The sequence below is a fragment of the Phyllobates terribilis genome, unplaced genomic scaffold, assembly GCF_046119375.1.
Source record: "Phyllobates terribilis strain yellow unplaced genomic scaffold, ASM4611937v1 Scaffold_2__4_contigs__length_985480577, whole genome shotgun sequence".
NCBI classification, from domain to species: domain Eukaryota; kingdom Metazoa; phylum Chordata; class Amphibia; order Anura; family Dendrobatidae; genus Phyllobates; species Phyllobates terribilis.
The window spans coordinates 6,991,845-7,063,933 of record NW_027362762.1 but is presented as its reverse complement, the minus strand read 5'-3'; the positions used below and the strand labels follow the sequence as shown (position 1 = coordinate 7,063,933).

At 46.8% G+C, this 72,089-nt stretch overlaps 1 protein-coding gene and 1 pseudogene across 1 annotated transcript; one reads left to right on the top strand and one right to left on the bottom strand.

Moving 5' to 3' along the window:
- The first annotated feature begins 41,472 nt into the window (after positions 1 to 41,472).
- Positions 41,473 to 42,745, top strand: LOC141248725 (sialidase-3-like; annotated as a pseudogene).
- Positions 42,746 to 44,648: 1,903 nt separating this feature from the next.
- Positions 44,649 to 45,590, bottom strand: LOC141243154 (olfactory receptor 2A12-like). The gene has a single exon (XM_073668908.1). The coding sequence runs from the start codon at positions 45,588 to 45,590 to the stop codon at positions 44,649 to 44,651; it is 942 nt and encodes a 313-aa protein (XP_073525009.1).
- Positions 45,591 to 72,089: the final 26,499 nt, after the last annotated feature.

Sequence of the window (72,089 nt, the reverse complement as noted above, 5' to 3'; positions counted from 1 at the left end):
ATACACAGCTCAGCAGACAGTATCACACAGGATAGGATTAGATACATGGCTCAGCAGACAGTATCACACAGAAGAGGATTATATACACGGCTCAGCAGTCAGTATCACACAGGAGAGGATTAGATACATGGCTCATCAGACAGTATCACACAGGAGAGGATTAGATACATGGCTCAGCAGACAGTATCACACAGGATAGGATTAGATACATGGCTCAGCAGACAGTATCACACAGAAGAGGATTATATACACGGCTCAGCAGTCAGTATCACACAGGAGAGGATTAGATACATGGCTCATCAGACAGTATCACACAGGAGAGGATTAGATACATGGCTCAGCAGACAGTATCACACAGGATAGGATTAGATACACGGCTCAGCAGTCAGTATCACACAGGAGAGGATTAGATACATGGCTCAGCAGACAGTATCACACAGGATAGGATTAGATACACGGCTCAGCAGACAGTATCACACAGGAGAGGATTAGATACATGGCTCAGCAGACTGTATCACACAGGAGAGGATTAGATACATGGCACAGCAGACAGTATCACACAGGAAAGGATTAGATACACGGCACAGCAGACAGTATCACACAGGAGAGGATTAGATACACGGCTCAGCAGACAGTATCACACAGGAGAGGATTAGATACATGGCTCAGCAGACTGTATCACACAGGAGAGGATTAGATACACGGCTCAGCAGACAGTATCACACAGGATAGGATTAGATACACGGCTCAGCAGTCAGTATCACACAGGAGAGGATTAGATACATGGCTCAGCAGACTGTATCACACAGGAGAGGATTAGATACATGGTCAGCAGACAGTATCACACAGGATAGGATTAGATACACGGCTCAGCAGACAGTATCACACAGGAGAGGATTAGATACATGGCTCAGCAGACTGCATCACACAGGAGAGGATTAGACACACGGCACAGCAGACAGTATCACACAGGAGAGGATTAGATACACGGCACAGCAGACAGTATCACACAGGAGAGGATTAGATACATACACAGCTCAGCAGACAGTATCACACAGGATAGGATTAGATACACAGCTCAGCAGACAGTATCACACAGAATAGGATTAGATACACGGCTCAGCAGATGGTATCACACAGGAGAGGATTAGATACACTGCTCAGCAGACAGTATCACACAGGAGAGGATTAGATACACTGCTCAGCAGACAGTGTCACACAGGAGAGGATTAGATACATGGCTCAGCAGACAGTATCACACAGGATAGGATTAGATACATGGCTCAGCAGACAGTATCACACAGGATAGGATTAGATACATGGCTCAGCAGACAGTATCACACAGGATAGGATTAGATACACGGCTAAGCAGTCAGTATCACACAGGAGAGGATTAGATACATGGCTCAGCAGACTGTATCACACAGGAGAGGATTAGATACATGGTCAGCAGACAGTATCACACAGGATAGGATTATATACACGGCTCAGCAGTCAGTATCACACAGGAGAGGATTAGATACATGGCTCAGCAGACAGTATCACACAGGAGAGGATTAGATACATGGCTCAGCAGACAGTATCACACAGGATAGGATTAGATACACGGCTCAGCAGTCAGTATCACACAGGAGAGGATTAGATACATGGCTCAGCAGACTGTATCACACAGGAGAGGATTAGATACATGGTCAGCAGACAGTATCACACAGGATAGGATTAGATACACGGCTCAGCAGACAGTATCACACAGGAGAGGATTAGATACATGGCTCAGCAGACTGTATCACACAGGAGAGGATTAGATACATGGCTCAGCAGACAATATCACACAGGAGAGGATTAGATACACGGCTCAGCAGACAGTATCACACAGGAGAGGATTAGATACACGGCTCAGCAGTCAGTATCACACAGGACAGGATTAGATACATGGTCAGCAGACAGTATCACACAGGATAGGATTAGATACACGGCTCAGCAGACAGTATCACACAGGAGAGGATTAGATACACGGCTCAGAAGACTGTATCACACAGAAGAGGATTTGATACACAGCTCAGCAGACAGTATCACACAGGAGTGGATTAGATACATGGCTCAGCAGACTGTATCACACAGGAGAGGATTAGATACATGGCTCAGCAGACTGTATCACACAGGAGAGGATTAGATACATGGCACAGCAGACAGTATCACACAGGAGAGGATTAGATACACGGCACAGCAGACAGTATCACACAGGAGAGGATTAGATACACGGCTCAGCAGACAGTATCACACAGGAGAGGATTAGATACATGGCTCAGCAGACTGTATCACACAGGAGAGGATTAGATACACGGCTCAGCAGACAGTATCACACAGGATAGGATTAGATACACGGCTCAGCAGTCAGTATCACACAGGAGAGGATTAGATACATGGCTCAGCAGACTGTATCACACAGGAGAGGATTACATACATGGTCAGCAGACAGTATCACACAGGATAGGATTAGATACACGGCTCAGCAGACAGTATCACACAGGAGAGGATTAGATACATGGCTCAGCAGACTGCATCACACAGGAGAGGATTAGATACACAGCTCAGCAGACAGTATCACACAGGAGAGGATTAGATACATGGCTCAGCAGACTGCATCACACAGGATAGGATTAGATACACGGCTCAGCAGACAGTATCACACAGGAGAGGATTAGATACATGGCTCAGCAGACAGTATCACACAGGAGAGGATTAGATACACGGCTCAGCAGACAGTATCACACAGGAGAGGATTAGATACACGGCTCAGCAGACAGTATCACACAGGAGAGGATTAGATACACGGCTCAGCAGACTGTATCACACAGGAGAGGATTAGATACACGGCTCAGCAGACAGTATCACACAGGATAGGATTAGATACACGGCTCAGCAGTCAGTATCACACAGGAGAGGATTAGATACATAGCTCAGCAGACTGTATCACACAGGAGAGGATTAGATACATGGTCAGCAGACAGTATCACACAGGATAGGATTATATACACGGCTCAGCAGACAGTATCACACAGCATAGGATTAGATACACGGCACAGCAGACAGTATCACACAGGAGAGGATTAGATACACGGCTCAGCAGACAGTATCACACAGGAGAGGATTAGATACATGGCTCAGCAGACTGTATCACACAGGAGAGGATTAGATACACGGCTCAGCAGACAGTATCACACAGGATAGGATTAGATACACGGCTCAGCAGTCAGTATCACACAGGAGAGGATTAGATACATGGTCAGCAGACAGTATCACACAGGATAGGATTAGATACACGGCTCAGCAGACAGTATCACACAGGAGAGGATTAGATACATGGCTCAGCAGACTGTATCACACAGGATAGGATTAGATACACGGCTCAGCAGACAGTATTACACAGGAGAGGATTAGATATACAGCTCAGCAGATAGTATCACACAGGATAGGATTAGATACACGGCTCAGCAGACAGTATTACACAGGAGAGGATTAGATACACAGCTCAGCAGATAGTATCACACAGGATAGGATTAGATACACGGCTTAGCAGACAGTATCACACAGGATAGGATTAGATACACGGCTCAGCAGACAGTATCACACAGGAGAGGATTAGATACACGGCTCAGCAGATAGTATCACACAGGAGAGGATTAGATACACGGCTCAGCAGATAGTATCACACAGGGGAGGATTAGATACATGGCTCAGCAGACTGTATCACACAGGAGAGGATTGGATACACGGCTCAGCAGACTGTATCACACAGGATAGGATTAGATACATGGCTCAGCAGACAGTATCACACAGAAGAGGATTATATACACGGCTCAGCAGTCAGTATCACACAGGAGAGGATTAGATACATGGCTCATCAGACAGTATCACACAGGAGAGGATTAGATACATGGCTCAGCAGACAGTATCACACAGGATAGGATTAGATACACGGCTCAGCAGTCAGTATCACACAGGAGAGGATTAGATACATGGCTCAGCAGACAGTATCACACAGGAGAGGATTAGATACATGGCTCAGCAGACTGTATCACACAGGAGAGGATTAGATACATGGTACAGCAGACAGTATCACACAGGAAAGGATTAGATACAAGGCACAGCAGACAGTATCACACAGGAGAGGATTAGATACACGGCTCAGCAGACAGTATCACACAGGAGAGGATTAGATACATGGCTCAGCAGACTGTATCACACAGGAGAGGATTAGATACACGGCTCAGCAGACAGTATCACACAGGATAGGATTAGATACACGGCTCAGCAGTCAGTATCACACAGGAGAGGATTAGATACATGGCTCAGCAGACTGTATCACACAGGAGAGGATTAGATACATGGTCAGCAGACAGTATCACACAGGATAGGATTAGATACACGGCTCAGCAGACAGTATCACACAGGAGAGGATTAGATACATGGCTCAGCAGACTGCATCACACAGGAGAGGATTAGATACACGGCACAGCAGACAGTATCACACAGGAGAGGATTAGATACACGGCACAGCAGACAGTATCACACAGGAGAGGATTAGATACACGGCTCAGCAGACAGTATCACACAGGAGAGGATTAGATACATGGCTCAGCAGACAGTATCACACAGGATAGGATTAGATACACAGCTCAGCAGACAGTATCACACAGAATAGGATTAGATACACGGCTCAGCAGATGGTATCACACAGGAGAGGATTAGATACACTGCTCAGCAGACAGTATCACACAGGAGAGGATTAGATACACTACTCAGCAGACAGTGTCACACAGGAGAGGATTAGATACATGGCTCAGCAGACAGTATCACACAGGATAGGATTAGATACATGGCTCAGCAGACAGTATCACACAGGATAGGATTAGATACATGGCTCAGCAGACAGTATCACACAGGATAGGATTAGATACACGGCTAAGCAGTCAGTATCACACAGGAGAGGATTAGATACATGGCTCAGCAGACTGTATCACACAGGAGAGGATTAGATACATGGTCAGCAGACAGTATCACACAGGATAGGATTATATACACGGCTCAGCAGTCAGTATCACACAGGAGAGGATTAGATACATGGCTCAGCAGACAGTATCACACAGGAGAGGATTAGATACATGGCTCAGCAGACAGTATCACACAGGATAGGATTAGATACACGGCTCAGCAGTCAGTATCACACAGGAGAGGATTAGATACATGGCTCAGCAGACTGTATCACACAGGAGAGGATTAGATACATGGTCAGCAGACAGTATCACACAGGATAGGATTAGATACACGGCTCAGCAGACAGTATCACACAGGAGAGGATTAGATACATGGCTCAGCAGACTGTATCACACAGGAGAGGATTAGATACACGGCTCAGCAGACAATATCACACAGGAGAGGATTAGATACACGGCTCAGCAGACAGTATCACACAGGAGAGGATTAGATACACGGCTCAGCAGTCAGTATCACACAGGAGAGGATTAGATACATGGTCAGCAGACAGTATCACACAGGAGAGGATTAGATACACGGCTCAGCAGACTGTATCACACAGAAGAGGATTAGATACACAGCTCAGCAGACAGTATCACACAGGAGTGGATTAGATACATGGCTCAGCAGACTGTATCACACAGGAGAGGATTAGATACATGGCTCAGCAGACTGTATCACACAGGAGAGGATTAGATACATGGCACAGCAGACAGTATCACACAGGAGAGGATTAGATACACGGCACAGCAGACAGTATCACACAGGAGAGGATTAGATACACGGCTCAGCAGACAGTATCACACAGGAGAGGATTAGAAACATGGCTCAGCAGACTGTATCACACAGGAGAGGATTAGATACACGGCTCAGCAGACAGTATCACACAGGATAGGATTAGATACACGGCTCAGCAGTCAGTATCACACAGGAGAGGATTAGATACATGGCTCAGCAGACTGTATCACACAGGAGAGGATTAGATACATGGTCAGCAGACAGTATCACACAGGATAGGATTAGATACACGGCTCAGCAGACAGTATCACACAGGAGAGGATTAGATACATGGCTCAGCAGACTGCATCACACAGGAGAGGATTAGATACACGGCTCAGCAGACAGTATCACACAGGAGAGGATTAGATACATGGCTCAGCAGACAGTATCACACAGGAGAGGATTAGATACACGGCACAGCAGACAGTATCACACAGGAGAGGATTAGATACACGGCTCAGCAGACAGTATCACACAGGATAGGATTAGATACACGGCTCAGCAGACAGTATCACACAGGAGAGGATTAGATACATGGCTCAGCAGACAGTATCACACAGGAGAGGATTAGATACACGGCACAGCAGACAGTATCACACAGGAGAGGATTAGATACACGGCTCAGCAGACAGTATCACACAGGATAGGATTAGATAAACAGCTCAGCAGACAGTATCACACAGAATAGGATTAGATACACGGCTCAGCAGATGGTATCACACAGGAGAGGATTAGATACACTGCTCAGCAGACAGTATCACACAGGAGAGGATTAGATACACTGCTCAGCAGACAGTGTCACACAGGAGAGGATTAGATACACGGCTCAGCAGACAGTATCACACAGGATAGGATTAGATACACGGCTAAGCAGTCAGTATCACACAGGAGAGGATTAGATACATGGCTCAGCAGACTGTATCACACAGGAGAGGATTAGATACACAGCTCAGCAGACAGTATCACACAGGATAGGATTATATACACGGCTCAGCAGTCAGTATCACACAGGAGAGGATTAGATACATGGCTCAGCAGACAGAATCACACAGGATAGGATTAGATACACGGCTCAGCAGTCAGTATCACACAGGAGAGGATTAGATACATGGCTCAGCAGACAGTATCACACAGGATAGGATTAGATACACGGCTCAGCAGTCAGTATCACACAGGAGAGGATTAGATACATGGCTCAGCAGACTGTATCACACAGGAGAGGATTAGATACATGGTCAGCAGACAGTATCACACAGGATAGGATTAGATACACGGCTCAGCAGACAGTATCACACAGGAGAGGATTAGATACATGGCTCAGCAGACTGTATCACACAGGAGAGGATTAGATACATGGCTCAGCAGACAATATCACACAGGAGAGGATTAGATACACGGCTCAGCAGACAGTATCACACAGGAGAGGATTAGATACACGGCTCAGCAGTCAGCATCACACAGGAGAGGATTATATACATGGTCAGCAGACAGTATCACACAGGATAGGATTAGATACACGGCTCAGCAGACAGTATCACACAGGAGAGGATTAGATACACGGCTCAGCAGACTGTATCACACAGAAGAGGATTAGATACACAGCTCAGCAGACAGTATCACACAGGAGTGGATTAGATACACGGCTCAGCAGACAGTATCACACAGGATAGGATTAGATACACGGCTCAGTAGACAGTATCACACAGGATAGGATTAGATACACGGCTCAGCAGACAGTATCACACAGGATAGGATTAGATACACGGCTCAGCAGACAGTATCACACAGGATAGGATTAGATACACGGCTCAGCAGACAGTATCACATAGGATTAGATACACGGCTCAGCAGACAGTATCACATAGAATTAGATACACGGCTCAGCAGACAGTATCACATAGGATTAGATACACGGCTCAGCAGACAGTATCACACAGGAGAGGATTAGATACACGGCTCAGTAGACTGTATCACACAGGAGAGGATTAGATACACGGCTCAGCAGATAGTATCACACAGGAGAGGATTAGATACAGTTGTTCAGCAGACAGTATCACACAGGAGAGGATTAGGTACACGGCTCAGCAGACTGTATCACACAGGATAGAATTAGATACACGGCTTAGCAGACAGTATCACACAGGATAGGATTAGATACACGGCTCAGCAGACAGTATTACACAGGAGAGGATTAGATATACAGCTCAGCAGATAGTATCACACAGGATAGGATTAGATACACGGCTCAGCAGACAGTATTACACAGGAGAGGATTAGATACACAGCTCAGCAGATAGTATCACACAGGATAGGATTAGATACACGGCTCAGCAGACAGTATCACACAGGAGAGGATTAGATACACGGCTCAGCAGATAGTATCACACAGGAGAGGATTAGATACACGGCTCAGCAGATAGTATCACACAGGAGAGGATTAGATACACAGCTCAGCAGACAGTATCACACAGGAGAGGATTAGATACACGGTTCAGCAGACAGTATCACACAGGAGAGGATTGGATACACGGCTCAGCAGACTGTATCACACAGGAGAGGATTAGATACACGGCTCAGCAGACAGTATCACACAGGATAGGATTAGATACACGGCTCAGCAGACAGTATCACACAGGATAGGATTAGATACACGGCTCAGCAGACTGTATCACACAGGATAGAATTAGATACACGGCTCAGCAGACAGTATCACACAGAAGAGGATTAGATACATGGCTCAGCAGACAGTATCACACAGGAGAGGATTAGATACACGGCTCAGCAGACTGTATCACACAGGAGAGGATTAGATACATGGCTCAGCAGACAGTATCACACAGGAGAGGATTAGATACATGGCTCAGCAGTCAGTATCACACAGGAGAGGATTAGATACACAGCTCAGCAGACTGTATCACACAGGAGAGGATTAGATACATGGCTCAGCAGACTGTATCACACAGGAGAGGATTAGATACATGGCTCAGCAAACAGTATCACACAGGAGAGGATTAGATACACGGCTCAGCAGACAGTATCACACAGGAGAGGATTAGATACACAGCTCAGCAGACTGTATCACACAGGAGAGGATTAGATACATGGCTCAGCAGACTGTATCACACAGGAGAGGATTAGATACATGGCTCAGCAGTCAGTATCACACAGGAGAGGATTAGATACACGGCTCAGCAGACAGTATCACACAGGATAGGATTAGATACATGGCTCAGCAGACAGTATCACACAGGAGAGGATTAGATACACAGCTCAGCAGACTGTATCACACAGGAGAGGATTAGATACATGGCTCAGCAGACTGTATCACACAGGAGAGGATTAGATACATGGCTCAGCAGACAGTATCACACAGGATAGGATTAGATACATGGCTCAGCAGACTGTATCACACAGGATAGGATTAGATAGACGGCTCAGCAGACAGTATCACACAGGAGAGGATTAGATACACGGCTCAGCAGACTGTATCACACAGGAGAGGATTAGATACATGGCTCAGCAGACTGTATCACACAGGATAGGATTAGATAGACGGCTCAGCAGACAGTATCACACAGGAGAGGATTAGATACACGGCTCAGCAGACTGTATCACACAGGAGAGGATTAGATACACGGCTCAGCAGACTGTATCACACAGGAGAGGATTAGATACATGGCTCAGCAAACAGTATCACACAGGAGAGGATTATATACACGGCTCAGCAGTCAGTATCACACAGGAGAGGATTAGATACAGGGCTCAGCAGACAGTATCACACAGGATAGGATTAGATACATGGCTCAGCAGTCAGTATCACACAGGAGAGGATTAGATACATGGCTCAGCAGACTGTATCACACAGGAGAGGATTAGATACATAGCTCAGCAAACAGTATCACACAGGAGAGGATTATATACACGGCTCAGCAGTCAGTATCACACAGGAGAGGATTAGATACACAGCTCAGCAGACAGTATCACACATGAGAGGATTATATACACGGCTCAGCAGTCAGTATCACACAGGATAGGATTAGATACACGGCTCAGCAGACAGTATCACACAGGAGAGGATTAGATACACAGCTCTGCAGACAGTATCACACAGGAGAGGATTAGATACACGGCTCAGCAGACAGTATCACACAGGACAGGATTAGATACACGGCTCAGCAGTCAGTATCACACAGGAGAGGATAAGATACATGGCTCAGCAGACAGTATCACACAGGATAGGATTAGATACACGGCTCAGCAGACAGTATCACACAGGATAGGATTAGATACACAGCTCAGCAGACAGTATCACACAGGAGAGGATTAGATACACGGCTCAGCAGACAGTATCACACAGGAGAGGATTAGATACATGGCTCAGCAGACAGTATCACACAGGATAGGATTAGATACACAGCTCAGCAGACAGTATCACACAGGACAGGATTAGATACACGGCTCAGCAAACAGTATCACACAGGAGAGGATTATATACACGGCTCAGCAGACACTATCACACAGGACAGGATTAGATACACGGCTCAGCAGACAGTATCACACAGGAGAGGATTAGATACATGGCTCAGCAGACAGTATCACACAGGATAGGATTAGATACACAGCTCAGCAGACAGTATCACACAGGAGAGGATTAGATACACGGCTCAGCAGACAGTATCACACAGGATAGGATTAGATACATGGCTCAGCAGACTGTATCACACAGGACAGGATTAGATACACGGCTCAGCAGACAGTATCACACAGGAGAGGATTATATACATGGCTCAGCAGACTGTATCACACAGGACAGGATTAGATACACGGCTCAGCAGACAGTATCACACAGGAGAGGATTATATGCATGGCTCAGCAGACTGTATCACACAGGACAGGATTAGATACACGGCTCAGCAGACAGTATCACACTGGATAGGATTAGATACACGGCTCAGCAGACTGTATCACACAGGACAGGATTAGATACACGGCTCAGCAGTCAGTATCACACAGGAGAGGATAAGATACATGGCTCAGCAGACAGTATCACACAGGATAGGATTAGATACACAGCTCAGCAGACAGTATCACACAGGACAGGATTAGATACACGGCTCAGCAAACAGTATCACACAGGAGAGGATTATATACACGGCTCAGCAGACAGTATCACACAGGAGAGGATTAGATACATGGCTCAGCAGACTGTATCACACAGGAGAGGATTAGATACACGGCTCAGCAGACAGTATCACACAGGATAGGATTAGATACACGGCTCACAAGACAGTATCACACAGGCGAGGATTAGATACACGGCTCAGCAGACAGTATCACACAGGAGAGGATTATATACACGGCTCAGCAGTCAGTATCACACAGGAGAGGATTAGATACACGGCTCAGCAGACAGTATCACACAGGATAGGATTAGATACACGGCTCACAAGACAGTATCACACAGGCGAGGATTAGATACACGGCTCAGCAGACAGTATCACACAGGAGAGGATTATATACACGGCTCAGCAGTCAGTATCACACAGGAGAGGATTAGATACACGGCTCAGCAGACAGTATCACACAGGATAGGATTAGATACATGGCTCAGCAAACAGTATCACACAGGAGAGGATTAGATACATGGCTCAGCAGTCAGTATCACACAGGAGAGGATTAGATACACGGCTCAGCAGTCAGTATCACACAGGAGAGGATTAGATACACGGCTCAGCAGACTGTATCACACAGGAGAGGATTAGATACACGGCTCAGCAGACTGTATCACACAGGAGAGGATTAGATACACAGCTCAGCAGACAGTATCACACAGGAGAGGATTAGATACACGGCTCAGCAGACTGTATCACACAGGAGAGGATTAGATACACGGCTCAGCAGACTGTATCACACAGGAGAGGATTAGATACATGGCTCAGCAGACAGCATCACACAGGATAGGATTAGATACACAGCTCAGCAGACAGTATCACACAGGAGAGGATTAGATACATGGCTCAGCAGACAGTATCACACAGGAGAGGATTAGATACACTGCTCAGCAGACAGTATCACACAGGATAGGATTAGATACATGGCTCAGCAAACAGTATCACACAGGAGAGGATTAGATACATGGCTCAGCAGTCAGTAGCACACAGGAGAGGATTAGATACACGGCTCAGCAGACAGTATCACACAGGATAGGATTAGATACATGGCTCAGCAGTCAGTATCACACAGGAGAGGATTAGATACATGGCTCAGCAGACTGTATCACACAGGAGAGGATTAGATACACGGCTCAGCAGAAAGTATCACACAGGAGAGGATTAGATACACGGCTCAGCAGTCAGTAGCACACAGGAGAGGATTAGATACACGGCTCAGCAGACAGTATCACACAGGATAGGATTAGATACATGGCTCAGCAGTCAGTATCACACAGGAGAGGATTAGATACATGGCTCAGCAGACTGTATCACACAGGAGAGGATTAGATACATGGCTCAGCAAACAGTATCACACAGGAGAGGATTAGATACACGGCTCAGCAGACTGTATCACACAGGACAGGATTAGATACACGGCTCAGCAGACAGTATCACACAGGAGAGGATTAGATACACGGCTCAGCAGTCAGTATCACACAGGAGAGGATAAGATACATGGCTCAGCAGACTGTATCACACAGGAGAGGATTAGATACACGGCTCAGCAGACAGTATCACACAGGAGAGGATTAGATACACGGCTCAGCAGACAGTATCACACAGGAGAGGATTAGATACACAGCTCAGCAGACAGTATCACACAGGATAGGATTAGATACACGGCTCAGCAGACAGTATCACACAGGATAGGATTAGATACACGGCTCAGCAGACAGTATCACACAGGAGAGGATTAGATACACGGCTCAGCAGACTGTATCACACAGGAGAGGATTAGATACATGGCTCAGCAGACAGTATCACACAGGAGAGGATTAGATAGACGGCTCAGCAGACTGTATCACACAGGAGAGGATTAGATACACGGCTCAGCAGACTGTATCACACAGGAGAGGATTAGATACACGGCTCAGCAAACTGTATCACACAGGAGAGGATTAGATACATGGCTCAGCAGACTGTATCACACAGGAGAGGATTAGATACATGGCTCAGCAGACTGTATCACACAGGAGAGGATTATATACACGGCTCAGCAGACAGTATTACACAGGAGAGGATTAGATACACGGCTCAGCAGACAGTATCACACAGGAGAGGATTAGATACATGGCTCAGCAGACTGTATCACACAGGAGAGGATTAGATAAACGGCTCAGCAGACTGTATCACACAGGATAGGTTTAGATACACAGCTCAGCAGACAGTATCACACAGGAGAGGATTAGATACACAGCTCAGCAGACAGTATCACACAGGATAGGATTAGATACATGGCTCAGCAGACTGTATCACACAGGAGAGGATTAGATACACGGCTCAGCAGACAGTATCACACAGGCGAGGATTAGATACACGGCTCAGCAAACAGTATCACACAGGAGAGGATTATATACATGGCTCAGCAGACAGTATCACACAGGAGAGGATTAGATACATGGCTCAGCAGACAGTATCACACAGGAGAGGATTAGATACATGGCTCAGCAGACAGTATCACACAGGAGAGGATTAGATACACGGCTCAGCAGACAGTATCACACAGGAGACGATTAGATACATGGCTCAGCAGTCAGTATCACACAGGAGAGGATTAGATACACGGCTCAGCAGTCAGTATCACACAGGAGAGGATTAGATACACGGCTCAGCAGACAGTATCACACAGGAGAGGATTAGATACACGGCTCAGCAGACTGTATCACACAGGAGAGGATTAGATACATGGCTCAGCAGACAGTATCACACAGGATAGGATTAGATACATGGCTCAGCAGACAGTATCACACAGGAGAGGATTAGATACACGGCTCAGCAGTCAGTATCACACAGGAGAGGATAAGATACATGGCTCAGCAGACTGTATCACACAGGAGAGGATTAGATACACGGCTCAGCAGACAGTATCACACAGGATAGGATTAGATACACAGCTCAGCAGACAGTATCACACAGGATAGGATTAGAAACACGGCTCAGCAGACATTATCACACAGGATAGGATTAGATACACGGCTCAGCAGACAGTATCACACAGGAGAGGATTAGATACACGGCTCAGCAGACTGTATCACACAGGAGAGGATTAGATACATGGCTCAGCAGACAGTATCACACAGGAGAGGATTAGATAGACGGCTCAGCAGACTGTATCACACAGGAGAGGATTAGATACACGGCTCAGCAGACTGTATCACACAGGAGAGGATTAGATACACGGCTCAGCAGACTGTATCACACAGGAGAGGATTAGATACATGGCTCAGCAGACTGTATCACACAGGAGAGGATTAGATACATGGCTCAGCAGACTGTATCACACAGAAGAGGATTAGATACATGGCTCAGCAGACAGTATCACACAGGATAGGATTAGATACACAGCTCAGCAGACAGTATCACACAGGAGAGGATTAGATACATGGTCAGCAGACAGTATCACACAGGAGAGGATTAGATACATGGCTCAGCAGACAGTATCACACAGGAGAGGATTAGATACACTGCTCAGCAGACAGTATCACACAGGATAGGATTAGATACATGGCTCAGCAAACAGTATCACACAGGAGAGGATTAGATACACGGCTCAGCAGTCAGTAGCACACAGGAGAGGATTAGATACACGGCTCAGCAGACAGTATCACACAGGATAGGATTAGATACATGGCTCAGCAGTCAGTATCACACAGGAGAGGATTAGATACACGGCTCAGCAGACTGTATCACACAGGAGAGGATTAGAAACACGGCTCAGCAGAAAGTATCACACAGGAGAGGATTAGATACACGGCTCAGCAGTCAGTAGCACACATGAGAGGATTAGATACACGGCTCAGCAGACAGTATCACACAGGATAGGATTAGATACATGGCTCAGCAGTCAGTATCACACAGGAGAGGATTAGATACATGGCTCAGCAGACTGTATCACACAGGAGAGGATTAGATACATGGCTCAGCAAACAGTATCACACAGGAGAGGATTAGATACACGGCTCAGCAGACTGTATCACACAGGACAGGATTAGATACACGGCTCAGCAGACTGTATCACACAGGAGAGGATTAGATACACGGCTCAGCAGACTGTATCACACAGGAGAGGATTAGATACACAGCTCAGCAGACAGTATCACACAGGAGAGGATTAGATACACGGCTCAGCAGACTGTATCACACAGGAGAGGATTAGATACATGGCTCAGCAGACTGTATCACACAGGAGAGGATTAGATACATGGCTCAGCAGACAGTATCACACAGGAGAGGATTAGATACACGGCTCAGCAGACAGTATCACACAGGATAGGATTAGATACACGGCTCAGCAGACGGTATCACACAGAATAGAATTAGATACATGGCTGAGCAGACTGTATCACACAGGAGAGGATTAGATACATGGTCAGCAGACAGTATCACACAGGAGAGGATTAGATACATGGCTCAGCAGACAGTATCACACAGGAGAGGATGAGATACACTGCTCAGCAGACAGTATCACACAGGATAGGATTAGATACACGGCTCAGCAGACAGTATCACACAGGAGAGGATTAGATACACGGCTCAGCAGACAGTATCACACAGGATAGGATTAGATACATGGCTCAGCAGTCAGTATCACACAGGAGAGGATTAGATACACGGCTCAGCAGACTGTATCACACAGGAGAGGATTAGATACACGGCTCAGCAGAAAGTATCACACAGGAGAGGATTAGATACACGGCTCAGCAGTCAGTAGCACACAGGAGAGGATTAGATACACGGCTCAGCAGACAGTATCACACAGGATAGGATTAGATACATGGCTCAGCAGTCAGTATCACACAGGAGAGGATTAGATACACGGCTCAGCAGACAGTATCACACAGGATAGGATTAGATACACGGCTCAGCAGACAGTATCACACAGGATAGGATTAGATACATGGCTCAGCAGACTGTATCACACAGGAGAGGATTAGATACATGGCTCAGCAAACAGTATCACACAGGAGAGGATTAGATACACGGCTCAGCAGACTGTATCACACAGGACAGGATTAGATACACGGCTCAGCAGACTGTATCACACAGGAGAGGATTAGATACACGGCTCAGCAGACTGTATCACACAGGAGAGGATTAGATACACAGCTCAGCAGACAGTATCACACAGGAGAGGATTAGATACACGGCTCAGCAGACTGTATCACACAGGAGAGGATTAGATACATGGCTCAGCAGACTGTATCACACAGGAGAGGATTAGATACATGGCTCAGCAGACAGTATCACACAGGAGAGGATTAGATACACGGCTCAGCAGACAGTATCACACAGGATAGGATTAGATACATGGCTCAGCAGACAGTATCACGCAGGAGAGGATTAGATACATGGCTCAGCAGACAGTATCACACAGGATAGGATTAGATACATGGCTCAGCAAACAGTATCACACAGGAGAGGATTAGATACACGGCTCAGCAGACAGTATCACACAGGATAGGATTAGATACATGGCTCAGCAAACAGTATCACACAGGAGAGGATTAGATACACGGCTCAGCAGTCAGTAGCACACAGGAGAGGATTAGATACACGGCTCAGCAGACAGTATCACACAGGATAGGATTAGATACATGGCTCAGCAGTCAGTATCACACAGGAGAGGATTAGATACATGGCTCAGCAGACTGTATCACACAGGAGAGGATTAGATACACGGCTCAGCAGAAAGTATCACACAGGAGAGGATTAGATACACGGCTCAGCAGTCAGTAGCACACAGGAGAGGATTAGATACACGGCTCAGCAGACAGTATCACACAGGATAGGATTAGATACATGGCTCAGCAGTCAGTATCACACAGGAGAGGATTAGATACATGGCTCAGCAGACTGTATCACACAGGAGAGGATTAGATACATGGCTCAGCAAACAGTATCACACAGGAGAGGATTAGATACACGGCTCAGCAGACTGTATCACACAGGACAAGATTAGATACACGGCTCAGCAGACAGTATCACACAGGAGAGGATTAGATACACGGCTCAGCAGTCAGTATCACACAGGAGAGGATAAGATACATGGCTCAGCAGACTGTATCACACAGGAGAGGATTAGATACACGGCTCAGCAGACAGTATCACACAGGAGAGGATTAGATACACGGCTCAGCAGACAGTATCACACAGGATAGGATTAGATACACGGCTCAGCAGACAGTATCACACAGGAGAGGATTAGATACACAGCTCAGCAGACAGTATCACACAGGATAAGATTAGATACACGGCTCAGCAGACAGTATCACACAGGAGAGGATTAGATACACGGCTCAGCAGACTGTATCACACAGGAGAGGATTAGATACATGGCTCAGCAGACAGTATCACACAGGATAGGATTAGATACATGGCTCAGCAGACAGTATCACACAGGAGAGGATTAGATACACGGCTCAGCAGTCAGTATCACACAGGAGAGGATAAGATACATGGCTCAGCAGACTGTATCACACAGGAGAGGATTAGATACACGGCTCAGCAGACAGTATCACACAGGATAGGATTAGATACACAGCTCAGCAGACAGTATCACACAGGATAGGATTAGATACACGGCTCAGCAGACAGTATCACACAGGATAGGATTAGATACACGGCTCAGCAGACAGTATCACACAGGAGAGGATTAGATACACGGCTCAGCAGACTGTATCACACAGGAGAGGATTAGATACATGGCTCAACAGACAGTATCACACAGGAGAGGATTAGATAGACGGCTCAGCAGACTGTATCACACAGGAGAGGATTAGATACACGGCTCAGCAGACTGTATCACACAGGAGAGGATTAGATACACGGCTCAGCAGACTGTATCACACAGGAGAGGATTAGATACATGGCTCAGCAGACTGTATCACACAGGAGAGGATTAGATACATGGCTCAGCAGACTGTATCACACAGGAGAGGATTAGATACATGGCTCAGCAGTCAGTATCACACAGGAGAGGATTATATACACGGCTCAGCAGACAGTATTACACAGGAGAGGATTAGATACACGGCTCAGCAGACTGTATCACACAGGAGAGGATTAGATACATGGCTCAACAGACAGTATCACACAGGAGAGGATTAGATAAACGGCTCAGCAGACTGTATCACACAGGAGAGGATTAGATACACAGCTCAGCAGACAGTATCACACAGGAGAGGATTAGATACACAGCTCAGCAGACAGTATCACACAGGATAGGATTAGATACATGGCTCAGCAGACTGTATCACACAGGAGAGGATTAGATACACGGCTCAGCAGACAGTATCACACAGGATAGGATTAGATACATGGCTCAGCAGACAGTATCACACAGGAGAGGATTAGATACACGGCTCATAAGACAGTATCACACAGGAGAGGATTAGATACACGGCTCAGCAGACAATATCACACAGGAGAGGATTAGATACATGGCTCAGCAGTCAGTATCACACAGGAGAGGATTAGATACACGGCTCAGCAGTCAGTATCACACAGGAGAGGATTAGATACATGGCTCAGCAGACTGTATCACAGGAGAGGATTAGATACACGGCTCAGCAGACGGTATCACACAGGAGAGGATTAGATACACGGCTCAGCAGACTGAATCACACAGGATAGGATTAGATACACAGCTCAGCAGACAGTATCACACAGGAGAGGATTAGATACACGGCTCAGCAGACTGTATCACACAGGAGAGGATTAGATACATGGCTCAGCAGACTGTATCACACAGGATAGGATTAGATACATGGCTCAGCAAACAGTATCACACAGGAGAGGATTAGATACACGGCTCAGCAGTCAGTAGCACACAGGAGAGGATTAGATACACGGCTCAGCAGACAGTATCACAGAGGATAGGATTAGATACATGGCTCAGCAGTCAGTATCACACAGGAGAGGATTAGATACATGGCTCAGCAGACTGTATCACACAGGAGAGGATTAGATACATGGCTCAGCAAACAGTATCACACAGGAGAGGATTATATACACGGCTCAGCAGTCAGTATCACACAGGAGAGGATTAGATACATGGCTCAGCAGACTGTATCACACAGGAGAGGATTAGATACATGGCTCAGCAAACAGTATCACACAGGAGAGGATTAGATACACGGCTCAGCAGACAGTATCACACAGGAGAGGATTAGATACACGGCTCAGCAGTCAGTATCACACAGGAGAGGGTAAGATATATGGCTCAGCAGACTGTATCACACAGGAGAGGATTAGATACACGGCTCAGCAGACAGTATCACACAGGAGAGGATTAGATACACGGCTCAGCAGACAGTATCACACAGGAGAGGATTAGATACACGGCTCAGCAGACTGTATCACACAGGAGAGGATTAGATACATGGCTCAGCAGACAATATCACACAGGATAAGATTAGATACACGGCTCAGCAGACAGTATCACACAGGAGAGGATTAGATACACGGCTCAGCAGACTGTATCACACAGGAGAGGATTAGATACATGGCTCAGCAGACAGTATCACACAGGATAGGATTAGATACATGGCTCAGCAGACAGTATCACACAGGAGAGGATTAGATACACGGCTCAGCAGACAGTATCACACAGGATAGGATTAGATACACGGCTCAGCAGACAGTATCACACAGGATAGGATTAGATACACGGCTCAGCAGACAGTATCACACAGGAGAGGATTAGATACACGGCTCAGCAGTCAGTATCACACAGGAGAGGATAAGATACATGGCTCAGCAGACTGTATCACACAGGAGAGGATTAGATACACGGCTCAGCAGACAGTATCACACAGGAGAGGATTAGATACACGGCTCAGCAGACAGTATCACACAGGATAGGATTAGATACACAGCTCAGCAGACAGTATCACACAGGATATAATTAGATACACGGCTCAGCAGACATTATCACACAGGATAGGATTAGATACACGGCTCAGCAGACAGTATCACACAGGAGAGGATTAGATACACGGCTCAGCAGACTGTATCACACAGGAGAGGATTAGATACATGGCTCAGCAGACAGTATCACACAGGAGAGGATTAGATAGACGGCTCAGCAGACTGTATCACACAGGAGAGGATTAGATACACGGCTCAGCAGACTGTATCACACAGGAGAGGATTAGATACACGGCTCAGCAGACTGTATCACACAGGAGAGGATTAGATACATGGCTCAGCAGACTGTATCACACAGGAGAGGATTAGATACACGGCTCAGCAGACTGTATCACACAGGAGAGGATTAGATACATGGCTCAGCAGACAGTATCACACAGGATAGGATTAGATACACAGCTCAGCAGACAGTATCACACAGGAGAGGATTAGATACATGGCTCAGCAGACAGTATCACACAGGAGAGGATTAGATACACTGCTCAGCAGACAGTATCACACAGGATAGGATTAGATACATGGCTCAGCAAACAGTATCACACAGGAGAGGATTAGATACACGGCTCAGCAGTCAGTAGCACACAGGAGAGGATTAGATACACGGCTCAGCAGACAGTATCACACAGGATAGGATTAGATACATGGCTCAGCAGTCAGTATCACACAGGAGAGGATTAGATACACTGCTCAGCAGACAGTATCACACAGGATAGGATTAGATACATGGCTCAGCAAACAGTATCACACAGGAGAGGATTAGATACACGGCTCAGCAGTCAGTATCACACAGGAGAGGATTAGATACATGGCTCAGCAGACAGTATCACACAGGAGAGGATTAGATACACAGCTCAGCTGACAGTATCACACAGGAGAGGATTAGATACACAACTCAGCAGACAGTATCACACAGGAGAGGATTAGATACACGGCTCAGCAGACAGTATCACACAGGATAGGATTAGATACATGGCTCAGCAGTCAGTATCACACAGGAGAGGATTAGATACATGGCTCAGCAGACTGTATCACACAGGAGAGGATTAGATACACGGCTCAGCAGAAAGTATCACACAGGAGAGGATTAGATACACGGCTCAGCAGACAGTATCACACAGGATAGGATTAGATACATGGCTCAGCAGTCAGTATCACACAGGAGAGGATTAGATACATGGCTCAGCAGACTGTATCACACAGGAGAGGATTAGATACATGGCTCAGCAAACAGTATCACACAGGAGAGGATTAGATACACGGCTCAGCAGACTGTATCACACAGGACAGGATTAGATACACGGCTCAGCAGACAGTATCACACAGGAGAGGATTAGATACACGGCTCAGCAGTCAGTATCACACAGGAGAGGATAAGATACATGGCTCAGCAGACTGTATCACACAGGAGAGGATTAGATACACGGCTCAGCAGACAGTATCACACAGGAGAGGATTAGATACACGGCTCAGCAGACAGTATCACACAGGAGAGGATTAGATACACAGCTCAGCAGACAGTATCACACAGGAGAGGATAAGATACACGGCTCAGCAGACAGTATCACACAGGATAGGATTAGATACACAGCTCAGCAGACAGTATCACACAGGATAGGATTAGATACACGGCTCAGCAGACAGTATCACACAGGAGAGGATTAGATAGACGGCTCAGCAGACTGTATCACACAGGAGAGGATTAGATACACGGCTCAGCAGACTGTATCACACAGGAGAGGATTAGATACACGGCTCAGCAGACTGTATCACACAGGAGAGGATTAGATACATGGCTCAGCAGACTGTATCACACAGGAGAGGATTAGATACATGGCTCAGCAGACTGTATCACACAGGAGAGGATTAGATACATGGCTCAGCAGTCAGTATCACACAGGAGAGGATTATATACACGGCTCAGCAGACAGTATTACACAGGAGAGGATTAGATACACGGCTCAGCAGACAGTATCACACAGGAGAGGATTAGATACATGGCTCAGCAGACGGTATCACACAGGATAGGATTAGATACACGGCTCAGCAGACTGTATCACACAGGAGAGGATTAGATACACAGCTCAGCTGACAGTATCACACAGGAGAGAATTAGATACACAGCTCAGCAGACAGTATCACACAGGATAGGATTAGATACATGGCTCAGCAGACTGTATCACACAGGAGAGGATTAGATACACGGCTCAGCAGACAGTATCACACAGGATAGGATTAGATACATGGCTCAGCAGACAGTATCACACAGGAGAGGATTAGATACACGGCTCATAAGACAGTATCACACAGGCGAGGATTAGATACACGGCTCAGCAAACAGTATCACACAGGAGAGGATTATATACACGGCTCAGCAGTCAGTATCACACAGGATAGGATTAGATACACGGCTCAGCAGACAATATCACACAGGATAGGATTAGATACACGGCTCAGCAGACAATATCACACAGGAGAGGATTAGATACACGGCTCAGCAGTCAGTATCACACAGGAGAGGATTAGATACACGGCTCAGCAGACTGTATCACACAGGAGAGGATTAGATACACGGCTCAGCAGACTGAATCACACAGGATAGGATTAGATACACAGCTCAGCAGACAGTATCACACAGGAGAGGATTAGATACACGGCTCAGCAGACTGTATCACACAGGAGAGGATTAGATACATGGCTCAGCAGACTGTATCACACAGGATAGGATTAGATACATGGCTCAGCAAACAGTATCACACAGGAGAGGATTAGATACACGGCTCAGCAGTCAGTAGCACACAGGAGAGGATTAGATACACGGCTCAGCAGACAGTATCACACAGGATAGGATTAGATACATGGCTCAGCAGTCAGTATCACACAGGAGAGGATTAGATACATGGCTCAGCAGACTGTATCACACAGGAGAGGATTAGATACATGGCTCAGCAAACAGTATCACACAGGAGAGGATTATATACACGGCTCAGCAGTCAGTATCACACAGGAGAGGATTAGATACATGGCTCAGCAGACTGTATCACACAGGAGAGGATTAGATACATGGCTCAGCAAACAGTATCACACAGGAGAGGATTAGATACACGGCTCAGCAGACTGTATCACACAGGACAGGATTAGATACACGGCTCAGCAGACAGTATCACACAGGAGAGGATTAGATACACGGCTCAGCAGTCAGTATCACACAGGAGAGGATAAGATACATGGCTCAGCAGACTGTATCACACAGGAGAGGATTAGATACACGGCTCAGCAGACAGTATCACACAGGAGAGGATTAGATACACGGCTCAGCAGACAGTATCACACAGGAGAGGATTAGATACACAGCTCAGCAGACAGTATCACACAGGATAAGATTAGATACACGGCTCAGCAGACAGTATCACACAGGAGAGGATTAGATACACGGCTCAGCAGACTGTATCACACAGGAGAGGATTAGATACATGGCTCAGCAGACAGTATCACACAGGATAGGATTAGATACATGGCTCAGCAGACAGTATCACACAGGAGAGGATAAGATACATGGCTCAGCAGACTGTATCACACAGGAGAGGATTAGATACACGGCTCAGCAGACAGTATCACACAGGAGAGGATTAGATACACGGCTCAGCAGACAGTATCACACAGGATAGGATTAGATACACAGCTCAGCAGACAGTATCACACAGGATAGGATTAGATATACGGCTCAGCAGACATTATCACACAGGATAGGATTAGATACACGGCTCAGCAGACAGTATCACACAGGAGAGGATTAGATACACGGCTCAGCAGACTGTATCACACAGGATAGGATTAGATACACGGCTCAGCAGACAGTATCACACAGGATAGGATTAGATACACGGCTCAGCAGACATTATCACACAGGATAGGATTAGATACACGGCTCAGCAGACTGTATCACACAGGAGAGGATTAGATACATGGCTCAGCAGACAGTATCACACAGGAGAGGATTAGATAGACGGCTCAGCAGAGAGTATCACACAGGAGAGGATTAGATACACGGCTCAGCAGACTGTATCACAAAGGATAGGATTAGATACACGGCTCAGTAGACATTATCACACAGGATAGGATTAGATACACGGCTCAGCAGACAGTATCACACAGGATAGGATTAGATACACGGCTCAGCAGACATTATCACACAGGATAGGATTAGAAACACGGCTCAGCAGACTGTATCACACAGGAGAGGATTAGATACATGGCTCAGCAGACAGTATCACACAGGAGAGGATTAGATAGACGGCTCAGCAGACTGTATCACACAGGAGAGGATTAGATACATGGCTCAGCAGACTGTATCACACAGGAGAGGATTAGATACATGGCTCAGCAGACTGTATCACACAGGAGAGGATTAGATACACGGCTCAGCAGACTGTATCACACAGGAGAGGATTAGATACATGGCTCAGCAGACTGTATCACACAGGAGAGGATTAGATACATGGCTCAGCAGACTGTATCACACAGGAGAGGATTAGATACATGGCTCAGCAGTCAGTATCACACAGGAGAGGATTAGATACATGGCTCAGCAGACAGTATCACACAGGAGAGGATTAGATACATGGCTCAGCAGTCAGTATCACACAGGAGAGGATTAGATACATGGCTCAGCAGACTGTATCACACAGGAGAGGATTAGATACATGGCTCAGCAGACAGTATCACACAGGAGAGGATTATATACACGGCTCAGCAGTCAGTATCACACATGAGAGGATTAGATACATGGCTCAGCAGACTGTATCACACAGGAGAGGATTAGATACACGGCTCAGCAGACAGTATCACACAGGAGAGGATTATATACATGGCTCAGCAGACAGTATCACACCAGACAGGATTAGATACACGGCTCAGCAGTCAGTAGCACACAGGAGAGGATTAGATACACGGCTCAGCAGACAGTAGCACACAGGAGAGGATTAGATACATGGCTCAGCAGACAGTATCACACAGGAGAGGATTAGATACATGGCTCAGCAGTCAGTATCACACAGGAGAGGATTAGATACATGGCTCAGCAGACTGTATCACACAGGAGAGGATTAGATACAGATACATGGCTCAGCAGACAGTATCACACAGGATACGATTAGATACATGGCTCAGCAGTCAGTATCACACAGGAGAGGATTAGATACATGGCTCAGCAGACTGTATCACACAGGAGAGGATTAGATACATGGCTCAGCAAACAGTATCACACAGGAGAGGATTATATACACGGCTCAGCAGTCAGTATCACACAGGAGAGGATTAGATACATGGCTCAGCAGACTGTATCACACAGGACAGGATTAGATACACGGCTCAGCAGACAGTATCACACAGGAGAGGATTATATACATGGCTCAGCAGACTGTATCACACAGGACAGGATTAGATACACGGCTCAGCAGTCAGTATCACACAGGAGAGGATTAGATACATGGCTCAGCAGACAGTATCACACAGGATAGGATTAGATACATGGCTCAGCAGTCAGTATCACACAGGAGAGGATTAGATACATGGCTCAGCAGACTGTATCACACAGGAGAGGATTAGATACACGGCTCAGCAGACAGTATCACACAGGACAGGATTAGATACACGGCTCAGCAGACAGTATCACACAGGAGAGGATTATATACATGGCTCAGCAGACTGTATCACACAGGACAGGATTAGATACACGGCTCAGCAGACAGTATCACACAGGAGAGGATTAGATACACGGCTCAGCAGACAGTATCACACAGGAGAGGATTAGATACATGGCTCAGCAGACAGTATCACACAGGAGAGGATTAGATACACGGCTCAGCAGACAGTATCACACAGGAGAGGATTAGATACACGGCTCAGCAGACTGTATCACACAGGAGAGGATTAGATACACGGCTCAGCAGACAGTATCACACAGGAGAGGATTAGATACACGGCTCAGCAGACAGTATCACACAGGAGAGGATTAGATACACGGCTCAGCAGACAGTATCACACAGGATAGGATTAGATACATGGCTCAGCAAACAGTATCACACAGGAGAGGATTAGATACACGGCTCAGCAGTCAGTAGCACACAGGAGAGGATTAGATACACGGCTCAGCAGACAGTATCACACAGGATAGGATTAGATACATGGCTCAGCAGTCAGTATCACACAGGAGAGGATTAGATACACTGCTCAGCAGACAGTATCACACAGGATAGGATTAGATACATGGCTCAGCAAACAGTATCACACAGGAGAGGATTAGATACACGGCTCAGCAGTCAGTAGCACACAGGAGAGGATTAGATACACGGCTCAGCAGACAGTATCACACAGGATAGGATTAGATACATGGCTCAGCAGTCAGTATCACACAGGAGAGGATTAGATACATTGCTCAGCAGACTGTATCACACAGGAGAGGATTAGATACACGGCTCAGCAGAAAGTATCACACAGGAGAGGATTAGATACACGGCTCAGCAGACAGTATCACACAGGATAGGATTAGATACATGGCTCAGCAGTCAGTATCACACAGGAGAGGATTAGATACATGGCTCAGCAGACTGTATCACACAGGAGAGGATTAGATACATGGCTCAGCAAACAGTATCACACAGGAGAGGATTAGATACACGGCTCAGCAGACTGTATCACACAGGACAGGATTAGATACACGGCTCAGCAGACAGTATCACACAGGAGAGGATTAGATACACGGCTCAGCAGTCAGTATCACACAGGAGAGGATAAGATACATGGCTCAGCAGACTGTATCACACAGGAGAGGATTAGATACACGGCTCAGCAGACAGTATCACACAGGAGAGGATTAGATACACGGCTCAGCAGACAGTATCACACAGGAGAGGATTAGATACACAGCTCAGCAGACAGTATCACACAGGAGATTATAAGATACACGGCTCAGCAGATAGTATCACACAGGAGAGGATTAGATACACGGCTCAGCAGACAGTATCACACAGGATAGGATTAGATACACAGCTCAGCAGACAGTATCACACAGGATAGGATTAGATACACGGCTCAGCAGACAGTATCACACAGGAGAGGATTAGATAGACGGCTCAGCAGACTGTATCACACAGGAGAGGATTAGATACACGGCTCAGCAGACTGTATCACACAGGAGAGGATTAGATACACGGCTCAGCAGACTGTATCACACAGGAGAGGATTAGATACATGGCTCAGCAGACTGTATCACACAGGAGAGGATTAGATACATGGCTCAGCAGACTGTATCACACAGGAGAGGATTAGATACATGGCTCAGCAGTCAGTATCACACAGGAGAGGATTATATACACGGCTCAGCAGACAGTATTACACAGGAGAGGATTAGATACACGGCTCAGCAGACAGTATCACACAGGAGAGGATTAGATACATGGCTCAGCAGACTGTATCACACAGGAGAGGATTAGATAAACGGCTCAGCAGACTGTATCACACAGGAGAGGATTAGATACACAGCTCAGCTGACAGTATCACACAGGAGAGGATTAGATACACAGCTCAGCAGACAGTATCACACAGGATAGGATTAGATACATGGCTCAGCAGACTGTATCACACAGGAGAGGATTAGATACACGGCTCAGCAGACAGTATCACACAGGATAGGATTAGATACATGGCTCAGCAGACAGTATCACACAGGAGAGGATTAGATACACGGCTCATAAGACAGTATCACACAGGCGAGGATTAGATACACGGCTCAGCAAACAGTATCACACAGGAGAGGATTATATACACGGCTCAGCAGTCAGTATCACACAGGATAGGATTAGATACACGGCTCAGCAGACAATATCACACAGGATAGGATTAGATACACGGCTCAGCAGACAATATCACACAGGAGAGGATTAGATACACGGCTCAGCAGTCAGTATCACACAGGAGAGGATTAGATACACGGCTCAGCAGACTGTATCACACAGGAGAGGATTAGATACACGGCTCAGCAGACTGAATCACACAGGATAGGATTAGATACACAGCTCAGCAGACAGTATCACACAGGAGAGGATTAGATACACGGCTCAGCAGACTGTATCACACAGGAGAGGATTAGATACATGGCTCAGCAGACTGTATCACACAGGATAGGATTAGATACATGGCTCAGCAAACAGTATCACACAGGAGAGGATTAGATACACGGCTCAGCAGTCAGTAGCACACAGGAGAGGATTAGATACACGGCTCAGCAGACAGTATCACAAAGGATAGGATTAGATACATGGCTCAGCAGTCAGTATCACACAGGAGAGGATTAGATACATGGCTCAGCAGACTGTATCACACAGGAGAGGATTAGATACATGGCTCAGCAAACAGTATCACACAGGAGAGGATTATATACACGGCTCAGCAGTCAGTATCACACAGGAGAGGATTAGATACATGGCTCAGCAGACTGTATCACACAGGAGAGGATTAGATACACGGCTCAGCAGACTGTATCACACAGGAGAGGATTAGATACATGGCTCAGCAGACAGTATCACACAGGATAGGATTAGATACATGGCTCAGCAGACAGTATCACACAGGAGAGGATTAGATACACGGCTCAGCAGTCAGTATCACACAGGAGAGGATAAGATACATGGCTCAGCAGACTGTATCACACAGGAGAGGATTAGATACACGGCTCAGCAGACAGTATCACACAGGAGAGGATTAGATACACGGCTCAGCAGACAGTATCACACAGGAGAGGATTATATACACAGCTCAGCAGACAGTATCACACAGGATAGGATTAGATATACGGCTCAGCAGACATTATCACACAGGATAGGATTAGATACACGGCTCAGCAGACAGTATCACACAGGAGAGGATTAGATACACGGCTCAGCAGACTGTATCACACAGGATAGGATTAGATACACGGCTCAGCAGACAGTATCACACAGGATAGGATTAGATACACGGCTCAGCAGACATTATCACACAGGATAGGATTAGATACACGGCTCAGCAGACAGTATCACACAGGAGAGGATTAGATACACGGCTCAGCAGACTGTATCACACAGGATAGGATTAGATACACGGCTCAGCAGACAGTATCACACAGGATAGGATTAGATACACGGCTCAGCAGACAGTATCACACAGGAGAGGATTAGATACACGGCTCAGCAGACAGTATCACACAGGATAGGATTAGATACACAGCTCAGCAGACAGTATCACACAGGATAGGATTAGATATACGGCTCAGCAGACATTATCACACAGGATAGGATTAGATACACGGCTCAGCAGACAGTATCACACAGGAGAGGATTAGATACACGGCTCAGCAGACTGTATCACACAGGATAGGATTAGATACACGGCTCAGCAGACAGTATCACACAGGATAGGATTAGATACACGGCTCAGCAGACATTATCACACAGGATAGGATTAGATACACGGCTCAGCAGACTGTATCACACAGGAGAGGATTAGATACATGGCTCAGCAGACAGTATCACACAGGAGAGGATTAGATAGACGGCTCAGCAGAGAGTATCACACAGGAGAGGATTAGATACACGGCTCAGCAGACTGTATCACACAGGATAGGATTAGATACACGGCTCAGTAGACATTATCACACAGGATAGGATTAGATACACGGCTCAGCAGACAGTATCACACAGGATAGGATTAGATACACGGCTCAGCAGACATTATCACACAGGATAGGATTAGAAACACGGCTCAGCAGACTGTATCACACAGGAGAGGATTAGATACATGGCTCAGCAGACAGTATCACACAGGAGAGGATTAGATAGACGGCTCAGCAGACTGTATCACACAGGAGAGGATTAGATACATGGCTCAGCAGACTGTATCACACAGGAGAGGATTAGATACATGGCTCAGCAGACTGTATCACACAGGAGAGGATTAGATACACGGCTCAGCAGACTGTATCACACAGGAGAGGATTAGATACATGGCTCAGCAGACTGTATCACACAGGAGAGGATTAGATACATGGCTCAGCAGACTGTATCACACAGGAGAGGATTAGATACATGGCTCAGCAGTCAGTATCACACAGGAGAGGATTAGATACATGGCTCAGCAGACAGTATCACACAGGAGAGGATTAGATACATGGCTCAGCAGTCAGTATCACACAGGAGAGGATTAGATACATGGCTCAGCAGACTGTATCACACAGGAGAGGATTAGATACATGGCTCAGCAGACAGTATCACACAGGAGAGGATTATATACACGGCTCAGCAGTCAGTATCACACATGAGAGGATTAGATACATGGCTCAGCAGACTGTATCACACAGGAGAGGATTAGATACACGGCTCAGCAGACAGTATCACACAGGAGAGGATTATATACATGGCTCAGCAGACAGTATCACACCAGACAGGATTAGATACACGGCTCAGCAGTCAGTAGCACACAGGAGAGGATTAGATACACGGCTCAGCAGACAGTAGCACACAGGAGAGGATTAGATACATGGCTCAGCAGTCAGTATCACACAGGAGAGGATTAGATACATGGCTCAGCAGACTGTATCACACAGGAGAGGATTAGATACAGATACATGGCTCAGCAGATAGTATCACACAGGATACGATTAGATACATGGCTCAGCAGTCAGTATCACACAGGAGAGGATTAGATACATGTCTCAGCAGACTGTATCACACAGGAGAGGATTAGATACATGGCTCAGCAAACAGTATCACACAGGAGAGGATTATATACACGGCTCAGCAGTCAGTATCACACAGGAGAGGATTAGATACATGGCTCAGCAGACTGTATCACACAGGACAGGATTAGATACACGGCTCAGCAGACAGTATCACACAGGAGAGGATTATATACATGGCTCAGCAGACTGTATCACACAGGACAGGATTAGATACACGGCTCAGCAGTCAGTATCACACAGGAGAGGATTAGATACATGGCTCAGCAGACAGTATCACACAGGATAGGATTAGATACATGGCTCAGCAGTCAGTATCACACAGGAGAGGATTAGATACATGGCTCAGCAGACTGTATCACACAGGAGAGGATTAGATACACGGCTCAGCAGACAGTATCACACAGGACAGGATTAGATACACGGCTCAGCAGACAGTATCACACAGGAGAGGATTATATACATGGCTCAGCAGACTGTATCACACAGGACAGGATTAGATACACGGCTCAGCAGTCAGTATCACACAGGAGAGGATAAGATACATGGCTCAGCAGACAGTATCACACAGGATAGGATTAGATACACGGCTCAGCAGACAGTATCACACAGGAGAGGATTAGATACATGGCTCAGCAGACAGTATCACACAGGAGAGGATTAGATACACAGCTCAGCAGACAGTATCACACAGGACAGGATTAGATACACGGCTCAGCAAACAGTATCACACAGGAGAGGATTATATACACGGCTCAGCAGACAGTATCACACAGGAGAGGATTAGATACACGGCTCAGCAGACAGTATCACACAGGAGAGGATTAGATACACGGCTCAGCAGACAGTATCACACAGGAGAGGATTAGATACATGGCTCAGCAGACAGTATCACACAGGAGAGGATTAGATACACGGCTCAGCAGACAGTATCACACAGGAGAGGATTAGATACACGGCTCAGCAGACTGTATCACACAGGAGAGGATTAGATACACGGCTCAGCAGACAGTATCACACAGGAGAGGATTAGATACACGGCTCAGCAGACAGTATCACACAGGAGAGGATTAGATACACGGCTCAGCAGACAGTATCACACAGGAGAGGATTAGATACACGGCTCAGCAGACAGTATCACACAGGAGAGGATTAGATACACGGCTCAGCAGACTGTATCACACAGGAGAGGATTAGATAAACGGCTCAGCAGACAGTATCACACAAGAGAGGATTAGATACACAGCTCAGCAGACAGTATCACACAGGAGAGGATTAGATACACAGCTCAGCAGACAGTATCACACAGGATAGGATTAGATACATGGCTCAGCAGACTGTATCACACAGGAGAGGATTAGATAAACGGCTCAGCAGACAGTATCACACAGGATAGGATTAGATACACAGCTCAGCAGACTGTATCACACAGGAGAGGATTAGATACACAGCTCAGCAGACAGTATCACACAGGAGAGGATTAGATACACAGCTCAGCAGACAGTATCACACAGGATAGGATTAGATACACGGCTCAGCAGACAGTATCATACAGGATAGGATTAGATACACGGCTCAGCAGACAGTATCATACAGGATAGGATTAGATACATGGCTCAGCAGACAGTATCACACAGGAGAGGATTAGATACACGGCTCATAAGACAGTATCACACAGGCGAGGATTAGATACACGGCTCAGCAAACAGTATCACACAGGAGAGGATTATATACACGGCTCAGCAGTCAGTATCACACAGGAGAGGATTAGATACACGGCTCAGCAGTCAGTATCACACAGGATAGGATTAGATACTCTGCTCAGCAGACAGTATCACACAGGAGAGGATTAGATACTCTGCTCAGCAGACAGTATCACACAGGAGAGGATTAGATACACGGCTCAGCAGACAATATCACACAGGAAAGGATTAGATACATGGCTCAGCAGTCAGTATCACACAGGAGAGGATTAGATACACGGCTCAGCAGTCAGTATCACACAGGAGAGGATTAGATACACGGCTCAGCAGACTGTATCACACAGGAGAGGATTAGATACACGGCTCAGCAGACTGTATCACACAGGAGAGGATTAGATACACAGCTCAGCAGACAGTATCACACAGGAGAGGATTAGATACACGGCTCAGCAGACTGTATCACACAGGAGAGGATTAGATACACGGCTCAGCAGACTGTATCACACAGGAGAGGATTAGATACACGGCTCAGCAGACTGTATCACACAGGAGAGGATTAGATAAATGGCTCAGCAGACAGTATCACACAAGAGAGGATTAGATACACGGCTCAGCAGACAGTATCACACAGGAGAGGATTAGATACACGGCTCAGCAGACAGTATCACACAGGAGAGGATTAGATACACGGCTCAGCAGACAGTATCACACAGGAGAGGATTAGATACATGGCTCAGCAGACAATATCACACAGGAAAGGATTAGATACATGGCTCAGCAGTCAGTATCACACAGGAGAGGATTAGATACACGGCTCAGCAGACAGTATCACACAGGATAGGATTAGATACACAGCTCAGCAGACAGTATCACACAGGAGAGGATTATATACACGGCTCAGCAGTCAGTATCACACAGGAGAGGATTAGATACATGGCTCAGCAGACAGTATCACACAGGAGAGGATTAGATACACGGCTCAGCAGACAGTATTACACAGGATAGGATTAGAAACACGGCTCAGCAGACAGTATCACACAGGATAGGATTAGATACACGGCTCAGCAGACAGTATCACACAGGATAGGATTAGATACACGGCTCAGCAGTCAGTATCACACAGGAGAGGATTAGATACATGGCTCAGCAGACTGTATCACACAGGAGAGGATTAGATACATGGTCAGCAGACAGTATCACACAGGATAGGATTAGATACACGGCTCAGCAGACAGTATCACACAGGAGAGGATTAGATACATGGCTCAGCAGACTGTATCACACAGGAGAGGATTAGATACACAGCTCAGCAGATAGTATCACACAGGAGAGGATTAGATACACAGCTCAGCAGACAGTATCACACAGGAGAGGATTATATACACAGCTCAGCAGACAGTATCACACAGGAGAGGATTATATACACGGCTCAGCAGTCAGTATCACACAGGAGAGGATTAGATACATGGCTCAGCAGACAGTATCACACAGGAGAGGATTAGATACACGGCTCAGCAGACAGTATTACACAGGATAGGATTAGATACACGGCTCAGCAGTCAGTATCACACAGGAGAGGATTAGATACACAGCTCAGCGGACAGTATCACACAGGAAGGGATTAGATACACAGCTCAGCGGACAGTATCACACAGGAAGCGATTAGATACACGGCTCAGCAGACAGTATCACACAGGAGAGGATTAGATACACGGCTCAGCAGACAGTATCACACAGGATAGGATTAGATACACGGCTCAGCAGTCAGTATCACACAGGAGAGGATTAGATACATGGCTCAGCAGACTGTATCACACAGGAGAGGATTAGATACATGGTCAGCAGACAGTATCACACAGGATAGGATTAGATACACGGCTCAGCAGACAGTATCACACAGGAGAGGATTAGATACATGGCTCAGCAGACTGTATCACACAGGAGAGGATTAGATACACGGCTCAGCCGACAATATCACACAGGAGAGGATTAGATACACGGCTCAGCAGACTGTATCACACAGGAGAGGATTAGATACACGGCTCAGCCGACAATATCACACAGTAGAGGATTAGATACATGGCTCAGCAGACTGTATCACACAGGAGAGGATTAGATACACGGCTCAGCCGACAATATCACACAGGAGAGGATTAGATACACGGCTCAGCAGACAGTATCACACAGGAGAGGATTAGATACATGGCTCAGCAGACTGTATCACACAGGAGAAGATTAGATACACGGCTCAGCCGACAATATCACACAGTAGAGGATTAGATACATGGCTCAGCAGACAATATCACACAGGAGAGGATTAGATACACGGCTCAGCAGACAGTATCACACAGGAGAGGATTAGATACACGGCTCAGCAGTCAGTATCACACAGGAGAGGATTAGATACATGGCTCAGCAGACTGTATCACACAGGAGAGGATTAGATACACGGCTCAGCCGACAATATCACACAGTAGAGGATTAGATACATGGCTCAGCAGACAATATCACACAGGAGAGGATTAGATACACGGCTCAGCAGACAGTATCACACAGGAGAGGATTAGATACACGGCTCAGCAGTCAGTATCACACAGGAGAGGATTAGATACACGGCTCAGCAGACTGTATCACCCAGGAGAGGATTAGATGCACGGCTCAGCAGACAGTATCACACAGGAGAGGATTAGATACACGGCTCAGCAGACAGTATCACACAGGAGAGGATTAGATACACAGCTCAGCAGACAGTATCACACAGGAGAGGATTAGATACATGGTCAGCAGACAGTATCACACTGGATAGGATTAGATACACGGCTCAGCAGACAGTATCACACAGGAGAGGATTAGATACATGGCTCAGCAGACTGTATCACACAGGAGAGGATTAGATACATGGCTCAGCAGACTGTATCACACAGGAGAGGATTAGATACATGGCTCAGCAGACAGTATCACACAGGAGAGGATTAGATACATGGCTCAGCAGACTGTATCACCCAGGAGAGGATTAGATACACGGCTCAGCAGACAGTATCACACAGGAGAGGATTAGATACACGGCTCAGCAGACAGTATCACACAGGAGAGGATTAGATACACAGCTCAGCAGACAGTATCACACAGGAGAGGATTAGATACACGGCTCAGCAGACAGTATCACACAGGATAGGATTAGATACATGGCTCAGCAGACAGTATCACACAGCATAGGATTAGATACACGGCTCAGCAGACAGTATCACACAGGAGAGGATTAGATACACGGCTCAGCAGACAGTATCACACAGGAGAGGATTAGATACACGGCTCAGCAGACAGTATCACACAGGATAGGATTAGATACACAGCTCAGCAGACAGTATCACACAGGAGAGGATTAGATACACAGCTCAGCAGACAGTATCACACAGGATAGGATTAGATACACGGCTCAGCAGACAGTATCACACAGGAGAGGATTAGATACATAGCTCAGCAGACAGTATCACACAGGAGAGGATTAGATATCCTCACGTGCGACATCCCCACGATAATCATGGGAGATTTTAACATCCCAATTGGCGATCCTCTTTCCCCATCTGCCGCTCATCTTTTATCATTAACCTCCTCCTTCGGCCTTTCACAGTTGCTAATTCTCCTACACATGAAGACGGGAACACATTGGACCTGATCTTCTCCCGGCTTTGCTCAGTACATGACTTTACTAACTCTCCCCTTCCACTCTCTGACCATAATCTTCTTTCATTCTCTGTCAAGAACTGTGACTCTACTCAAGACCCCCCCACCGTCCACACTTATAGAAATATACGCGCCATTAACACCCAGAAATTCATGAAAAGGTTGCAATCATCATTGGCCCCGATCTCCTCCCTCTCATGTCCCGACTCTGCATTGAAGCATTATAACAAAATAATGCTATGCGCCCTGGATGAAGCCGCACCTCCTACACAAAGAACAACTCGGCATAGACGGCGACAACCCTGGCACACGCCGCAAACACGTCTTCTCCAGCAGTGCTCCAGGTGCGCTGAACGGCTGTGGAGAAAATCAAATCTGCCCGAAGATTTCCTCCATTATAAATTTACTAGATGGTGGCCCGATTCTCATGCATCGGGTATTCTAGAATATGTATGCGGCCGACAGGGCGCAATTAGCAGAGGGGTGTTTAAATTTGGCGCCAAAATCGCTGAATGGTCGCGGCCGGCGACCGCGACCAATCAGCTGAGCGGCGTTTAAATTTTCCTTCCATATCGCTGATTGGTCGCGGACGTCGACCGCGACCATTCAGCGTCGTATTAGTGAGGACCTGGGAGCGGCGCTGCTTGTGCGGCTACTTCCGCCGGGAGATGAGCAGCTGCTCGCAGCAGAAGCATCCTTACCAGCGGCGCCGCTCCCCGGTCCTCCGTTCACACTTGCCGTCCGGAGATCAGCGGGCCAAGCCACTGATCTCCAGACGTTCGCTTCATGGAGTTGAGCGGCGCCACCTGTCGGGGTACTTGTGCTGCCAGCAGCGGGGAGATGAGCGGCTAGCGCCGCTCATCTCGCTGCTGCATCACCGCTGACCTCTGTGCCGCACATGAGCCGCTAACGGCCGCCATCTTTTTCTGAAATCCCGCGTCGCTGATTGGCCGCGGCCGGACCAATGAGCGACTTGGGATTTCCTTGACAGACAGCGGCCTGACCAATGAGCGACGCGGGATTTCCTGGACAGACAGACAGACAGACGGGATAAGACAATTAGATAGATAGATAGATAGATATAATATATATATATATATATATATATAATATAGATATAGATGCTGAAAACATATAACTCTGCGCTTCACCTCTCCAAACAAACCTACTTTAACAACCTCATCATCTCACTTTCCAATAATCCTAAACGACTCTTTGACACATTTCATTCTCTCCTCAATCAAACAGGACAGGCCCCAATCACCGACCTCAGCGCAGACGATCTGGCCAATTATTTCAAAGAAAAAACTGACCATATCCGACAGGAAATATTCTCCCAATCCCCAAACGCTATGCATGCTCTCCCCCGCCACATTGTATCTTGCTCACTTTCTGATTTTGAACCAGTCACGGAAGATGAAGTGATCAGGCTTCTTGCATCTTCTCGCCCTACCACCTGCACCAGTGACCCTATTCCCTCACATCTCCTTCAGTCCCTTGCTCCAGCTGTCACCACTCAACTAACTAAAATTTTCAACCTTTCCCTCTCATCTGGTATCTTTCCCTCTTCTTTTAAACACACCAGCATACATCCATTGCTTAAAAAACCATCCCTCGACCAGAACTGCACGGCCAACTACAGACCTGTTTCCAATCTTCCCTTTATCTCTAAACTCCTGGAACGCCTGGTCCATTCCTGTCTAATCCGCTATCTCTCAAATAACGCTCTTCTTGACCCTTTACAATCTGGTTTCCGCTCTTTACATTCTACTGAAACTGCCCTCACTAAAGTCTCTAATGATCTACTAACAGCTAAATCTAATGGTCACTACTCCCTGCTGATTCTCCTGGATCTCTCTGCAGCATTCGACACTGTGGATCCCCAGCTCCTTTTCTCTATGCTCCGCACTATTGGCCTCAAGGACACTATCGGCCTCAAGGACACTCAAGGCAAATACAATTCTGGGATGTATTAACAGAAGCATACAGTCTAGATCACGTGAAGTCATTATCGGTCTTTACTCCTCTTTGGTCAGACCTCATCTGGAATACTGTGTACAGTTTTGGGCACCACATTTTAAAAAAGACATAGACAAACTGGAGCAAGTTCAGAGAAGAGCGACCAGAATGGTGACTGGTCTGCAAACCATGTCCTATGAGGAACGGTTGCAGGATTTGGGAATGTTTAGCTTGCAAAAAAGAAGACTGAGAGGAGACTTAATAGCTGTCTACAAATATGTCAAGGGCTGTCACATTGTAGAAGGATCATCTTTATTCTCATTTGCACAAGGAAAGACTAGAAGCAATGGGATGAAACTAAATGGGAGGAGACACAGATTAGATATTAGAAAAAACTTTTTGACAGTTAGGGTGATTAATGAGTGGAACAGGCTGCCACGAGAGGTGGTGAGTTCCCCTTCAATGGACGTCTTCAAACAGAGGCTGGACAGACATCTGTCTGAGATGATCTAGTGAATCCTGCTTTGAGCAGGGGGTTGGACCAGATGACCCAGGAGGTCCCTTCCAACTCTACCATTCTATGATTCTATGATTCTATGATTCTATGTTCTCTCCTGCTTCTCCTCCTATCTCTCTGGCCGCTCCTTCTCTGTGTCTTTCACCAGCTCCTCCTCACTATGCTCCGCTCTATAGGCCTCAAGGACACTGTTCTCTCCTGGTTCTCCTCCTATCTCTCTGACCGCTCCTTCTCTGTGTCTTTCACCAGCTCCTCCTCACTATGCTCCGCACTATAGGCCTCAAGGACACTGTTCTCTCCTGGTTCTCCTCCTATCTCTCTGACTGCTCCTTCTCTGTGTCTTTCGCCGGCTCCTCCTCTCTATGCTCCGCACTATAGGCCTCAAGGACACTGTTCTCTCCTGGTTCTCCTCCTATCTCTCTGACCGCTCCTTCTCGGTGTCTTTCACCAGCTCCTCCTCACTATGCTCCGCACTATTGGCCTCAAGGACACTGTTCTCTCCTGGTTCTCCTCCTATCTCTCTGACCGCTCCTTCTCTGTGTCTTTCACCAGCTCCTCCTCACTATGCTCCGCACTATTGGCCTCAAGGACACTGTTCTCTCCTGCTTCTCCTCCTATCTCTCTGGCCGCTCCTTCTCTGTGTCTTTCACCAGCTCCTCCTCACTATGCTCCGCACTATTGGCCTCAAGGACACTGTTCTCTCCTGGTTCTCCTCCTATCTCTCTGACCGCTCCTTCACTGTGTCTTTCACCAGCTCCTCCTCACTATGCTCCGCACTATTGGCCTCAAGGACACTGTTCTCTCCTGGTTCTCCTCCTATCTCTCTGACCGCTCCTTCTCTGTGTCTTTCACCAGCTCCTCCTCTCTATGCTCCGCACTATTGGCCTCAAGGACACTGTTTTCTCCTTGTTCTCCTCCTATCTCTCTGGCCGCTCCTTCTCGGTGTCTTTCACCAGCTCCTCCTCACTATGCTCTGCACTATTGGCCTCAAGGACACTGTTCTCTCCTGGTTCTCCTCCTATCTCTCTGACCGCTCCTTCTCTGTGTCTTTCACCAGCTCCTCCTCACTATGCTCCGCACTATTGGCCTCAAGGACACTGTTCTCTCCTGGTTCTCCTCCTATCTCTCTGACCGCTCCTTCTCTGTGTCTTTCACCAGCTCCTCCTCACTATGCTCCGCACTATTGGCCTCAAGGACACTGTTCTCTCCTGGTTCTCCTCCTATCTCTCTGACCGCTCCTTCTCTGTGTCTTTCACCAGCTCCTCCTCACTATGCTCCGCACTATTGGCCTCAAGGACACTGTTCTCTCCTGGTTCTCCTCCTACCTCTCTGACCGCTCCTTCTCTGTGTCTTTTGCCGGCTCCTCCTCCTCTCTCCTTCCCCTTACTGTCGGGGTTCCTCAAGGATCAGTCCTAGGCCCCCTTCTTTTCTCCTTATACACTGCTCCCATTGGACAAACAATCAGCAGATTCGGTTTTCAGTACCATCTCTATGCTGATGACACCCAATTATACACCTCTGCTCCGGACATCACCCCGGCATTACTACAAAAGACCAGTGATTGTCTTTCTGCTGTGTCTAACATCATGTCCTCCCTCTGCCTAAAACTGAATCTGTCAAAAACTGAACTCCTCGTCTTTCCTCCCTCCACTAACCTACCTGTGCCCGATATTGCCATTTCCGTTTGTGGCTCCACCATTACTCCCCAACAACAAGCCCGCTGTCTTGGGGTCATTCTTGATTCAGATCTTTCCTTCACTCCTCACATCAAATCACTCGCTCGTTCATGTCATCTACACCTCAAAAACATCTCAAGAATCAGGACTTTTCTCACCTTTGACGCGGCAAAAACTCTTACTGTAGCTCTTATTCATTCCCGTCTGGACTATTGCAACTCGCTACTAATCAGTCTCCCTCTTACTAAACTCTCCCCTCTCCAATCCGTCCTTAACGCAGCAGCCAGGATCATATTCCTCGCCAACCGCTACTCAGATGCCTCTTCCCTGTGCCAGTCATTGCATTGGTTACCCATCCAAAACAGAGTTCAATTTAAACTTATCACGCTTACCCACAAAGCGCTCCATGCTTCAGCAACCCCCTACATCTCCTCCCTTGTCTCAGTCTACCACCCTACACGTGCCCTCCATTCTGCCAGTGACTTAAAACTAAAATCCTCCATAATCCGAACTTCCCACTCCCGTCTCCAAGATTTCTCGCGTGCTGCGCCAATTCTTTGGAATGCACTACCCAGGACAGTTCGATTAATTCCCAATACCCACAGTTTCAAGCGGACCCTAAAAACCCATTTCTTTAGACTGGCGTATCGCCTCCACACACTATCTGTCCGTCCCAGTTTCCCCCGATATTAAAATCTTCTTCAATTTCAGGTTCATACCAACCATGTACTTAATAGCCTCGGTCAGGACTGTACACATACTGGCAGGCGACCAGTCCATGTATTATTTATCCTATTCAGTATATCAAGGCTGCATTATACAATATATGTGCATTCTACCTTTTGTGTCTCCCCCATTTCCTCATAGACTGTAAGCTTGCGAGCAGCCGGACCCTCTCTCCTTTCCATATGAGATATGCTTATTCTGTATTGTCTGTATAAGTCCCCCCTAAAATTTGTAATGTGCTGCGGAATATGTTGGCGCTATAAAAATAAAAACTATTATTATTATTATGCTCAGCAGACAGTATCCCACAGGATTGGATTAGATACACATTTCAGTATCACACAGGATTGGATTAGATACACATTTCAGTATCACACAGGATTGGATTAGATACACATTTCAGTATCACACAGGATTGGATGCAGGTCGCTCTCAGCTGTCAGTTTTGTGTATCCGCTGTTCTGCAGGTTCGGGTACAGACATGTCGGGGGTGCTCTCTCCCGACTCGGTGACCCTGTTCCAGCAGGATCTTGGCGGTGTGACGTATCCCGGCTCTGTTCTTCCTCCCGCGTCCCTCCATCTTCTTGGCCTTGGCGGAGAAGCGCTCGTCCCCCGATGACCAGGACGCCCTGTACGGCGCGGCGCGGTCAGGTGCAGCGCGGGGAGGTGCAGGTACCGGCTCCTCATGTCACCTCTCTCCGCGTCTGATCTTGTGACTTTCCAACGTCTCCGTCTGTTTTGCCTCGTTAGTGGGAAGACGCGATGCCGGTGAGCCACGCCAAGTTACCGGGGCACCGGACCATGAACCCCTGCCCGCTGTACCATCCCGCCACCGACACCGTCTTCCTCTTCTTCGTCTGTGTAAAAAACGACATCTCCGAGTTCCGGCAAATCATAAACGGCCGAAATGCCGCCCGGCTCTGCTACGTCACCAGCTGCAACCACGGCCAATCGTGGAGCCTACCGAAAGACGTGACTGAGGAGGTCCTGGGTGAGGACCTGAAGAGCTGCGCCACCTTGGCGGTGGGCCACGGCGTCTGCTCTCCGTCGGGCAGGCTGATCATGTCCGCGTACCTGTACTACATCCACTCCCGTGTCTGCGGCCTGCCCGTCCCCTGGAAGACCAAGCCCCACTCATTCATTTTCTACAGCGACGACCGTGGAAAGAGCTGGCACAAGGGCAGCGGGCTGTGGCGGCAGAAGACAGGGGAGTGCGAGGTGGCTGAGGTGACCTGCAGCAGCGGCACCGACCTCCTGTACTGCAGCGCCTGGAACGGTCAGCGCTACCGGGTGGAGGCGACCAGCAGCCCCCAGTCCATGGAGTTCACAGATGCCCACTACAATAAAAGCCTGTGTGAGCCGCCTCATGGCTGCCAGGGCAGTGTGGTGAGCTACAGGCCTCCGGAGGCAACTCAGGACGAGGTGAATGGCGGTGAAGAGTCGCCCCTTCAGCATAGCATCAAGTCCTGGCTCCTCTACTCCCATCCCACCAGCAGCCGGGGCCGCGTGGACTTAGGAGTCTACTTGAATAAATCACCCCTTGTGCCGTCCACCTGGACCCCACCGTGGGTCATCAACGAGGGTCCCAGCGGGTACTCGGACCTGGCGGTGTGCCAGGACACTCACTCCTTCGCCTGCTTGTTTGAATGCGGAAAGGACGCGGCCTGCGAAAAGATCGTCTTCCGGAGGTTCACGATGGACGAGCTGCTGAACAATTCCTCTAAGCCCTGATCACGAGTGTCGGGGCCTCCGCCAAGTCTTCAGATGTCAAAAGTAACTCAGTATAGGAATGCACTGAGGGGCCACAAGATGGCACCATCCACCACTCTCCTGACCCCCGATACACGCTCTCATACTGCTCATTAGATGGTGCCTGATTCCCCCCCCCCCTGTAATTAGCAGCTTCTATCCACTCTTCTCTGTCATGGACGCCTTAAAGGGATCTTACCATGAACTATATCATCGCCATCCATGTATCTGATACAGTCTCTGCCCAGCACCACCTCACCCTCCGGAGCCGTCTCTGCCCAGCAACGCCAAACCCTCTGGAGCCGTCTCTGCCCAGCACCTCCTCACCCTCCGGAGCCGTCTCTGTCCTGCACCTCCTCACCTTCCGGAGCCGTCTCTGCCCTGCACCTCCTCACCCACCAATGCCGTCTCTACCCTGCTCCTATTCACCATCCGGAGTCTTCTCTGCCCTGCACCTCTTCACCATCCGGAGTCTTCTCTGCCCTTCACCTCCTCACCCTCCGAAGCCGTCTCTGCCCTGCACCTCCAAAGCCGTCTCTGCCCAGCACCACCTCACCCTCCGGAGCCGTCTGTGCCCAGCACCTCCTCACCCTCCGTAGCCGTCTCTGCCCAGCACCTCCTCACCCTCCGGAGCCGTCTCTGCCCAGCACCTCCTCACCCTCCGGAGCCGTCTTTGCCCATCACCTCCTCACCCTCCGGAGCCGTCTCTGCCCAGCACCTCCTCACCCTCTGAAGCTGTCTCTGCCCAGCACCACCTCACCCTCTGAAGCCGTCTCTGCCCAGCACCTCCTCACCCTCCGAAGCCGTCTCTGCCCTGCTCCTATTCACCATCTGGATCCTTCTCTGCCCTGCACCTCCTCACCCTCCAGAGTCGTCTCTGCCCTGCACCTCCTCACCCTCCGGGCCGTGCAGCTGCCTCCATTCTGCTTTTTATGTGTTTTTCATCTGTTTCTTCTTATCTTTTGTTTATATTTGTGATACATTTTTTTATGACATTTCTCTTCTGTAAATCTCTTTTTCCCGAGTAGTAATTGTTTTGTGATTACTTTCTGCAGCTCATTATCCAAAATAGTTCAGACCATCCTAAATATTGTCTGTTAGTGTAGCAGTAATGAGCGAGTACGACCTCTACACACAGAATACAGCCGTGGTCATTTCCAGACTCTTCTGTCCTCCTCCAGACTCTTCTGTCCTCCTCCAGACTCCTTTTGGTCTGTACTTTATATGTATAGCGTGCTCAGCATAAATAAGTACACCCTCTTTGCAAAGTAATATTTTAATTAATCTCACTGAACACAAGAACAGATATACACACCAGTATATGATGCTGACATTGGTCATGTCGAGGTCTCTTTTATTCTTTAAAAAATAAGAGTTAGGCTATGTTCACACATCATGTTTTTTTTTTTAGCTCATTTACTGCAGCAAAACCTGATCTCTTGCCAGGACGTTGTTCGGGATTTTTGTTGCAGTTTTTTTGCTTTTTTGTAGGTGTGTTTTTGGTGCGTTTTTTCAGCGTTTTTTTCTATGTCCTTTTGTCTCTGTTATATATAAAGTTCAGTGGAAGGCTGAAAAAAAGTTGCGTTTTTGATGCGTTTTTTCAGCGTTTTTTTTTCCCAACACCCATTACTTCCTATGCGTTAAAAAACGCTGAAAGGACTGACATGCTCTATTTTCCAAAAAAAAACATAAAAGGCACAAAATTCTGAACAAAGAAAAAACCCATGATTTGTGAACTAAGAATTCTGAAATCTCGTAGACTTTGCTGGTACTGCAAAAGGCATCTGAATTTTTGCATAAAAATCGGCAGCAAAAAATGCTGAAAAAAAACATGATGTGTGAACATAGCGTTAACAACATACAAAAACATGATGAATTCAAGTTTATGGAAGAACAATGGACCAGAAATCACATCTCAAATCCAGTTTTGCTTTTAAAAATATTGACAATTGTCCTTTGGATCTCCTCAGTCCTCAGACAATATATTATAGGGTTGGCTAAATGGGGAAAATATGAGTGTAGAAAAATGAGAAAGACATTGAGATCTGGAGAAAAGACCAGTTTGACATAATTGGCTATATACACGAATACCCGAGGCAAGAAGAACAAGGTCATGACCATCCAGTGCGTTGTGCATGTAGACAAAGCCTTCCTCCAGCCCTTAGAGTGGTTTATCGAGAAGATGAACAGGATGATGATGACATAGGACAATATGATGAAGGTCAACGGCAGGAAAAGAGAAACTAAAACAATCATCAACAGGGTTTCCCGAGTGGTATTCACATCATCACAAGCCAGGCGTAACATGGTTGAGTTGTTGCAGAAGAAGCTGATGATCTTATTAGGACCACAGAACGGATGCTTGAAAATAAGTAGATTCAGAAATGTAAGCAAAGCTACGAATAGCCATAATAGCCCACAGGCTACCATAGTGACTCTATAGGTGACTATTGACGAATACCTCAGTGGTTTGCAAATTGCAACATAACGATCGAAGGCCATCAACATGAGTATATAACAATCGAATCCCGCCAAGAAATGGACAAAATACACCTGGATGAAGCAGCCAAGAAAAGATATTCTTCCTCCATCAAACCAGTACTTGGCGATGAACTTTGGTAGGGTAACCGTGTCAAAGAAGAGGTTGGAGAAAGCCAGATTGGCGATCATTAAATATAACGGCTCGTGTAGCTTCTCTTTCGTGATGATCAAGCTCATTACAGACCCATTCGAGACCAAGGATATGTTATACAAAATGAACATTGCAATGGAAAATATAATGTTAAACTTTGGAGGAAGTCCTGGAAAACCAATGAGTTCAAAGTCAAAACCCTCAGAACGATTGGCCATCGAAGAACCTTGGAACCTCTCAGTGTAGAAGTTCTGAAAGAAATATAGATATTAGGACAAAACCGATGAAACCAAAAAGTGGTTCATTGACTATTGAGAATAAAGAGATAGCATGGCGCCCTTTTGGCATAGGCATGGCTGATATCTTTCTATAGCCACTCTCCTTGAAGGGCCCATCTATGGGTTTTAATGCAACGCTATACAACTCTCAGAGCTTCAGCTTGACCACAATGATTGGACTTATGACATATGCTATCACTCTCAGTGCCATCTGAATTCTGCTCTACTTGATAAAACCTAAACATTTGAATGAGGATCTGGTTCTTGGCCATTGACTTTATGTATTTCTTCCTGAAAATGATTGCAATCACAAATTCTTTGGTATTATTATCTTCATTTAATTTGTCTTCAATGAAAAAACACAAAAAGAATTGTCCTAAAGCCAAATTGGATACAATTCCACACCAAACCTAAAAAAGGGGGTGGACAAAAGTATTGGCACTGTTTGAAAAATCATGTGATGCTTCTGTAATTGGTGTAATTAACAGCACCTGTAACTTACCTGTGGCACCTAACAGGTGTTGGCAATAACTCAATCACACTTGCAGCCAGTTAACATGGATTAAAGTTGACTCAACCTCTGTCCTGTGTCCTTGTGTGACCACATTGAGCATGGAGAAAAGAAAGAAGACCAAAGAACTGTCTGAGGACTTGAGAAACCAAATTGTGAGGAAGCATGAGCAATCTCAAGGCTACAAGTCTATCTCCAAAGACCTGAATGTTCCTGTGTCTTCCGTGCGCAGTGTCATCAAGAAGTGTAAAGCCCATGGCACTGTGGCTAACCTCCCTAGATGTGGACGGAAAAGAAAAATTGACGAGAGATTTCAACGCAAGATTGTGCGGATGGTGGATAAAGAACCTCGACTAACATCCAAACAAGTTCAAGCTGCCCTGCAGTCCGAGGGTACAGCAGTGTCAACCCGTACTATCCGTCAGCGTCTGAATGAAAAGGGACTGTATGGTAGGATACCCAGGAAGACCCCACTTCTTACCCCGAGACATAAAAAAGCCAGGCTGGAGTTTGCCAAAACTTACCTGAGAAAGCCTAAAACGTTTTGGAAGAATGTTCTCTGGTCAGATGAGACAAAAGTAGAGCTTTTTGGGAAAAAGCATCAACATAGAGTGTACAGGAAAAAAAAGAGGCATTCAAAGAAAAGAACACGGTCCCTACAGTCAAACATGGCGGAGGTTCCCTGATGTTTTGGGGTTGCTTTGCTGCCTCTGGCACTGGACTGCTTGACCGTGTGCTTGGCATTATGAAGTCTGAAGACTACCAACAAATTTTGCAGCATAATGTAGGGCCCAGTGTGAGAAAGCTGGGTCTCCCTCAGAGGTCATGGGTCTTCCAGCAGGACAATGACCCAAAACACTTCCAAAAGCACTATAAAATGGTTTGAGAGAAAGCACTGGAGACTTCTAAGGTGGCCAGCAATGAGTCCAGACCTGAATCCCATAGAACACCTGTGGAGAGATCTCAAAATGGCAGTTTGGAGAAGGCACCCTTCAAATATCAGGGACCTGGAGCAGTTTGCCAAAGAAGAATGGTCTACAATTCCAGCAGAGCATTGTAAGAAACTCATTGATGGTTACCGGAAGCGGTTGTTCGCAGTTATTTTGGCTAAAGGTTGTGCAGCCAAGTATTAGGCTGAGGGTGCCAATACTTTTGTCTGGCCCATTTTTGGAGTTTTGTGTGAAATGATCAATGATTTGATTTTTGCTTCATTCTCTTTTGTGTTTTTTCCTTGCAAGCAAATTAAATGAAGAGAATAAGACCAAAGAATTTGTGATTGCAATCATTTTCAGGAAGAAACTGAGTGTTATCGGACATAATTGCAGGGGTGCCAATACTTTTGGCCACCACTGTATATTACAGCTGTGTAAGCAGAAATCCATTTTACTTCAAAACCCATCCAGGTGATTGCCTTCATTAACCTCTGATGGTCATATCCTGCATGATCTGTTCACATCTGGATTTATATAAACCATACACCTGTATAATGTCTCCTGAGGGTGAGGCTGACATTGTTAACCACTGAAGATGCATGATTGCCTAATTGCTTAAAATTATTCTGTAAGCAAAAAGTGTGCAAACTCTGAGGATAATCTGCATATTAATAAGGTCCCGGATGGATCCTGCTAACTTTGAGTAAACTAAGCAAGTGATGCAGAATTAGTCACTCACACTACATTACGCGTTATGAAAGTATTTATTGTGAAATATTTTTGTGTCTATCTATATAATAAAATCTTGAAAAAATCCTGTATCCTCACTAACATTAAAGGAAAAATGTCTTGAGTTCTATAGATAACTGTTATCTATAGCTTTGTTGTGTAGTCTGGGACAGTATCAGCAGAGCCATCTCATTATCAGGAAAAAATGGGTAAGTAGAGTTATTTCATTACTATTAGATGGTTGGATCAGTAGAGTCATCTCATTATCATTAGATGGTTGGATCAGTAGAGTCATCTCATTATCATTAGATGGTTGGATCAGTAGAGTCATCTCATTATCATTAGATGGTTAGATCAGTAGAGTAATCTCATTATCATTAGATGGTTAGATCAGTAGATTCATCTCATTATCATTAGATGGTTGGATCAGTAGAGTCATCTCATTATCATTAGATGGTTGGATCAGTAGAGTCATCTCATTATCATTAGATGGTTGGATCAGTAGAGTCATCTCATTATCATTAGATGGTTGGATCACTAGAGTAATCTCATTATCATTAGATGGTTGGATCAGTAGATTCATCTCATTATCATTAGATGGTTGGATCAGTAGAGTCATCTCATTATCATTAGATGGTTGGATCAGTAGAGTCATCTCATTATCATTAGATGGTTGGATCAGTAGAGTCATCTCATTATCATTAGATGGTTGGATCAGTAGAGTCATCTCATTATCATTAGATGGTTGGATCAGTAGAGTCATCTCATTATCATTAGATGGTTGGATCAGTAGAGTCATCTCATTATCATTAGATGGTTGGATCAGTAGAGTCATCTCATTATCATTAGATGGTTGGATCAGTAGAGTCATCTCATTATCAGTAGATGGTTGGATCAGTAGAGTCATCTCATTATCATTAGATGGTTGGATCAATAGAGCCATTTCATTATCAATATGGCACATCTCTACCTGGACTTGTTCCTCTGAAGTCTGCAGGGGTGTGCTGAGCTGACTGGGTTTTTATTGACAGCTCGGCTGTCCAATATGACACTGGAGGTGCTCAGCTCTCATCAGGTGCTCCCCGTTCCCTTGATTGTTCAGCTATTTAACTGAGCTGGCAGTCTCAGAAAGTTGTCAGCCGTAGCTTCCGCTAAGTGTGGATTGTTTACTATCTGCCTTGTATTTTGCTTGTTGATGTATCGCTGCCTGGCCTTGGACCTCATTCTGATCATCCGTCTGTTTAACCCCTTTGCTCTGATCTGCTATCCTCCTGGTATTTTGACCTCAGACTGTTACCTGACTACTAGTGATGAGCGAGCATGCTCATTACTCGAGATTTACGAGCACGCTTGGGTGTTTTCTGAGTATCTGCAGCGTATTTGGGTGTTATATTTTCGTCACTCCGTGTTCGTGTTTCTTAGGCATTCCTCACATATATTAAAGCTGTCAAACAGTCGCAAATCTTGAGCATGGAGTGACAAAAACATAACACCCGAGCTGAAGATACTCAGCGAGCACCCGAGCATGCTCAACAAAAGGGTGAACAGAACATACTCGCTCATCACAACTGACTGCAACTTTGTCTCTTGCCTCTGTTAATGACGTACCCTCCTGGCTTTTGATCTCGAACTCCTTGACTATCCCGAATCACGGCTTGTCCATGAGAAGATCTCTCATCAGGTGCTCCCGGTTCCCTTGATTGTTCAGATATTTAACAGAGCTGGTAGTCCCGATAGCTGTCAGCTGTAGCTTCAGCTAAGTGTGGTTGTTTACTCTGTGCCTTGTATTTTGCTTGTTGATGTATCGCTGCCTGACCTTGGACCTTTTTCGGACCATCTGTTTGATTAACTCCTTTGCTCTGATCTGCTATCCTCCTGATATTTTGACCTCGGACTGTTACCTGACTATGTCTTTGTCTCTTCCCTCTGTTTATGACGTACCCTCCTGGCTTTTGACCTCAGACTCCTCGACTATCCCGACTCATGTCTTGTCCATGAGAAGTGACTCAGCGTCACAGTCCTGTTTTTTTTCTCTCGTTCTGCCTATTTGATTCCCATTTTTTTTCACCTTGGCCCATGTTTTAGATATCCTAAAACCTAACAATTCTTCTTTCCATGATCTTGTATTGACTCGGCTTCAGGCAGCCACTTCCACCGGCCAGTAGCTACTCTGTGGACTCAACACAGGGGCCCCTATATAAGTCTAAATCCCTTCATTGATGTTAAAAGGTGAAGTTTAGGGTTGCCCATGGAATTGGGTACATGGAGTAGCTAGGTTCAAGCCTGTCTGTAGAAGCCCTATTAAGAGCACAAGGCTACCATGCAGAGTGCCCCCTTTACAAATTAGACAGCATGGTCAGCAGAGTCATCTCACTACCATTATAGATAGCTTAGATTGAGGTCAGCATTAGAGACGAGCGAATCACTTCTGGGCAAATTAAATTTGTCTCAAATTTCGCAAAAAAAGAAAAATGTTTTTTTTAAATTTGCAATTCAATTTGCACAAATCAATAAAATGACAGCTAGAAAGCCACCATTCTGCAGGAAGGAGTTAAAAAAAACAAAAAAACCTTTTACCATCCCTCACGTTTCATCTTTCTAGTTCATTCTTTATTAACAGGCTGCTGGACTTCTCGACGCCTTATGTCCAACATCCACTAGACCAGGGGTCCTCAAACTTTTTAAACAGGGGGCCAGTTCACGGTCCCTCAGACCACTGGAGGGCCGGAATATAGTTTTTAAAAAAACTATGAACAAATTCCTATGCACACTGCACATATCTTATTTAGTAGTAAAAAAACAATACAGGAACAAATACAATATTTAAAATGAAGAACAAGTAAAGTTAGATAAACCGGTATTTCAATAGGTAGGTAACTGTACTCAATAGGCAGCATAGGTCCTCAATAGGCAGGTAAATGTCCTCAATAGGCAGCATAGGTCCTCAATAGGCAGGTAAATGTCCCCAATAGGCAGGTAAATGTCCCCTATAGGCAGCATAGGTCCCCAATAGGCAGGTAAATATCCCCAAGAGGCAGGTAAATGTCCCCAATAGGCAGGTAAATATCCCCAATAGGCTGCATAGGTCCCCAATAGGCAGCATAGGTCCTCAATAGGCAGCATAGGTCCCCAATAGGCAGCATAGGTCCTCAATAGGCAGCATAGGTCCTCAATAGGCAGCATAGGTCCCCAATAGGCAGCATAGGTCCCCAATAGGCAGCATAGGTCCCCAATAGGCAGCATAGGTCCCCAATAGGCAGGTAAATATCCCCAATAGGCAGGTAAATGTCCCCAATAGGCAGGTAAATGTCCCCAATAGGCAGGTAAATATCCCCAATAGGCTGCATAGGTCCCCAATAGGCTGCATAGGTCCTCAATAGGCAGGTAAATGTCCCCAATAGGCAGCATAGGTCCTCAATAGGCAGGTAAATATCCCCAATAGGCAGGTAAATGTCCCCAATAGGCAGGTAAATATCCCCAATAGGCTGCATAGGTCCCCAATAGGCAGGTAAATGTCCCCAATAGGCAGCATAGGTCCTCAATAGGCAGGTAAATGTCCCCAATAGGCAGCATAGGTCCTCAATAGGCAGGTAAATATCCCCAATAGGCAGGTAAATGTCCCCAATAGGCAGGTAAATATCCCCAATAGGCTGCATAGGTCCCCAATAGGCTGCATAGGTCCCCAATAGGCAGGTAAATGTACCCAATAGGCAGCATAGGTCCTCAATAGGCAGGTAAATGTCCCCAATAGGCAGCATAGGTCCTCAATAGGCAGGTAAATATCCTCAATAGGCAGGTAAATGTCCCCAATAGGCAGGTAAATGTCCCCAATAGGCAGCATAGGTCCCCAATAGGCAGGTAAATATCCCCTATAGGCAGCATAGGTCCCCAATAGGCAGGTAAATGTCCCCAATAGGCAGGTAAGTGTCCCCAATAGACTGCATAGGTTCCCAATAGGCAGGTAAATGTACCCAATAGGCAGCATAGGTCCCCAATAGGCAGGTAAATATCCCCAATAGGCAGCATAGGTCCTCAATGGGCAGGTAAATGTTCCCAATAGGCAGCATAGGTCCTCAATGGGCAGGTAAATGTTCCCAATAGGCAGCATAGGTCCCCAATAGGTAGGTAAATATCCCCAATAGGCAGCATAGGTCCTCAATAGGCAGGTAAATATCCCCAATAGGCAGGCTGTTTCCCCCTTATAATGCCCCATGCAGGCTGTTCCCCCCCTTATAATGCCCCATGCTGGATGCCACCCCCCATTTAATGCCCCATGCAGCATGTCACCCCCCATATAATGGCCCATGCAGCATGTCACCCCCCCATATAATGGCCCATGCAGCATGTCACCCCCCCATATAATGCCCCATGCAGGATGTCACCATCCATATAATGCCCCATGCGGGATGTCACCCCCCATATAATGCCCCATGCAGGATGTCACCCCCCCATATAATGCCCCATTCAGGATGTCACCCCCCCATATAATGCCCCATGCAGGATATTACTCCCCTGTCTTTATAATGCCCCATGCAGGATATTACTCCCCTGTCTTTATAATGCCCCATGCAGCATGTCACCCCCCCATATAATGCCCCATGCAGCATGTCACCCCCCATATAATGCCCCATGCAGCATGTCACCCCCCCATATAATGACCTATGCCTCCATACATTAAAAAAAAAAAAAAATTCAATACTCACCTCACTTGCTGCCACTGCTGTACTGTGGTCTGGACTCCAGCGTCGCGGCGTCGTCGTCCTGCTCTGCGCTCCCTGTGACGGCACTCGGGAGGGCGCGGTGTAAAGACGTCACCGCGCCCTCTGACCTGAGATGTCACACGAAGCGCAGAGCAGGAAGACAGCGGATCTGCGGAGGCACGGGGAGAGGTAAGTATCCGGCTGCCGGGGCCCTGAGCAAGCGGGGGAGAAGGGCGGACAATGGCACCACTCTCCTCTCCTCCGTCCATAGCCCGGCGGGCCGGATAAAAGTCCTCCGCGGGCCGCATGTGGCCCGCGGGCCGTAGTTTGAGGACCCCTGCACTAGACCTTATGACATCAAATATCGCTTCAGGCATAAACTGCATGAGGAAGACAGTCTGTGAATGAAGACTAGATCTGAATGATCAAGCGAGGAGCTGCACGAACAGGGTGGACATAGGGAGAGGTGAGTATTATATTTTTTTTCATCCCATTGTTATTGGGGGATAAGGTCTAAAAGCCCTCCAGAGCGTATGACATATTCAATTCGCATTGAATAAATATTGAGGACAATTAAACTTGCTAAATCCAAGCAAATTAGAATTTCGACTGATTCACTTATCATTAGTTAGCAGAGTCATCTCATAAGGCTGAATTCACACAAGCGTATTTCTCAATCCGTATATGCCCGGATTGACTGTGGGTCTCGATGAGGCCTTTATTGGATGGTGTCGTCATCTTAGTTTAGGTCTCCTCTTAACCCTGCGCTTGACAGGCGCATCTCTGGCACCCCAGAGTTTGGGCGCAGTGCGACTGACAGGCATGGGTTAGAAAATCACCTATAATATCTAGTTATCTCAATTTCATGGTTCTAAAAGTAATCAGTCACCTTGATAGGGATGTATTAAAAGAGAGTATACATAATCAGATGCAAAAAAACCCCAAAACTCATGTAATAACCATAAAAGTCATATAACAAAAAGTACCCAAATTTCGCAACCACCGCCAAATAGCCTCCAGTTTGCAGAACATAACTATTAATAATCACTAAAATTAGGTAAAAAACTTAATTGTAAGGCGCTTAAGGCATACAATGACCCTGATTTCTGAGCCAGTTGCAAGGCTCTTGACCTCAATGCAACAGCCACATAGGTGACGAGTTCGGGACAGAAAGCCTACAACCAACCGGAATTTGCGGTCTATGTACAGACTATGAAATGGTTAGTTGAAGAACTCCACGCAAATCTGTCAAAACTGGCTTATTTACCCCATCCTGCATGCTGAACCCCTGAATGGGGCAGGCCTGCTATGGCTGCTTTCTTTGTAGCCCCAATTTGAAACAAGAGAGTTTTTTGGACTCCGGCTCTTGAACCCCAATCGCTTCCAAATGTCATTTTAAAATAAACAAATTGGAAATGGAAACCTGATCTGAAACCAGTCCAACTTTGCAACCTCTGACAGCGGCATGCCTTGTCACAAATGACTAATAGGGATATTTTTTCTATTGTTTTTTTTAAATTATAGTAATTAAGTACATATTGTACTTCTTGATAGTGGTAAAAGTTACTTGATATGACTTACGTTTATTTGTGAAAAAAGTCGGAAATTTGTCGAAAATTGTGAAAAGTTTGCAATTTTCAAACTTTTAATTTTTTTGCCCTTAAATCAGAGAGTCATGTCACACAAAATAGTTAATAAATAACATTTTCCACATGTCTACTTTACATCAGCACAATTTTGGAAACAGAATTTTTTTTTTATTAGGGAGCTATAAGGGTTAAAAGTTGACCAGCGATTTCTCATTTTTCCAACAAAATTTACAAAACCCTTTTGTTTAGGTACCGCATCACATTTGAAGTGACTTTGAGGGGTCTATATGACAGAAAATAACCAAAAATTACACCATTCTAAAAAACTGCACCCCTCAAGGTGCTCAAAACCACAATCAATAATTTATTAACCCCTTCAGGTGCTTCACAGGAATTAAAGGAATATGGAAGGGAAAAAATAAGCATCTACCTTTTTTTCACAAAATTTTTTACTTTAGACCAATTTTTTTTTACTTTCTAAACGTTACTTTTTTTTTTTACTTTGGTAGCACGAGAAGATGGACCTCAAAATTTGTTGTGCAATTTCTCCTGGGCACGCAGATACCCAATATGTGGGGGAAAACCACTGTTTGGGCGCACGGCAGGGCTCAGAAGGGAATGAGCACCATTTGACTTTTTGAATGTAAAATTTGCTGGCATAATTAGAGAATGCCATGACGCGTTTGGAGAGCTGCTGATGTGCCTAAACAGTAGAAACCGCCCACAACTGACCCCATTATAGAAACTAGACTCCTCAGGGAACTTCTATAGATGTGTAGTGAGCATCTTGAACCCCCACGTGCTTCACAAAAGTTTATAATGTGGAGCCATGAAAATCAAAAAAAATCACATTTTTCCCACACAAATGTATTTTATCCACAAATTTTGCATTTTCATAATGATAACAGGAGAAATTGTACCATACTATTTGTTGTGCAATTTCACCCGAGTATGCTGATACCCAATATGTGGAGGAAAACTACTGTTTGAGTGCACAGCAGGGCTTAGAAGTGAAGGAGCACCATTTGACTTTTTGAATGCAAAATTTGCTTGAATAAGTAGTGGACGCCATGTCGCATTTGGAGAGCCCCTGTTGTGCTTAAACAGTATGGAAGGAGACAGGGAGCTTTCTCCCTGGGCGATGCCCTGCGATGTCACTGTCATTATTGTTACCGCCATCACAGGGGTTAAATTCTGGTTCTAGCACCAATCTTGAGCGTTGCTGCGGGGTGTCAGCTCTTACATAGAGCTGACACCCGCACTTGATTGCGGCGGTGCACAGCGTGAGCCCGCACCATCGTGGCTTTGCGGGAACGCAGTGTCTATGGTGAGGTCACTTTGACATTACTCTTTTATAGTCCTAGGAGACCTCAGATTGCTATACACTACTTTTCATGGAAATTAAAGTTCCTGCAATTTGTTGCAAATCATATTTTTTGGAAAAATTTGATAAACCTGGCAAATTCAAATTTTAAAAAAAAGTTCTTCAAAATGAAGCATGTGGTTCATGAATTTTGTGCAAAATCGAAGTTTTTTTAATGTCTTTTTACCTTTTTTGTGCCATTTTAGAGCAAAATATTGTGTGTTCCTTCAAAACGTCGTGTGTTGTTCTTCAATTGTTCAAAACTAAAATTAGACAGATTTTGGGGTCATAATGGGCACTTTTTTTTTTTAAGCCATTTTTCTTTTTTTGTGGTAGTCGTTGACTTTTTATGCCAAATTTTTCAAACTTGGAGCATTTGATTCATGAATTTTGTGCAAAATAAAAAAAAAATGCTTGTGCCTTTTAAGAACAAAAAAACTCTCATGTTCTGCTAAAAGGTGGCAAAATTTGCTCAAAAATTTCAGGTCTACTGTACATTAGAGGGGGAAACTAGAGCACTTTTGCACAAAAGAAATTGAGACTTTTTAAAAAGTCGCAACTGATGAATCGGCCGCAAACATTTGGAAAACAAAAGTCATGCCCATAAGGGCAAACTTAAAAAACAGACACATATAAAACAGACTTAAAAAAGGCACACATTAAAAGAAGAATTTAGTTCAAATCAAAAGCAGACCTGAAACATCAAAAAATAGACAAACAAATTGCACAAATGAAATGATGTATTGGGCCCTTTATACTCCACTAATGTACTGGAGTACCTATCGCACAACAATATCAAAAAGTCACAAATTATGAATTAGCCTGAGGCATTCGAATGAAGGAAAACCAAGCTCACAATGTCAAACAAACCAAAAAATAACACAGATGAAACCAAGTAAAGTTAACTTAAAAAAATGTCAATAATAGAACAATTTTTACTCTAGAAATAAGCCACAAAGACAAGGTAGAATTGGCCTAAGGATATGTGCATACAATGTCTTTTTCAGACCGATTCCACTTGGAAATCACCTGAAAAAGAGCCGTAAAAACGCTGCTAAAATGACCATAATGTACAGCAATGTCAAAACGTCATTGTTGTGCACATGTTCGGTCTTTTAACTTCTTTTAACCATTTCAGGAAGTAACATGTTCATTCCTTGGTCAGATTCCACTAGGAAATTGTTCGCTAATTATAGTTTAAATTAGAATGAAACGACTTTGGCACCACAAAAACCATGGCAGAACCCCCGGAAAAGACCCTTTGGGAAACCAACCACCTGCATTTTCACCTTGAAAAACAAGGCAGTTCCGCTGGTGTCTTAAAAACATCGTGTGCATACCGTCATGGCCGAAAGTGTTGGCACCCTTGAAATTGTTCCAGGAAATGAAGTATTTCTCCCTAGGCAATGGGTCTTCCAGCAGGACAATGACCACAAACATACTTCAAGAAGCTCAGAGAAATGGATGGAAACAAAGCGCTAGAGAGTCCTGAAGTGGCAGCAATGAGTCCGGATCTAAATCCCATTGATCACCTGTGGAGAGATCTTAGACTGTTGGGAGAAGACGTCTTCAGATATGAGAGACCTGAAGACGTTTGTAAGAAGAGTCCAAGATTCCAGCTGAGAGGAGGAAGAAGATGATGGTTATAGGAAACCATTGATTGCAGTTATTTATTCCAAAGGGAGCAACCAAATATTAAGCTGAGGGTGTTGACAACTTGGTGGAACCCATTTTGGTAGTTTTGTGTGAAATTATGTCCAATTTGCCTTTTTTTCTGTTTTTTTTGGGTTGTTCCAATGCACACAAAGAAAATAAACCTGTGTATAACAAAACGTGTGGAATTGCAAGAATTGTCTGGGTGAAATACTTTATTTTCTGGAACAATTTCAAGGGTGCCAACACTGTATAGCCTAAGATTTTAATTTAGCCCAAGAATGTAATTTTGTTTTGTTTTATTTACTGTATAAATAGAAGAACTTAACACCATCTCATATCTATGAATCATAAGTTAAAGTTTTTTAAAAAAGCTATTTTTTTAAAGAAAGCTAGTTTATAGCTATCACTTTTACCATGGTCAATAAATAGGAAATACCTTCTCTAAATATAGATTTTTTTTTATTCCTTCCAAGTTTCAAGTTCCTAAAAAGACTGATGAAAGCATCCAATATAAGTGAAAAAAAAAAACAATTTAAATAAGCTAAGAGCTAACACTTCCCTAATTTCGGCTATCTGTGGACCAGTACTGATGTAATCTATCTGCCTCGAATGCCCAGTAGGCATTTAATTCAAGTATCCAATCTTAAATAGTGTTGAGCGAGCATGCTTGACACTGCTCGGTACTCACCCGAGCATCTCACTACTCGGGATGTTCTGCGAGCACCGAGCATTTCCGGGTTACTCGGGCGGGACCTCGGGTCTCCGCCCTGCATGTTTGGTTCTCTTTACAGAGCCAATGAACATGCAGGGATTGCCAACCAGTCACTGTAATGCCGCAGCCATGTTGGTTGTGGGCATTACAGTGATTGGCTGGCCGCACAGCGTCACCTCGAGTATTTAAAACCGGGCGCCGCCATCTTGTGCACAGTCGCTCCGGATCAGACAGTGTAGGGACAGCGCTGCTGAACTAGGGAGAGATTTATCTTGCAAAATAGTTAGTGTAGGGTCTGTAAAGGCTGCCAGAACAAACAAACAGTCCTCCTCAGGACTAATATCCATCCCAGATATCAGGCAGGCAGGCTGTATAGGAGACGCAGTGGTTATACCAGCAAACGCTGCATTACAGTCCTGTGTGCTCCTGCTGGTCAAATTGCTAGACTTATCCCCCGGTCTCAGGGGCCAGGAAAATTTTATAGATGCAGTTCTACGGATCAAATCTCTGTATTATCCTGTTTTGGGCATTTTTTGCCGTGAAAAAAAAACTGTAATAGTGTCTCCCTGACTGGTCAGACACCAATATATCTGTTTAAAAGAGTCTGGTGTATGCCACATAACTATAACTGTGGTTTTGCAGTTCCATGGGTCAAATCTCTGTATTAGCCTGTTTTTGGCATTTCTTGCCGTAAAACAAAACTTTAATAGTGTCTCCCTGACTGGTCGGACACCAATATATCTGTTTAAAAGATTCTGGTGTAGGCCAGACAAATGGAACTTCCACAGTTCTAATCTCCTTTTTATTACCCTTTTTCCATTGATAGTGCGAGTGTAAGCTATTTTACTTCATTTACAATGGGCAAGGCGCGTGGCAAGGGACGTGGAACTGGACGTTCTGGTGATGGTGCGTGTAGAAGACGGGGCCGTGGCCAAGGTGAAAATGTGCCACAACCAACAGCCACATCTTCTCGCTCCCACTTCTTGACCGAATTACTAGGGAAGCACACAACAACAACACTATTGTGAACTGATCAGTGTGAACAGGTTATTAATTGGATAGCAGATAATACTTCCAGTTACCTGGGCACCAGCACCTCCGGTCTGTCTTCCACACGGTCAAGTTTTAGTAGCCGTGAGTCTCGACCGCGTACTCCTCCTCACCCTGATGCTTCTTCCTCCCACCATGCCGAGTGCCGAGTGTCGTCAGACAGCAACTGATCCCACACTTGGACACTCTGAAGAGCTGTTCACTGGTCCATTTCCATATTTGTGCCCCTCGCCTGCTCCTCTTGAAGTGGTGGAAGAGGAGATCCCATGTAGCGATGCCCAAATATTTGAGCAACCACAGCCAAAGGAAGTCGACGCTGGCAATTTGTCAAAAGAGGTGGACGATGACGAGACACAATTGCCACGAAGTGAGGAGGAGGATCGTGGTGCGCAAGTGGAAGAGGAGGAGGTGGTGGATGATCTAGTAACTGACCCAACGTGGCAGGAGGACATGCAGAGCGAGGCCACGCAGAGCGAGGCCAGCAGCACTCAGGGGGAGGGAGGCAGAGTACCCCAACAGGCAGGAAGAAGCAGTGTGGTGGCTGCACACAGAAGGCGGGCAACATTTCCCCTTAACACCAACACGAGGGAATGTGTCACGCTGTCTCGGCGTTCAGAAGGTCAGGAGCCTATGCTGACCCTACACTGAGGCCCTGCCTAATCCCTCTACCTGGAGGTACTGTTGATGGTACAGAGGTCCAGGCCGCCAGCGTAAACCTACCTCCTGAGAATCCCTGAACCTCAGTAATCTAGTCCTGAGAAGGACCCCGATCACAACAATTGGGGACAGGACCGTATATGCCAAACCTCCATATAAGGGACCCTTGTAGAAGGTGGAGTCATCACAGGGGGTGGAGTTATCCCGCACCTCTCCCGAAGCCGTCTGTCAATGCGAATAGCAAGGGCCATAGCGGCTTCCAGCGACGCGGGAGAGTCATACTGTGCCAACATATCCTTTAATTTGTCAGATAAACCTTGACAAAACTGGCTCCGAAGAGCCGGGTCATTCCACTGGGTGTCCGTGGCCCACCTACGGAACTCTGAACAGAATTCCTCCGCAGGACGATCTCCCTGCTGGATCCTGCGTAACTTAGATTCAGCAAGGGAGATCCGATCCGGGTCATCATATACAAGACCCAGAGCAGAGAAAAACCCATCCACTGTCCGGAGAGCCGGAGAGCCCGGGGGAAGAGAGAACGCCCAAGATTGGGGGTCCCCTTGAAGGAGCGAGATGACTATTCCCACCCTTTGTTCTTCACTCCCCGATGACCGAGGCCGCAGCCGAAAGTACAACTTACATGCCTCCCGGAAAACAAAAAACTTGTCCCGCCCCCCCGTGAACCTGTCAGGGAGAGCTACTTTGGGTTCTGATCCGGCTTGCTCCAAGGGATACAAAACCTTGGACTTAACGTCCGCCAGCTCCAAGGACAAACTCTGCAATTGCCGAGTTATATTGGCTACTGGATCCATGGTGGCTGGAGAGAATCTTTTAGTGGGTCGGTGAAAATGTCACGCTGTCTCGGCGTTCAGGAGGTCAGGAGCCTATGCTGACCCTACACTGGGGCCCTGCCTAATCCCTCTACCTGGAGGTACTGTTGATGGTACAGAGGTCCAGGCCGCCAGCGTAAACCTACCTCCTGAGAATCCCTGAACCTCAGTAATCTAGTCCTGAGAAGGACCCCGATCACAACAATTGGGGACAGGACCGTATTTGCCAAACACAGTACAAGACGAACGAGACAGTACAAGGGGCAAACCAAAAACCACCTCGCATACAACAAACTTACACCACTACAACAGAGGGAACACCAACGGGTAAGGGGATAAAGAATAAAGCGAGGAAGGGAAAAAACCACACCGAGTACACTTCGCTCCTAACTCCACAATACCACGTATCCCTCTGATAGTCTGCATGAAAAGCTTTCACCGACAACTATCCTATCAGAACGGCAGGTATTTGAAGGAGTCCCAATACTGCAGAATTAACTGCAGCTGGGCCTCGTCTAGCACAGAGAGAGAGAATTAACTCCCTCCCTGCCGAAAAACACCAAGCACCAAAAACTCAGCTGCGAGAAGTCAGGCTGTGTAATCGCGACGATCTTCGTGGCGACACACCCGTGACAGAATGTTGCCAGTACAACCGGTAGGTCTTCCAGAGTCTGGAATTTTTTTAAAGACTCTGCTGATAACCCCAAAAAGGCCATTTGTACCACCTGCCATGCCAGCATCAGCAGGGGTGACAAAACTACCAGCCTGACCACCACCAGCATGATCAGGCACATGGCAGCAAAGCACCCTACTTTGTGGGGCGAACCCCAGGGTCCACGACCAGTGTCAGCGGGTGTAACCACTGATTCTTCAGCTGTTGTGCGTGTAATAGAACCCCCTGTTGTGCGTGCAAGGCAATCCCCTGTCCATACTGCATGCAAAGATGCCTCCTCCTCTCAGTCTTTACTTGTTATGGCAGTTTCTCAAGAAACAGCATCAACGCCCACGTCCCACCACAGCGTTCAATTGTACATATCCCAGAGCTTTGAACAAAAGTGCAAATTCGCAGCCAACGCCCCACAGGCCACAGTTCTAAAGTTGCACATTTCACGACTGCTTGCATTAGAAATGCTGCCTTTTAGGCTGGTGGAGACGGAATCCTTCTGCAACATTATGGCGGTGGCCGTCCCTCGGTACTCGGTCCCCAGCCGACACTATTTTGCCCGGTGTGCCATCCCCGCACTACACAAGCACGTGTCCCAAAACATCTGCCGTGCCCTCAACAACGCAGTTACTGGGAGAGTCCATCTGACAACGTACACGTGGACAAGTGCTTGTGGCCAGGGATGGTACTTCTCCCTGACGGCACACTGGGTAAACATAGTGGAAGCCGGGACCCAGTCGGACCTTGGGACGGAACACATCCTCCCCACACCGAGGATTGCGGGCCCTATGTCAGTCAGAGTTGCCCCCACAGTGTACAGCTCCTGCACATCAACCTCCTCCTCCTCCTCATGTTCAGCCACCATCTCAGATATCACCACATCAGTTACAAGCTGGAAGCACTGCAGTACTGCCTCAGCCAAGCGGCAACAGGCTGTGCTGAAACTCATAAGCTTAGGTGATAAACCTCACACTGCTTGTGAGTTGTGGACAGCTGTGAAAGAGCAGGCAGATCTGTGGCTGAGACTGCTGAACCTACATCCAGGCATGGTCGTGTGTGACAATGGCCGTAACCTGGTGGTGGCTCTGAGGCGAGGCGAGATCACACACGTATCATGCCTGGCTCATGTGCTTAACCTCGTGGTTCAGCGGTTTCATAAATCATACTCCGAGTTGCCAGATCTGCTCATCAAAGTACGCCGCCTGTCAGCTCATTTTTGCAAGTCGGCTACAGCTTCCGCCGCCCTTGCTGTGTTGCAGCAGCGTTTGCAGCCTCCGGCACACCGACTGGTGTGTGATGTCCCCACACATTGGAACTCTACCCTCCACATGTTACAAAGGATTTGTGAGCAGAAGAGAGCAGTTGTGGAGTACCAGCTGCAACAAGGCCATAAATATTCAGGTCAGACTCCACACATAAGACCTCAGGAGTGGACCTGGATGTCTGACATATGTTCCATCCTGACAAAGTTTGAGGAGTCCACCAAGATGGTGAGTGGCGATGATGCCATCATTAGCGTCAGCATCCCACTTGTCTGTCTTTTGCAACGCTCTCTGCAGAGAATTAAAGAGGAGGCATTGCAGCCAGAGTATGATGAGATGGATCAAGAACCCGTAATGGTCGATTACACACAGCCCAGCCTCATCTCATCCCAACGTGCATTGGAGGACAATGAGGGAGAGGAGGAGGAGGAGGAAGAACAGGAGCTTGTATCATGCGCTGTAGACGCTAGTACCTGTACAACTGTCATATAGTCGGTTCAGCGTGGGTGGCCTGAGTACAGGGGGGAGGAGGAGGAGGAGAGCATGGTCAGTCGTCATCTTGGTGAGGACACGGAAGTCTTGCCCGTTACCAGTCTGGCACGCATGGCTGACTTTATGTTACGCTGCCTTAACCGTGACCCGTGCGTTGCCAAAATGTTGGGTGACAGTCATTACTGGTTGGTGACACTTTTAGACCCCCGCTACAAGGAGAACTTTTACTCTCTTATTCCTGAGGTGGAAAGGTCTACAAAAATGGGGCAGTACCAGAAGGCCCTTGCTGCAGAGCTGTTAAAAAAATTCCCATCTGAACACGCTAGCGGCAGAGGTCACAGTTCGTTGACCAACCAAGGCGTACAGGCGAGAGAGACGCAACTCAAATCCAGCAGAGGCAGGGGAACACTGTCAACATTCTGGGACTGTTTTCTTCTGAGACCTGCCCAGCTTACAGGCCCTGAGGCGCGGGGTACTCTCACAAGGAGTGGAAAGTTTCAAAAGATGGTGAGGGAGTACCTTGCCGACCGTACCAGCGTCCTCCGTGATTCCTCTGTGCCTTTTAATTATTGAGTATCCAAGCTGGACACTTGGAATGAACTCTCTCTGTACCCCTTGGAGGTCCTGGCCTGCCCTGCCCCTAGCGTGTTATCGTAGCGTGTTTTTAGTGCCGCTGGGGGAATTATAACTGATAAGCGCACCCGCCTGTCAACTGACAATGCTGACAAGCTGACCCTTATCAAAATGAACAAGGGATGGATTGGGCCAGACTTCTCATCACCACCAAATGACAGCAGAGTAACATAAAGTCAAATCCACTGTGTTATTTCGGAAGGTGTATTCCCATGCACCACTTCACACCCACACATGGGTATACGCTTCCTCAATTCAGCTTTTTTTTGCTCTTCCCCTTATCCTCAGCCTCCACCACCACTATACCACCAGGGTGACCGTGGTCCGTGTTGCCAGCATTGCAAGTTCCTCCGCTCTAATTTTTGGCAGCTTTTGCTTGGAAGGCATAAGCAAAGACTATGGGAGACCCACTCCCCAATAATAGGAATAATGTTTTTAATATGCTGTACTGCATGGCTCTTGTCAGGGGCATTAAAACCGTCTTGCTAAAACACTCTGACCTCCACGTCTCTTCCAAGCTGCATTTAAACCGTCTTGTTAAGCTACTGAAACCTCCACGTCTCTTCCAAGGGTCATTAAAACCGTCTTGTTAAGCTAATGCGACCTTCACCACTTTTCCAAGGGGCATTAAAACCGTCTTGTTAAGCTACTGCGACCTCCACCACTTTTCCAAGGGGCATTAAAGCTGTCTTGTTAAGCTACTGCAACCTCCACCACTCTTCCAAGGGGCATTAAAACCATCTTGTTAAGCTACTGCAACCTCGACGTCTCTTCCAAGGGGCATTAAAACCATCTTGTTAAGCTACTGCAACCTCCACGTCTCTTCCAAAGGGCATTAAAACCGTCTTGTTAAGCTAATGCGACCTCCACCACTTTTCCAAGGGACATTAAAACCGTCTTGTTAAGCTACTGCGACCTCCACCACTTTTCCAAGGGGCATTAAAGCTGTCTTGTTAAGCTACTGCAACCTCCACCACTTTTCCCAGGGGCATTGATATTGTCTTTTTATTCCACTGCGACCTCCACGTCTCTTCCAAGGGGCATTAAAACCGTCTTGTTAAGCTACTGCGACCTCCACCACTTTTCCCAGGGGCATTGATATTGTCTTTTTATTCCACTGCGACCTCCACCACTTTTCCAAGGGGCATTAAAACCGTCTTGTTAAGCTACTCGACCTCCACCACTTTTTCAAGGGGCATTGATATTGTCTTTTTATTCCACTGCGAACTCCACCATTCTTCCAATGGGCATTGCATTTCCTCCTAATTTTTGTCAGCTTTTGCTTTTCAATGCATAGGCGAACACTAAGGGAGACCCACTCCCCAATAATGGGTAGAATGTTTTTAGTACGCTGTAATCCACATCTGTTTCAAGGGGCATTGCAGTTCCTCATAATTTTTGGAAAGCCTTCCATTCACTGCTTAGGCCAACAGTGCACAGGAGACCCAGTTGCTATAAATAGAAAAAACGGTTTAGTTAAGGCCCTCTGACCTCCATGTCACTTCCAAGGGGCATTGGAGTGCCTCGAAATTTTTGGTAGGCATTGCACTCACTGTATGCCCTATAACTGTGTAGCTGAACCTCTCCTTTTGTTACAGAAACATATCCTACTAGACATGTGTGGTTGACTGGCCTGATATTGATGTGAATGGTCCCTGTTCCTCCTGCTCTTTCTCCTTTGCCACCACCTCATCCATCATTCATCACCTGAAGAGTCACCTGGGAGTCATAGAACTGGGATAGTAGCAGGAAAACATCCAGCAATCCTCGGAGGAGGTAGGATATGCGCCAAAACGCTGACCACTTCAGCCTAGCCGCTACTACATACATGCGCTTGCATTCCAAGAAAACAAAGCAGATGCTAACTTCTATCATCATCATTATGCTCCTCACCTTGGCACTCTCAACTCCCTTGATGGAGAATCCAGGGCCCACCGGAGGAGTCTGGTTCTCTGGTGGGCTCGTCCAATGCTGCCCTAAAGCAGGCCAGGCTAGGAAAAGTGTGGGGGATGTTCCAAGGAGAAATAGGGGTGGCTGGGGACCGTTTATGGACACCCGGCCGCCCCCTGGCGGCTGGGGACCGAGCCTGGACACCGGGCCGCGGGGCGGATGGGGAATGAGTATGGATATCTGGCCGCCGACGCAGCCATGACATGGTGGCCGGCGTCTGCCTCCACATGCCTAAAAGGCCCAATTTCAAGTGCAAGCAAGCTAGCAGTATGGTATTGCAGCCTGGGGGTGGGTGGGATGCAGGTTTCACACTTACGCTTGCATTCCAAGAAAACAAAGCAGATGCTAACTTCTATCATCATCATCATGCTCCTCACCTTGGCACTCTCAACTCCCTTGATGGAGAAGCCAAGGCCCACCGGAGGAGTCTGGTTCTCTGGTGGGCTCGCCCAATACTGCCCTAAAGCAGGCCGTGCTAAGAAAAGTGTGTGGGGGGATGTTCCAAGGAGAAATAAGGGCGGCTGGGGACCGTTTATTGACACCCGGCCGCCCCCAGGCGGCTGGGGACTGTGTGGGGACACCCGGCCGCGGGGCGGCTGGGGACCGAGTATGGACACCCGGCCGCCCCCTGGTGGCTGGGGACCGATCGTTGACACCCGGCCACCAGGCGGCTGGGGACTGAGTATGGATACTTTGCTGCCGAAGCAGCCATGAGGTAGTGGCCTCCTCCAAACTAAAAGGCCCCATTTCAAGTGCAAGCTAGCAGTATGGTATTGCAGCCTGGGGGTGGGTGGGTGGCAGGCTGCATACTTGTGCTTACATTGCAAGGAATGGGGGAGGTACAATTGAACACTGCCCTGGGACAAGGACTTGCATGGGGATAGTTGCAAGTCTGCATCTTCTGATGCGGAAAGGATCACTTCTGATGGGCACACTTTTAGGCAGTGACCTGAGTGTCAGAGATGCTTCCAAGGGCCTTCACCATGCTGTTCCCATGTCTTTTCAGCACTGTATGCATGTGTCACACAGCACATGGCCAGATAAGATTGTAAAATGTTAAAATGACATTTCCCGGTGAATGCATTTGTCACGGTTGAAAGCAATACAAAAGTGCAAAAACGCATAAAAAATGCTACTTGTGAACATAGCCCAAGGTGTGGAGGAGTATTTTTGTTTTTGGTTATTTATTTTACCTTATACACAAGTCTTTACCCTGGAAAGGAACTTCCTTAACATATTTCACAGGAAATCCGTTTGAGTTTCGTTCTTGAACGTTTTATTGTAAGCCCGTAAAAGTGGCTTAATACCTCTCACCACGTTGTTGACAGCAGTGACCTGAGGGTCAGAAATGCTTCCTGGGGTGATGTCCATGCTGTCCCCATGTCATTTGAGCACTGTCACTATCATTTTGGGCACTTTTTACGTTTTCTACAGACTGCCGGGGGTGCCGCCGCAAAAATGCTCGGGTCTTCCATAGACTAACATTGGGTTCGTTGCTCGGGTCGAGCACCCGAGTATCACGGCGAGCTCGGCCCAAGCTTCGAGGACCCGAGCATTTTAGTGCTCGCTCAACACTAATAATTAACATTTGATAAGGAAGAATTGGTGGAATTTAAAATACTCAGCCAAATGTAATAGAATTAACCCTAAATCTTTGTCCCAATAAAACCTGGATTTATGATTCATTTTTAAATAAGATTAGTCATTCATGTGTGGCGCCCCTGCGGGTTCAGTCGCCACAGAGGTACTGCATCTCACCCAGAGGTGTGGTGCAACAGTCTTAGGTAAGGAGGGAGTACTGCCAGGGACCCACCCACCTGCATCCAACACTACACCATTCCAGACCAGCAGGAGGGGCAAGATGCATGCATACAGTGCTGAGCTCTGTCCCTGGTTGGAAGGGGGGGAACCAACAGAGGGGGAACCATGTAGTTGGTGTGGGTAGAGGAAGTAGGTCAGGGGAGCACCTTCAGTAGGAGTATAGGAAAGGAACCATCTTGAAGGAGTCAGTTCAGTCTGAGGAGAGAGTCAGGAGAGAGAGAGAGAGTTGGGAGCAGGAGCTCAGGAGGAGAGGAGGAAAGAGCAGGCCTAGTAAGAGAGGCCCAGAAGGACAGACTGAGAGAGGACGGGAGCAAAGGGAAGGCTCCAAGAGGAATAGAGGGGATCCCAGGGGCACAGGAAGTGCAGGAAGCCACCGGTGCGCCCGAATCTGCAGGAATGTGGAGGGATCAGGCCGCAGAGGGGACAGGCCCCTAACTAGTGGAGAACTAGAAGGCTCAGCTAGATAACCGGGGGCGACTGTACTTTCAAGGTGCAGCTGCCCAAAACCACAATTATATCGCCGATAAGGTTGCCGCATAGGGTCCAGGGGACTGCAGGTCGCCCGACAAGATCCGAGGCTACTGGCTTGGGACACTGATTGTGAGGTGCAGGGCAGGAGGGTGAGAGCCAGTGCAGGAAGACAACCGAGGAAGGCACATAGAACAGAGTCCCGCTTACGTACTCCTGAAATACCTGAGGGATTGCTGAACCCCTTCCTTGGTGAACCCAGGATGATGTGGGAGGTTACACTGGCGCTGGTAACCTGGAGTCTGAACAACTGTGAGTAAACCTTGAAGATTGCACCCCCACTGTGTCCTAGAATTATTGCTGCGCCATCACCTGCACTGCACAGCACCAGTAACATCTACCTCATAACATCACTATCCTGCCCTGAAGCTAAGCTCTACCTGTGTAGAGCTGAACCAACTCTGCTGCGTCACCATCAGCTCCAGAGGACCTGCTCTGCAGCGGCGGCTCCATATAGCCGCATACCACAGGTGGCGTGACAAACATTATCTATAAAAACTTTATTCCTTTCACTTTATTTCCCTTTAATTGACCGCCCTGAGTCACGGACCGGGTCACTGCCACCGTGACATCCCCAACACCGACCGGCCCGGCTACCGAGTACCCCACTGCCCAGGGGGCGCGTCACATGTATCTATAAAGAGATCGAATGACTCCTTTGCACGGTAGACTGGACACTAAATATGATGCGACATATCAATCAGTGAATTGGAGAATTTAATGTAGCAAAGTTGTAATTATAACCCGTCTTTACTACTCAGAGAAAAAAAAGTTTACATAATCCCTCAAAAGATAACATTTTGCTTTGGAATTTTTTTCCCCCAAAATTTAGATAGAGAATAATTTTTTAATTTTGGGAGGTGACGATCATTTTACAAAATTGCACTGGATTTGAAGTTACCAAGTGCAATGATCTCCCTAAATTTAACAAACTTTAACCATAAAAACATAAAAAATAAAAGATAGCCTTAAAACTGTTTGGATAATATCTCAAAAGATAAAATATTTTTATAGAAAAGTTTTCCCAAAATGTTTATTGAGGATAATGTTTAAATTGTGGAAGTTGAGCCACTTTTTATCCTCTCGGGTTCAGCATTTTACGGTCCCTCTTCATGGGACATTTGAAAACTGATTGAAAAGCCTGATAGCTTTAATTTCTTAGAGGTCGATCTGCTTAAATAGACTAAAATTAAAGTTTTTTTTATTTTTTAGGATGTTATGGTTTACAGGAAATTTACTGAGATCGTTTGGAACATCAAAATAAAATTAACAAGCTTCATTTGCTTTAACCTCGTTAGATCAATTCGCTTAGACAGGAGTTCAAGGGTTTAAAAACTTTGTCATTGAGATCAATTGGGGAATTTTTAAATGCAAAAGAAAGCTGAGAGAATAATGTAATTTTATACGAACTAATCTTTTCCACTTTTGAGACAAGAGGTTATTTCCAAATCTTAAAGGGGTTATCTAGGATTTTTTTTTTCCTATTGGGCTGAGAACATAGAGGCAGGTAGTTGTTAATTATTCTGCCATGTGACGATCTTTCCCGCGAGTGGTCACAGATCGCTCCTGCCGGTGATTCTCCTTTCTCTGGTGATGTCACGTCGACAGAGCAGCACCTTTTCTTCTGCTCTGCTTTATTGATGGGGCATCACTGCCAATGTCATGCTGATTGACAGCTGGCTCCCCGCTGCCTAAATGCAGGGAACTGGCTGTGAATCAACATGAAGTCATCAGTGATGACCCATCAAGAGGGCAGACCAGAAGAGAAGGCATTGCTCTACTGACATGAGATCAAAAGAAGCAATCGCCTCCCGAGCCAGGAAAAATCTTCCTAGGACAAAACAGGCAGGTACTGCTGGGAAGTTCTTAGCCCAATAGAAAAAAAAACCTAATTCCTGACTAGCGCCTTTAACTTTCTTTTATCTAACTACATGTTTGGGAATAACCCTATTAATTGGGATGTTCAAAAATCCCAACTAATGAAAAAATTCTGGGGCCTAAGATACAGTAGCCTCACGTATCTCCTCTATAATTTATTCACCAAGTCCGACATTAATCATCATCTTTATCTAAACAAGTAAATCCTTCACTGTTCCAGATAAAGAAGCAGATCATCTGCCATTTGAGAAATAGTTTGCCAATTTTTCCCCTTTTTTAATAGAAAAATAATCATTTTGTCGACCATTGATGAGTGTAGTACCCACTCTTAAACACTACAAGCTTTTTTTATTCTACAGTATACTGCTTTTTTCCATGGTCACTGGCCACCTCTGAGGCAAGAAGCGCCCACTTCCAAGCTGTTTGCCGTATAACTGTTACAGGTGTATCAGAGGTGACAGACAGTCGCCCTGCAGTTGGTTGCAGGAGATCTCTACGTTTGGCATTACAGACATCTTCTTAGAGGCTGGCTGTCTCTTGAACCTCCCTCTGGCTAATTAGCTCCCTGGCCTGGGTGTATAAAAACCTGGAGTGTTTGAGAGGGAGGTGCCAGCGATATTCATTACTACTTGTGAGGCTTTAGCAAGAGCAGTACTTTGTACTCTCTGAAGCTTGAGGACGTGTGCGCATTTGTTTGGAATTGTCTAAAGCTAAGCATTCTTCCCCTGTTTGTCTACCCTTGTCGTCTATAGAGTTTAGTGGAGATTGGCTCATCTGCTTCCTTCCCTAGCCTTAGCCATACGCCAGGGAAAGTCAGGGCGAGGCACGTGTGGCACCCCAGGGGTCTGGTTCCCACAGTAATAGCAATATTACGTCTGTGAGCAGGTGGGAGGTTTCCTGGTCAGACATCCTATGCATGCCACACCTCCTGCCCAGTCCTGGGAGGGGAAGAACTTCCCCTATATAAAGCTGGGGCTGAGGCAGGGTTAGTGAGTAGAGAAAGAGCAGAGAACACAGACAGAGACACAGTCTGGTCTGTAGTGGAGCAGCTATAGGAAAGAAAGGTCAGGAGCTCTGTGGGAGCTGTGCTAAAAGAGGTCAGGGGCTGGAAGCTGTAGAGCTCGCCCTGATTGAAGAGTTTTTACCGGACCCGGAGTCCGAGGCTGTGGGGACTAATCCTTACCCAGCAGCAGAAACCGCCCGGCAGGGGATTTCAGGTCCTCTGGCCAAGAAACCCGAAGGCACGGTCACACGCAAGGGACCAGCACCGCGACGTGGAGCGGAAGCTACCAAAAGGCCCCGAGTCACCGGCCATACGGGTGAGCACCACACGGTACACTCAGGGACGTGGGCTACTTTTACCCGCCTCTAGCAAGGTAGCCAGAAGAGTACGATTAGTTGGGGAGGCCTACAACTCCGCCTGGCCAGGGGAGATCCCATCAGCTCACGGACTGACCAGGCCCCGATCGCTAGCCAGTACTCCGGGAGGGTCTACTTTGTCACCAGTAAAGACCCAGAACTACACCGCACCGTCTCCGAGTGTTTCATCATCCATGTCCGCTGCCCTGAGGCCATACCCCTCCCGTTGGGGGTTATACCATCCCCGCTGCACAACCGTATCACCGGCCTCAGCGGTCTGCCCTGCAGTGGCGGTCTCATGACCGCATTCAACGGGTGGCGTAGTCGAACATTCTAACATCTACTGCTAAATACTGCCGCTCAGTTTGACTCCCTGGGCACGGACCGGGTCACCGCCACGAGACTACTACTCCTATCTGATCCGGATCCGGGTAGGCTCCCGCGCGTGCAACGCTGCGCGGCACAGGCCCAGGGGCGCGTCAACTTTTGGCGTAGTCGGCAGGATTTCGTGCCCGCAACCACCGGGTACTGCGTGCCTGAAAAAGAGACTTTTCAACTTACCTGTGGTGAAGATTCCCGCCATCCGACGCCATCTTCTACCTTCTTCCCGCCATCCGTGGAGTTTTCCCGCCGTTGGACGCCATCTTCTGCCTTCTTCCCGCCATCCGTGGAGTTTTCCCGCTGTTGGACGCCATCTTGAAGACGCCGCGCGGGAAGAAGAGGGGCGTGGACTCAGAAAAGCCCGCGAGAACTGAAGCCCCGCCTCACGTCCGGATGTTGCGTAAGGTCCTGGAAGGAGCCCAGCAGACGCCGACGTCACAGGAGCGCGACGGAAGGTCCTCAACCCTGACGATCCACTGCGGAGCCGCGGCCTACGGTAGAGTATTATCGCAAGGTAGGCCACGGTCCACTAGGGGGGAGGAGGATGTCGGATACGGAGGAGAGCTTCACTGCCACAGCCACCGCCAGCGCCACCGCTGCTGCGGTCATGCCTTTCACTATGCCCTATATCCCGGGGGCAGCCTGGCTACCCCAGTACTCTGGGACTTTAGAGAAAAGCTGGATAGCCTCTTCCAGGTGTACCCCCTTACAGAAGAGCAAAAAGTGAGCATCCTGGTGGCCC

Excerpts from the sequence above, each read along its gene's own strand:
- LOC141243154 (XM_073668908.1), bottom strand. The coding sequence starts at position 45,590 with ATGGCCAATCGTTCTGAGGGTTTTGACTTTGAACTCATTGGTTTTCCA.